The 72089-nt window shown below is 31.3% G+C and overlaps 7 protein-coding genes across 8 annotated transcripts in view; 1 reads left to right on the top strand and 6 right to left on the bottom strand.

The window, feature by feature from the left end:
- The window catches only part of LOC124945639 (aspartic proteinase 36-like), a 6110-nt gene extending 4417 nt beyond the window's left edge, over positions 1 to 1693 (bottom strand). The window contains exons 1-3 of the mRNA XM_047486110.1: positions 1124 to 1693; positions 895 to 1024; positions 488 to 735 (exon numbers count right to left, since the gene is read on the bottom strand). Coding sequence (XP_047342066.1) covers positions 488 to 735; positions 895 to 1024; positions 1124 to 1371 — 626 coding nt within the window. The 5' untranslated portion in view covers positions 1372 to 1693. The remainder of the gene's footprint in view (positions 1 to 487; positions 736 to 894; positions 1025 to 1123) is intronic.
- Positions 1694 to 19106: 17413 nt separating this feature from the next.
- On the bottom strand, positions 19107 to 25949 carry LOC124919949 (thioredoxin F2, chloroplastic-like). 2 transcript variants are annotated; one of them, XM_047460316.1, is made up of 4 exons: positions 25589 to 25949; positions 25402 to 25501; positions 25186 to 25322; positions 19107 to 19110 (listed from the first exon to the last, which is right to left on the bottom strand). In XM_047460316.1, coding segments are annotated over exons 1-4 (525 nt in total). In that variant the 5' UTR covers positions 25876 to 25949; the 3' UTR covers positions 19107 to 19109. The 2 variants fall into 2 exon arrangements, with proteins under 2 accessions (XP_047316272.1, XP_047316271.1); XM_047460315.1 differs by lacking the exon at positions 19107 to 19110 and having other exon boundaries at positions 25044 to 25322.
- On the bottom strand, positions 21202 to 22633 carry LOC124920652 (putative nuclease HARBI1). Its single transcript, XM_047461191.1, has one exon. The coding sequence runs from the start codon at positions 22534 to 22536 to the stop codon at positions 21202 to 21204; it is 1335 nt and encodes a 444-aa protein (XP_047317147.1). The 5' UTR covers positions 22537 to 22633.
- On the top strand, positions 22786 to 24055 carry LOC124919948. Its single transcript, XM_047460314.1, has 2 exons — positions 22786 to 23338; positions 23419 to 24055. The coding sequence occupies exons 1-2, from the start codon at positions 23051 to 23053 to the stop codon at positions 24028 to 24030; spliced, it is 900 nt and encodes a 299-aa protein (XP_047316270.1). The 5' UTR covers positions 22786 to 23050; the 3' UTR covers positions 24031 to 24055.
- A 7662-nt stretch (positions 25950 to 33611) lies between the features above and the next one.
- Positions 33612 to 37329, bottom strand: LOC124942729 (biotin carboxyl carrier protein of acetyl-CoA carboxylase 1, chloroplastic-like). The gene is made up of 7 exons (XM_047483284.1): positions 36989 to 37329; positions 36472 to 36525; positions 36224 to 36384; positions 35807 to 36125; positions 35246 to 35317; positions 34148 to 34213; positions 33612 to 33871 (listed from the first exon to the last, which is right to left on the bottom strand). The coding sequence occupies exons 1-7, from the start codon at positions 37157 to 37159 to the stop codon at positions 33848 to 33850; spliced, it is 867 nt and encodes a 288-aa protein (XP_047339240.1). The 5' UTR covers positions 37160 to 37329; the 3' UTR covers positions 33612 to 33847.
- A 5333-nt stretch (positions 37330 to 42662) lies between these two features.
- On the bottom strand, positions 42663 to 43236 carry LOC124942711. The gene is made up of 2 exons (XM_047483261.1): positions 43075 to 43236; positions 42663 to 43000 (listed from the first exon to the last, which is right to left on the bottom strand). The coding sequence occupies exons 1-2, from the start codon at positions 43159 to 43161 to the stop codon at positions 42707 to 42709; spliced, it is 381 nt and encodes a 126-aa protein (XP_047339217.1). The 5' UTR covers positions 43162 to 43236; the 3' UTR covers positions 42663 to 42706.
- A 3890-nt stretch (positions 43237 to 47126) lies between these two features.
- On the bottom strand, positions 47127 to 55256 carry LOC124919947 (zinc finger CCCH domain-containing protein ZFN-like). Its single transcript, XM_047460313.1, has 7 exons — positions 54895 to 55256; positions 53555 to 53712; positions 53359 to 53421; positions 52481 to 52600; positions 50870 to 51163; positions 48639 to 48977; positions 47127 to 47673 (listed from the first exon to the last, which is right to left on the bottom strand). Exons 1-7 carry the CDS (start codon positions 54962 to 54964, stop codon positions 47386 to 47388), a joined length of 1332 nt encoding a protein of 443 aa, XP_047316269.1. The 5' UTR covers positions 54965 to 55256; the 3' UTR covers positions 47127 to 47385.
- Positions 55257 to 72089: the final 16833 nt, after the last annotated feature.

The following is a 72089-nucleotide window of genomic DNA, read 5'->3' as shown; positions in this document are numbered from 1 at the left end:
CAAGTAGCTCAAGTAGAAAGAGGTGAACTTGAGAGGTCTCAAGTTTGACTCCCCCTACAAGAACCTTGACTGAAGTAGGGTCACAGTGGAGGGATATTTTCTTTGAGAAATAATGGTTGGTGTTAAACCTTGTTCTAGAAAAACAAATACGACCCAATTAGTTAAGTTATTCTAGTGTGGGGTCTAAGAGTTGGTATAACAGTCAGTCCCATATGAGCTAAAAAAAAATATTGTTTTATGAAAAAGTAGATTATTTGGTGTTATTTTGATTACATGAATATTTAACATTACTATAAAAAATAAAATAACCATTCATCAAACAATGCCCAAGTCTCATTGGTAGAAACCAGATGGGGGGATGGTATGGTGGTGGGAATTATAGGGTTCACCTGGAGCTAGAAGGTCATATAGTGTTCTCCTAAGACTTTCCTAAGAACATTTTCGGATCACTCACACATAAACCAAAACAAAGAGAAAAAGAACTCACCCGAATGCGACAGTACCATTCATGATTGTGGTTTTAAGATTTCCGGAAGGCTTTTCGAGCTGTATAATATCCTTCACAAAATGTCCAGAAGTCGAGCTCCCATCTCCATAAGTAACAGCATATGGGCAACCTGCTCCAGCCTTACAACCACTAAGAGCATTTCCAAATACCACATTGCAGAATTCTTGATCACAAGTCACTTCCTTTGCAGTTGAAGAGGCTTCTGGATCATATAGTCTTAGTTCTATCTGTCATACAACAACATTTACACTTATAAGTTCTAACCATAACAAAGATTCCACAAATACAGATATCATCTTCCTACAATAGATATTCAAGATTACAGAATCAAATATTCATTAAATCAAGGGTTCAATTCTGATAATAATAGATAACAAGAAACATACACCAAGATCACTTTTCTTTGGGCATTTGGTGCAACCGATACCGTTCACCCACAGAATATCACTCCCTGTATCAACCTGCACATAGTATACCTCCGATGGAGTTCCTAATCCCACTTTTGTATAGTACAGCCTAAAACATCATCCAATCAAACAAACAAACAAAAGACATTTCATAATTTCCTGTCATATCTAGGTCGAACAAAAAGAAAAGAGATAGTGAGAAACGAACGCTGTTTCCGTTGGACTTCCATCACCGCCCAGAGCGATATCAACCGCTAAACTTCTACCATGACGACGATCATCATGTTCCCTGAACAAACTCAAATGCCTTCCACGCCCGCCAAATTTGTGCTTAACCTTAAAGACCGCATTAGCATTCACAAAATTAGAAGCATCCAGAAACAATCCCAGCACAAGAAGAAACAAACCAACAACCGCCAATCTACTACTCCTCTCTCTTCTGATATCCATCACCATTGCATCTCTATATCACCTATCCGATTACAGCAAAGAAATTGGCGTTTATAACCGTGTACAGTTCAGAAGAAGAGAATGTTGATGCTTTAATTGATGTTTTCGGTTTTCCTATTGAATGTAACGAAGAATTTGAGATGGAAAAGAAAAGAAAAACTGTAATGGTGGAAATGAATCGACGGACGGACCCTCCTCTTTGTCCGTAGGCGTTCGAACAAGGGTTGGCGAATCAAAAGCAGGTCTGGAAGAGACGCAAATCTTGAGAGAGAGAGGAGTGGAGGTAAAATCGGGCTTTGGGACCTTTTCTGTTTATAACGGCAAACTGACAATTGGTTTAAACTATTTCTTTTATAAAGGATATAAAGATCAAATTAAGCCCCCTTATATCCATGATCAAAAGTTATCTATACACTTGTTTGGTGTGGTTATCTATACACTTGTTTGGTGTGGTATACTCTAATTTTGTATATTGAAAGTTTCGATATATGAAAAATTGTATCGTTATAGTACCGTTATTTTGGTATAACGAAATCTCGATATGATACTAGTAACATACCGATTATACTGAATATTGAAGGTGTTGAGTTTTGCAACAGCAAAACTACGGATTTTCTTAGAAATCAAGCCTGTAACAAATCAGTTTCCAAATCGTTTATGACGAATAAAAAATTTACTAAAAACTGAAATAGCACAAAACAATAACAACAAATTGGACGAAATGACTCTGAAGATAGAGTCATTTGCCTCCGTGGTCACCCAATATTTAAAATTGATCTGGTGACCACTTTATTTATTTTTTGGACGAAATTACCCTTTTCGCGTAACGCGAAGGGAGTTCGCGTTTCGCGAAGTGAAACAGTGTGAATATATACTCAAATTTTTTCATTTCCCTCATTTCATTTCTCTCTCTTCTATCTTTGTTCTTGTTCGTCGGCGGCGGCGAAAACTTCGACGACGGCGACTACGGGGACGAGAGCTATGACCTGAATCTACAAAGATAAGAAAACCTCATCCCTGAATCGATGTTTATAATACCGATTTATGTTCTTATTTCTATATCTTCATTTCAAACCCTAACTCTAGCCCAAATCGATTTATGTTCATGTTTCCAATATCTCCATCTAAAAACCCTAAATGAATTTATGTTCTTATTGTCTATTATCTTCATTTCAAATGATTTATGTTCTTCTTAATGAAACCCTAACCCTAAATCAATTAAATTTGTTCATATTGGTTCATATTTGTTCATATTTGTTAATATTGGTTTATATTGGTTCATATTGGTTCATTATTTTCTTCATCTTATTGTTCTTATATCGATGATGATATTTGCAGATCATATGGGTTCCGTTTCACGAAGGGCTTCTCGTTACGCGAAGGGCTTCTCGTTTCGCGAAGGGCTTCCCTTTATGCATTCATAGAGTATGTGCACACAAGAGACATGAAAGGTCTGTCTGTAATTTGTATAGATCGATGTTATATTTTATATGTGTGTGTTTATTTCTTTTCCTGACTCCTAGACCTACATTTGTTTCCTATAGCTGCATATAAACAAGCTGATGGAACAAAGATTGATAACAGAAGAGTGTTTGTCGATGTTGAACGAGGTAGAACAGTTCCAAATTGGAAACCTCGTCGACTTGATGGTGGTCTAGGAACAACCAGGATTGGAGGTGAAGATGTAAATTAAAAACAATTGGGGAGGTAATTGATTAGGATGCCTTTTACTTTTACAAGCCTCTTTAGAAACTCTATGTGAATTTTTTCCTTATATGTTTCCTTCTCAATGTATTTGCTGAACAACTTGTGTTAAATTTTGAAGAGGAAAGAATGCAATGATGGTTGTATATCTAATAGAGCTTGCATCCACTACCTATAACAAGTAGACAATAGGAGATCTTTTAATCTGCATAATTTTTATAATTTTCTTCACTTTCATTTTCCCATAATGTGTAGGAAAAAATCCCATGAAAATGGAAGAGATAGAGAGGGTGATAGGGAGAAATCTCATGAGCGATCTTATGAGAAGCCAAAGGATCGTGATGAACCGGATGATGAAGTGTAGAGATTGTATGAACATGAATGTCGTCGACGACACCATAGGCACTACGAAGAAGACTATGAAAAATCAGACAATCATAATAATGGGCGTGGTGGTGCGCGATATGAACAACTAGAACAAATTGACGAGGACAAAGAAAAGATTAGGTGAATTATTAGGTGAATGAGAACAATTCTTCATTTCAATAATAGACTACCACCAATATCCAAAGAAAAGATATATCTTGTTATTTGTTCAAATAATAACTAGACTGGTCCTCCATTTTTTGTTTTTTTATAGCTATATATATGATAACTCTCTAGTCTAGTTTGAAACTTCTTGATGAGTATGAATGAATCTTCATTTTAATTAGAGAATCTGAGGAAATGAAGCTCATTTTAATTTCCATTAGGATTAGGTTTAATAATGCAAATTGGATTAAAGTCCCTTAATATGAAGGGAAGTTTATCCAAGTCCAATCTCAATTTCTCTGTCTCCCCCCTTTCAAAATGAAATTCTACAAACAAACCCTTTAACATATAATTATAGAACACCTAAATGAAAACAACTCAATTGTATTGACTATTGAGAAAACCCTTCATCTATAACGTCGGCACTTAGCCGGTTTTCGTCTTGCTATAAATACTTCTTCACTGAATCCAGATCTATTTCTTTCAATATCTTTGCCCAAGATTAGATTCGTGAAGCCCTTCGCGAAACGTGAAGTCCTTCACGAAACGTGAAGCCCTTCGCGAAACGAGAAGCCCTTCGCGTAACGAGAAGCCATTCGCGAAACGGAACCCATATGATCTGCAAATATTATCATAGACATAAGAACAATAAGATGAACAAAAAAATGAACCAATATGAACCAGTATGAACCAGTATGAACCAATATGAACCAATATGAACTGATTTAATTGATTTAGGGTTAGGGTTTGATTAAGAACAACATAAATCGTTTGAAATGAAGATAATAGACAATAAGAACATAAATTGATTTAGGGTTTTCAGATGGAGATATTGGAAACATGAACATAAATCGATTTGGGTTAGGGTTAGGGTTTGAAATGAAGATATGGAAATAAGAACATAAATCTGTATTATAAACACAGATTCAGGTTTAAGGTTTTCTTATCTTTGTAGATTCAGGGCATAGCCGAAGTCGCCGCCGCCGACGAACAAGAACAGAGAGAGAAGAGAGAGAAAAGAGAGAAACGAAATGAAGGAAATGAAAAAATTTGAGTATTTATATTAAACCTAATTCACTTCGCGTTTCGCGAAGTCCCTTCGCGTTACGCGAAAAGGGTAATTTCGTCTAAAAAAGATAAAGTGGTCACCAGATCAATTTTATTATTGGGTGACCACGGAGGCAAATGCCCCCATCTTTAGGGTCATTTCGTCCAATTTCCCCATAATATACGTGGTTCAGTCAAAATCGGCATACGTCAACGGGAAGGATAATTTTACTAAATCAAAGAAATGTCAATAGTAGAAACTTACATGTCCTACTCTCAAATAAAAAAAGTGATTACATTAAAATGATTTGAATACTTCAATATCAAAAGCTCCTCCGACTTCTCTCTCTGGATCAGCCAAAGAACAAAGATGAAACTAGAAAAACCTTAGATTTGTTCATTCTTTCTCAACCTTACTATGTTAAGAGAAAAATACAAAAAGAATATTTATACCTTAACCCATTTTCATAACAGAAAACTTTGACCCGTTTACGTACCTGGAAAGGAACACCTCAACAATTCTTCCCCTTCTGAGCCATGGCAGAATGTTGCCATAAACATTCATCATTGTGACGCCCCTGCCAAAACCATTCCAGCTTTGGCACACAACATATCTCATGCTTGCCTCTTGGAAAACCCTTTATCATCATATATGATCCATTTTCATTTGTATGCATTTTCTCTAAGTATGACTCCTTCTTTTCGAGCACTTCACAGATCCAATGGTACCTTCTTTGGATGTATTTTGAACGTGAATGGAAACATGGATTTTTGCTTACATGTATAAAACTTTGTGAGTCACTAAACACCAAGAACCTGTCTTGTGTTATTTCTGTTTCCTTCAATAATTCATTCATCCATCTCATTTCCTTACAACATTCAATAATGTCAATATATTCAGTTTTTGTAGTAGACAAAATAACACATTTTTGTAGATGAGACTGTCATGATACAACTCCTCCTCCAAAGGTAAACAAATACCCTGAAGTTGATCTCATTGTGTCAATATCACCACTCATATCTAAATCACAAAACCCTTTAATATGTGGTTTTCCAGTACCATAATACAAAGCGTATTTGGAGGTCCCTCGATGATATCTCAAGCCACTTAACCATTTCCTAGTGTATCTTACCAGGATTTGAAAGGAAACTACAAACTACTCCAACCACATGAGCTATATTCGGTCTTGTGCAGATCATTACATACATCAGACTGCCTATTGCTGAAGCATATGAAACCTTGCACATTTCTTGTCTTTCCTCTTCATCCTTGGGACACATTGTCTTGTTTATATTCAAGTGTGTAGCCAATGAACAAACAACTGACTTTGCATTGTTCATACAGAAAATTTTTAGAATCTTCTCAATATCTCTCTCTTGAGACAACCATAGCATTTTCTTCACCCGATCACGAATGACCTGCATTTCAAAAATTTTCTTGCTGAACCCAAGTATTTCATCTCAAAAGACTTGGCGAAATCCTTTTTCAATTTGACAATATTGAGCTTGTCTCTCCTTACAATCAGCATTTCATCAACATATAGGAGAAGTATAATAAAATCATTAGAAGCAAACTTTTTCACAAAGACACGGTGATCTATAGACGTCTTCATGTACCCATGGATGGTCATGAACGACTTAAATTTAAGATACCACTGCCTTGATGCTTTCTTCAAACCGTACAGACTTTTGATAAGCTTGTACACCTTGCTTTCCTCACCTTTCTTATTGTAACCTTCAGGGTGCTCCATATAAACATCCTCATCCAAGTCACCGCAGAGAAATGCAGTCTTGACATCAAACTGTTCAACCTCAAAATCCATACAAGTAGCTAGACCTAACACCACCTGGATGGAAGTCATCTTCACTACCGGTGAAAAAATATCATCATAATCGATTCCATGTCTCTGGACAAAACCTTTGATAACCATCCTAGCCTTGTATTTTGGCTTTCTATCATCACCTTCTTGCTTGATCTTGTACACCCATTTATTTTGTAATACTTTTATTTTCTTTGATCTTTCCACCAGTTCATATGTGTCATTTTTCAGCAATGACTTCATCTCTTCATCCATGGAAGCTAGTCATTCTTCCTTGTGAGCATCCTCAAGAGACTCTTTATAGCATACAGACTCCCCACAATTAGTTAGAAGGACATACACTATATCTGGATACTTAGAACTTGATTTTTTCTCCTTAATAGACCTCTTAAGTACATATGTCTGTTGATTCTGTTAATTTTCATCTTCTTGCTGAACTTCAAAGTCAGCCTCGATATTATCACCAAAAACAACTTATATATCATTTACATGGTCCACAACTTGATCCTAAGGAACATCATCATCACTATCTAAGTTGGAAGCTACATGTGACCTTGTTTTCTCAACGTCATGAGACATCTCAAAATCATGAAGATGTCTTATCAAACTTGTCCATCAAACTTGTCACCATCTTCAAAATTCTCAATAATCTGATCTTCAAGGAATACCACATCTCGACTTCTCAAAACCTTCTTGTCCACTGGATCATAATACTTGTATCGCCACTTTTCATCACCATAACCCAAAAATATGCATTGTCTTGTTTTTGTATCTAGTTTAGACCTCTCATTTTTTGGAACATGCACAAAGGCTCTATAACCCAAAACACGTAAATAGTCACAATTAACATCTTACCTGACCAAACGCTTTCTTCACACTTATTATTCAATGGCTTGGATGGAGAACGATTGATCACATACACTGTAGTGCTCATGACTTTAGCCTAGAAATGCTTAGCCAACCTAGCATGGAAGAGCGCACTCCTCATTCGTTCCAACATTGTTCTGTTCATCCTCTCTGCCACTCCATTTTGTTGTGGAGTCTTGAGCATAATCAGTTCATGTCGAATACCCTTCTTTTTGCAACAATCATCAAATTAGCCTATATACTCTCCCCATTATCTAATCACACCCTCATTAGTTTCATGTCTGTCTCTCTTTCAACCAACTTGTGAAACACCTCAAACCTTGCTGCAACTTCATCATTGAACTTTATAGCATAAGCCCAAACCTTCTTAGATGCATCATTTATGAAAGTTACAAAATAAGAAGAACCACTTGTGAATTTAATCTTCATAAGACCACAAACATCAGTATGGATCAGCTTAAGGATATTCATTTTCAGTTTCACTTTCGACTTATTGAAGGAAACTTTATGTTTCTTACCCTTCAAGCAATGCTCATAATTTTCAAGATGAGTATTCTTGAGATTTGGCAACTCATTCCTCTAGATCAAAACATTTAGCCTTTTTTTTACTAATGTGACCTAGTCTCTTGTGCTACAACTCACAAGATGACTCAATCACGACAGAATATGTTGCATCCTAGACAATTTTCAAATTTGTCTTGTATAAGGAACAATATTTCTTACCTTGTACAACAACCAAAAAACCCTTGCTTAGCTTCCATGCTCCACCACTGTAAACATTATGATAGCCACCATCATCGAGCTTACCTACTAAAATCAAATTCATTCTCAAGTCAGGAACATGTCTTACATCTCTCAAAGTCAGGAAAAAGCTCATGTTTGTCTCGATTCTAATATCACTAAGACCAACTATCTTGGACACACCACTATTTCCCATGCAAACCTCACCATAATCACCAGTTTTGTAGGACTGGAAGTAACCTTTCTGTGGAGTAATATGGAATGAGGCACCTGTGTCAAAAATTCATGTTGTTTCATTTGAAGATGTGCTAAGACATGAGTCTTAACATTTAGAAACATATGTCAGTTCACTATCTGAAGCATAAGTAGATGTATTTGCACTATGTTCTTTCTTTTCTCTAGGATTCACTATACCCTTTGCTTTATCATTTTTAAATTTCCAGTACTCGTTTTTCCTATGACCCATTTGCCACAGTAATGAGAAGCACCGCCCTTCTTCGGAGCTCTAAACTTGCTTCTAGACTTGTCCCTACTTGAAGCACTTCTATTATTTTTTTTATCTTCCTTTATCAGTCACCAATATATCTGACTTAAAGGGTTTATCCCCTTTTTGATTCTCCTCGTCAAATAACGAACTGGTGACAAATTCCATGTTGACTTTACCATTTGATGTTGAGTTGCTAAGAGTGATAATAAGTGTCTCCCAACTTGTAGGCAAAGATCTAAGGACTAAAAGTGCTTGCACCTCATCATCAAAGTTTATTTTCATACTATTTAACTGATTCAAAATATTTTGAAATTCATTCAAGTGTTCAGCAATTGATTTATTATCTAATAATGGAATCCTTAAAAGATAACATATGATGAAATATGTGAATTTAATTAGATAGATTGATGTAATGGTGATGCGAATTTAATGATGAAAGAATGGTGGGTTAAGGGAAATCCTTGAAGGATAAGATCAGTAGGATAAAGTTTTCTTAAATTTTAAGTATATTTTTTAATCTTTTAATATGTCATTTTATGTCTATTTTACTATTAATTTGAGAAATGTGTATAATTTGAAAAGATTAATTAAAATAGTTAACGATAAAATGATGAACACATTCAAAATGAGGTAAAATAAATGTTTGCCAATTTTAAATTTAGTTATTTTAACTTGTTCAATAGAACTAATTTATAATATTAAAATAATTATTTTAAATTTTTTTAGATGAGTAATAGGGGAGGGAATTTGAGAGATGGAATGGGGAGGGAATGATGTGTCACACGTCACTAGAAAATGATAAAGGTTGAGGAGAGAGAGAGAATAGAGAGAAAATTTGTTATTTTTTCGACGAATCAGATTGCGCCACGTAATTCCTTTCAAAATTCTCTTTTTCAAATTCTTTTCCTCAATCATTTATCTTATTTTTAAATAAATAATATAAAAATAATTACTCCCATAGCCAAAAATCTATTTGAAACAATTAATTATGATTAATTGTTGTGCTAATTAATCAAATTAATTAAGATTTAAGGCAAAAAAAAATATAAAAAAATAAAATTATCTGGGATAAATTTTATACCCATAATATCTCAAAATAATTTTAGAAAAATTAAAAGACAAAAATAAATAATTTTTATGAACTGTTGTATCCATTTCATCAAAAGAGAATTATTTATTTAAATCTTAAAAATATAAAAACAAATAGGTAAAATATTTGTCATATATATTTTTAATATTTTGTTTATTTAAAAAAAATTAAAATTAAACCTAAAAGGGTGGAAGAAAAATCAATTTTAAATAATCACTTAAGGTTTTAATAAAAAAAAATTAGTATCTAGTGCAGTTGAAAACCGAAAGATTCGATGTAGTATGATTTGTGGTCATCGGATAAGTGCTGGATTTTCATCAAGCGCGCAAGAGAGCTCCAAGTAGCCGGTTGTAGCCGAGGAGACGCGCGTCTAGAGCCACAACGAATCAGGAGACGACCGTTAGCTGAAATACTAACGGACTGCTCAAACGCCACGGCATCCAGACGGAATGCGCCTTGACATCAAAACAATGTCGTTTCACCCTGTGATTGTCTTCTTCGTCGCGACGCCAGAGTGGATAAGAATTGATCTTCAAGTCAAAGTGGAACTCCTCCATTAGTCCACCATTTTGGCTGATTCAAAGCCCGAAATGATCACCCTACGATGGTGATCATTCTCCTTACAAGAATAGGCCTTGTCACGGCCTATTCTAGTGACTGCCAACCAAGAACAGTCAAAAGTCATTAATAACTTTTGCTAATTCAGGCCACTAGGCTCCCCCAACCGACCTAGGATTAGTATAAATACCCTCTCAACTAATTTTGAAGGCAATGAACCAACACATAAACCTCAAATTAAGAAAAATCAAAATTCGCCATTAAAGCTTTGAAGCTTCAGATTTTTTGTTTTTGGCCTTCAAGCTCGGATCTATGCATCTAAAAAGCTTCCTTAAGGATTAATGAGTGTTCTCCAATCCTTAGTAAGATTCAAATCAACCTTAAATTCATACTTACAATTTGAATTTGAAATTTTTATATTTCAAATTGCATAAGCTTGTATGTTTGATGTTTATGATGTTTTGTGCTTGAGAATTCATCCTTAGATGATTTATAAACTCTCTAGATAAGATAGAACCAATCAATAAATTTAAATAACAAAAACCAAAATTTGAATTTAAAAAAAAAAACGGGTTTGTTGTTCTTGGGTTAATTCGATGGAATCATAGCCTAAAAAGCTTCCCAACATGATTGTAATGATGTTGGACAACTATTTTGATCATGTTTGATCCATCTCGATCATTTTTTTTTATCAAAATCTAAATTTTCAAAATAAAATAAAAATTTTGATTTCTTGAATTGGTCAAAACGAACATCTAGTGTTATTGTTTTGTTATCAATCAAGTATATGTGTTATAAGGACATTATTTGTTAGCTCATTTCACTTCAAAATAGCCTTAAAATCAAAAACCCGATTTTTGATCAAAAACTATTTTCAACAAATTGATCATAATCCAGGTCGATCCATACCTTGAGATGATCAACATGTTTCTGGGATTTTTGTGAAGCTACCCAAGCTCTTAGATCAAAAAATTGGAGCTAAAAAAATCTAATTTTAAGAACCTGCAATTGTGTTCTTGAGGACCGAGGCTTGTTAGACTAGGAATGATAGATCCGTCCGAGGATCCTTGGTCCGGACCGAGACTATGGACCGATTAAAAGAAGCCAAGACCGAGACCTAGGACCTATATTCTTGAGTTAGGACCGAGACCTAAGACCAATATTCTTGAGCTAGGACCGAGAAATTCGACTAAGTATTCTCACCTAGGACTGAGAAGTCTTACCTGGGACTAAGACTCCCAAGACTCACGACCGAGAAAACCAATTCTATGACTAAGAATCCCAGACACGGGACCAAGACTCCCAAGACCAAGCCAAGGAACATAGCCTAGAGCTAGCCTCAGATCGAGAAGTGTATACACCTCGACCGAGAAACCTAGCCCTATGTTAGTCCATGACCGATAGGTTTTTACACCTAGACCGGTATTGTTAGATAAAATCAGACCGGTTCAAATAAACCTAACTTAAATAAACTTTCCATGCAGGAACAAGGAACCGGACCGGTTAAACAAAAGAACCGGCTAAGAAAACTAGTCGGTCAAGCGACTAAACCGATCAAGAATACTCGGAACATGACCGCACAAAGAAAGGATCGGCCAAAGCTTAAAACCGGAATCATCAAACAGCCGATCAGCCACAAGGCAGAGGAATAACCGGAAGAAGTCCGGTTACATCACTCATACCAAAAGCCATTCAGCTAAGTCAAGCGGCCGACCAGTACAAGAAGACAATTCAGGTATCTATTGAGAATGATACCAAAGGAACAGACTGAACACTTCCATATCCATGCAAGTCTGAGAAAGACTGTAGGCTGCAGGAGACAGTACTACCGGATCTTTTCACTTCGGGATAAGTCAGAAAGAAGATCTTCCAAGTACAGACAACTGTCCAACAGACAATGCCTACATCAAGTAAAAGACAAACCCGGCAGGTTTGTCTTACATACCGGAAGAACAGACCGCGAGGTCTGAGACAGAATACCAGGTCTGAGGTTGACCATCAGGTCTGAGGAAACGACCGCAGGTCTGAATCTCTGAAACACTGAATCACTGCACCTCTGCTCAGCCAATCAGATTCAAGGCAGTGAAATATGACAGTTGGCATATTTCACCTATAAAAGGGGCAGTTGAAGAAGAGTAAATGCGGGACACACAGTGGAATAAGTGAAACGCTGAGAGCATTTACTACAAGTGATAAGATTGTGTTATTCTAAGAAAGCCTAAGTGCTAAAGTTAAAGTGTGTTCTACAATTTCGGTGTAAATTGTAAGAGTGTTATCGAGCAGGAAATAAGTCTCGATCGGATTGTACTTGTATTCCTTAGTGAATATTCTTCTCGCGGTTTCGAGAGGAAGGGGTGACGTAGGAGTTTTATCTCCGAACATCCATAAAATCTGTCTTGTTATTTACTTTCTGCCGGCTCCATTGTCTAACCAACTAACTCAACTACACCGCTCTAAACCGACTCCATACTATCCATACCGAATTTCCAGATTACCGAAACCGACCCACCATTTTCAAATCTCCATCATCCGAAACCGGCCTTGTCCATCAAACAAGTGTGCTGCTTCAACCTGAAAGCAAACCTCTTCCGCGCTTGAACCTAGTTCAAGGGTTTGTGACAGGTTGTGTAGTATTGAAACCCCGGTGTTAATCTCTAACTGGATTAACCACCACCCTTCGAGTGAGAACCGCTAACCGGTCCAACCCCCGGTCCTCCAGCGGCTACCTAGATCCTAACAGGTATGATTAGCTAAGGACCGAGAATCTTTAGCTTCTCGGTCGAGAGACTCCGGTATGTTTATCGTTCCCTCATACATTACCTCAAAAATGGGAAAATCGAAAGAAAAATTCGTACGACTAATAATATTATTCATTATTTACTTGCCCATGCTTCTTTCTTACCTCCATCATTTTGGCATCATGCATTACAAATGACAACATTACCTTCTTAATATTTTCTCCCAAAATTTATTAAATTATCAATCCACTTTTCAAATTATTTATTAAAAAGATCTATCATATTCTCATATCTGAGTTTTTGCATGTTTGTGTTATCCTTTCTTCCCTTCTACCACCATAAATAAACTACAACTCCTCTATACTCTATGTGTGTTTTCGACATCTCCATCAAATCATCGTGGTTACAAATGTGTTAAATTACACCCTCCTTAAACTCATACGTTGTTTCATCATCCTATTTGTTTCATTATTTATCATCTTCTATTTCTTCAAACTCGGATGCACTAGAGCCCACTCACCCAATGTTACCCGTAGTAGTATATCGTTTGTGATAATACTTGGACAACAACCTATAATGGTTATGTCCATATCAGACATTACTTATGTTCCCATAATCCTCCCTCCAAACCTGAATTCTTGTCCATCGAGCATTTCAAACCCAACTCTACGTCCTGTTACACGTAGTAAAAATGAGATTTTTAAACCCAATAAGACCTTTAATCTTATTTCCACAGTTTTGTTGGGAAAGGAGTCAACAATATCAGGGTATTGACCAAGTATTGTGTTACGGTCTGCTCATCAAAAACCTCGGTCCTAAAATATTTTATGCACCCGTCTCTCGGCCCAAGTGTCCATATGGGCCAGTTTATGTTTTTATGGAATAATTCTGTTTTGTTTCCTTTCTCTCTTATTTCTCTTGAAACTGAATTCTGTTATGTTAGAAGTAGTTGTAACCGAATACTTTTTGGGTAAACCAGCCTCTTTAAATGCTGATGCCCACCCCACTTTTTGGGGCTATGAATTGAATATTTTGGAACTTGGTGCTCTAAGTTATCTCTCGGCCCTCCCCCCCCCCCCCCTTCTTGGACTACTAGGTGTAATCTAGTGGTATTTCTCTTCTCCCCTTTGGCTCTTCTCTCCTTAACCTCGAATTCTCATCTCATTCTATGTCCGCTGCGCTTGAGTGTTGAATTCCACCATCGGCCCGATCATCAAGAACCCGTTTCTTGAATTAAAGAACTTGAAAGACCCGGTTATAGTTTAAAGCCTAACAATTGGTATCAGAGCTGGCCGATTCTCAACATGGTAGAAACTCGCCAGCAATCAGAAATGGATGCGCTCAAGGCCCTCATTGAAAACTTGTCCCAATAAACAGCTGCGATGCAAGCTGCCATAGACCGAAGATTTGATGCGGCTGAAGAAAGAATGGCAGCCCTTGAGAGCGGGGCATCTGGAAATGTGCAAGAACCCCGCCACAGACCCTAGGATGATAATTCTTTCCACGGTCCTTCACCATTTAGGCCCCCGCACCCTGGCCAGAATCGCAACCAACACTATGCTCCTCCTACTCGGCTAACCAAGGTCGATTTTCCTCAGTTTGATGGGTCGGATGTCGAGGGCTGGCTAATATCTGCCGAGTAATTTTTCAGGGTAGACAAAACTAAGGATGCCACTAAATTAGAAATCACCCCCATTCATTTTTCTAGAGAAGCAAGAATGTGGTACGGGTCATATCTTCAAAACCGAAATCATATGGAAGCCTTATCTTGGGACGTGTTCAAGAGAGACCTTATGACTCAATTCGGGCCCTCCATACATGACACACCAATGAGACAGCTAATGAACTTAAAACAGGTTGGGTCGGTTCAAGAATATAATCTGCGATACATGTCGATCTCTCAAAAACTTTATAGCATGCCAAGGGAGTACGTCATAGATTACTACTTGTCCGGTCTAAGGGAGGAAATTGCAAACTACATCAGGCTGCGATTCCTAGATTCTTTAAACGAAGCCATGGTCATGGCTAAAGTCCAAGAAGCAACATATCGGTCCTTAATGAGCAGTGATAACTTGTACAGCGTTGAAGCATCGTTGCTGCCCACGCTATCCAATATCAACACAGTCGGGCCGAGCACCAATACTGACTTCAAGAATTCATCATATGGGTCCTCTTCAAATGCAAACTAGGGCCATGTTAAGAAATTAGACTCAGCATCAATGGATGAAAAGCGAAAGAAGGGCCCATGCTACTCTTGTAATGAAAAATGGCAACCAAACCATAGGTGTAAATCAAAGTTATTCATGGTCTCGGCCAATCAAGAAGATCAAGAACCTGACCAAGAACCTGTTTTGGATGATCTACCTTCATTGCTCGGCCCAAGGGATGAACCAGCCATATCCTTACATGTCTTGACCGGGTCTAAAGCTTTCTAAACGCTCCAGATTCTTGGCAAAGTTGGGAACCTGCCGGTGGTGATCCTGATTGATAAAGGCAGCACCCACAATTTTATCAATAGCAGGATTTTGGAGAAAATAGACCACAAAAGCATAGCAACCAGGGTGCAATCGGTTAGAGTGGTCGATGGGTCTAATGTGTTATGCTCTAGTGTTTGCAAGGACTTGAAGTGGTCGATGGAAGGCAATGAATACCAAACAGAAATGAAGGTAATTTCCATGGACGGATATGATATTGTGCTCGGAATTGAATGACTGATTACTCTAGGCCCGTCTTCTTGGGACTTTGAAAAGCTGACCCTATCTTATGAGAAGCAAGACAGAACCACGGTCCTAAAGGGGATTCCTCAGTCGCAGGCCAGTCTGATGCATGGAAACCAGCTGGAAAAGACCTTAGATGAATATATTGTTGTTGTCAAAATGCAAGTAAAGAGTAAGGCCAAAGGCCAAACTGTTTCACTCGCGGCATTGACCTTGGAAGATATTCCTAACGATCTAATTAGAAACTATGGCTCCTTCGATGTTGCTGTTATGCTGGTTCGGGAAAAAGACTTGGCCTGGATTTTTGAGCCAAGTATGGAGTTTAATCGAAGTTGGAAGAAATTATTTTTACACCAGGCGCTGGGGACATTGCAGGAACCAAGGCCAGCTCTAAACACTGAAAAACTCGACCTTAGGTGCACAGAAATTCCTCACATGGGCAGAGTGGCAAGCGACCCGGCAGCGCAAAAGACCGCAAGGACCCAGCCAGTTCCACTACTGAAGCGATTCTACCGAAAGTTTTTTGAGAAGATACGGTCTTATGCTGCGACCCTTGCTGAATGTGGCGAAGCCCGACCGAAGCAATAGTTTTGAAGTTGAAGATGCGTATTAGAGGCTGACCAGTCCACGTTCTTTTCGTCGAGGGCGACGAACCTCGAAGGGGGAGATTATGTTACTGTCTGCTCATCAAAACCTCAGTCCTAAAATATTTTATGCACCCGTCTCTCGGCCCAAGTGTCCATATGGGCCAGTTTATGTTTTTATGGAATAATTCTGTTTTGTTTCCTTTCTCTCTTATTTCTCTTGAAACTGAATTCTGTTATGTTAGAAGTAGTTGTAACCGAATACTTTTTGGGTAAACCAGCCTCTTTAAATGCTGATGCCCACCCCACTTTTTGGGGCTATGAATTGAATATTTTGGAACTTGGTGCTCTAAGTTATCTCTCGGCCCTCCTCCCCCTTCTTGGACTACTAGGTGTAATCTAGTGGTATTTCTCTTCTCCCCTTTGGCTCTTCTCTCCTTAACCTTGAATTCTCATCTCATTCTATGTCCGCTGCGCTTGAGTGTTGAATTCCACCATCGGCCCGATCATCAAGAACCCGTTTCTTGAATTAAAGAACTAGAAAGGCCCAGTTATAGTTTAAAGCCTAGCATATTGTTAACCGCAAAAATCTTCGTTCGATATTAACTCTATTAGAAGTTAATATATGTTTCTATTCTTCACGAGTCCTCATAAACTCTTGAACAAAGTCAAGTGAGGAACTGTTTGTTTAGACTTGACAGATAAAGAGTGGGAAACTATAGAAATGAAAAGAACACAAGACACAGAATTTGTTTATGGATGTTCGGAGTAAACTCTTCTATGTCACCCCTTCTTCTCAAAATTGAGAAGAATAATCACTAGAAGATTTAGTTTGAGTACAATGCTTACACAAACTCAGTCGGACAATCAGGACTTAGACACTGACTGTATTCGAACTCCTAGTACACAACACTTTGTTGAATAGAACAAATTCTGTCAACTTACAATACTGAAATCTCACACAAAAAGAACAATATGTAATACAACTTTATAATCTAGCAAACTTGTACACTTTGATGTCTTTTTGGCACTTGAGAATAGTTTCACACAATTGCTTAAGAGTTATGAAAACTGTGAAAAGACCGGGGGTGACACCGTGTGTATGCAAACTGTCCTCCAGCTTCTTCTTAAATAGATATCTTCTCAACGGATAAATTTGCTTCAGAGGACACATGTCCTATTTCGGTTGAATGCGTACCCAAAAAGACCTTTAATCTTATTTCCATAGTTTTTGTTGGGAAAGGAGTCAATAATAGCAGGGGATTGGCCAAGTATTGTTAACCGTGAAAATCTTCGTTCGATATTAACTCTATTAGAAGTTAATATATGTTTCTATTCTTCATAAGTCCTCACAAACTCTTGAACAAAGTCAAGTGCGGAACTGTTTGTTTAGACTTGAAAGATAAAGAGTGGGAAACTATAGAAATGAAAAAACACAAGACACATAGTTTGTTTATGAATGTTCGGAGTAAACTCTCATACGTCACCCCTTCTTCTCAAACTTGAGAAGGATAATCACTAGAAGATTTGGTTTGAGTACAACGCTTACACAAACTCAATCGGACAATCAGGACTTAGACACTGTCTATTTTCGAACTCCTGGTACACAACACTCTGTTGAACAGAACAAATTCTGTCAACTTACAATACTGAAATCTCACACAGAAAGAAAAGTATGTAATACAACTTTATAATCTAGCAAACTTGTACACTTTGAGGTCTTTTGGGCGCTTGAGAATAGTTTCACACAATTGCTTAAGAATTATGAAAACTGTGAAAAGACTAGGGTTGACACCATGTGTACGCAAATTGTCCTCCAACTTCTTCTTAAATAGATATATTCTCAACGGACAAATTTGCTTTAGAGGACACCTGTCCTATTTCGGTTGGATGCGTGTCAGGTTAGTACGTTAGTAATGTGCCGAATATTCTATAGAATTAACTTGGCACATGGCAATCTTCTATAGGATTAGCTCGGCTGCTTTGCATTAAATGATGGCGTGTTGTAGAGCTTTGTGTGCTGATGTAGCGTGGCTCTACTTGAGTGTTGTAGCCCCACTTGAGTATTGTAGCTCTACTTGAATAACGTGTGACTGTTGAGCTTCTTAGAAGGTTTGTATAATGATAAATGGTAGTTAATGCAACGGTCGAATCTGAATATTAAATGTGGCGTTGTTCCATTAATTATTGTGCATGCTGATGTGGCAGTCTTGTATAAAACCGAATAGGTTAAATACCGGAATCACCGATATAAAACCGACTTGGTTAATATATTGGAAGCACCTCTTCAAAATACCAAAGAAAGATAACACCGGAGGTGCTTATCCAAAAACCGATTTGGACAAATTACCGGATGCGCTTCTATAAAATACTAAACTTGATATAAAACCGGTAGCGCTCATCTAAAAACCAATTTGGACAAACTACCTGACGCGCTTTTGTAAAATACCGAACTTGATATAAAACTGGAAGCTTATCCAAAAATCGATTTGGACAAACTACTGGACGCGCTTCTATAAAATACCGAATTTGATATAAAACCGGAAGCGCTTATCTAAAAAACGATTTAGACAAACTACCGGACGCGCTTCTATAAAATATCGAACTTGATATAAAACCAAAAGCGCTTATCCAAAAACCGATTTGGACAAACTACTGGACGCGCTTCTATAAAATGCCGAAATTGATATAAAATCGAAAATGCTTATCCAAAAACCGATTTGGATAAACTACCGGATGCGCTTCTGTAAAATACCGAACTTGATATAAAACCAGAAGCGCTTATCCAAAAACCGATTTGGATAAACTACCGGATGCGCTTCTTCAAAATACCGAAGAGAGATAAAATGAGAAGCGCTTATCTAAAACCCGATTTGGATAAACTACCGGATGCGCTTTTGTAAAATACCGAAGAGAGATAAAACCGGAAGCGCTTCTACAGAAACCGATTGATCAAATACCGATTTTGATCAACTACCGGACGGATTCCCTTTCTGATTTTCTTCACTTTGACCCTACATAAAATCAATAACACTGCTCAGTTATATTGATACACTTTAAAATTAATCATAAACTTTAACTTAACAATTTTCTAATTAGACAATATTGTATATTAGCTATTTAGGCTATTGAGTTAAAAAATGAATAAATTTTTTTCAATTTTTAATTTATAAATATTATTTTGATATATACTGATATATCGAAATTTTGAAAATCTAGATATTTATCGTAATATTTTGATATATACTGATATATCGAAATTTTAAAAATCTTATATGTTTATCGTAACGATAATTTTGGTATTAGTACTATACTTACAAATTTTTTGGTATATCAAAAAAGTCAATATTTTCCGTATTTTATGTTTAGGTATTTTCGATATACTGAAAATATCGGTTATTTTCATTCATATGTACTTTTAAATATATAGTTGAATAAATTATTTAATTAATAAATACAACTTCATTTGATTTATACAATTATATTTATAGAATCGAAAATAAAATTCTTAATATAAATGAGTTAAAACTTTATATTGTGTAACCAGTATTAAAATGTTTATGATAATATAATTCATAATTACCATCAATGACAAATAAAATTAGTATATATTAATATTTATTGGCATGGTCAATAAATTATTCCTATAAGTCGGAAAAATAGTTAATGTTCTGAAGTTAATAAATATTTTCGAGTTGACTCTTTGAAATAACAGTTATAGTGAATGATTATTAAAGACTTAAATATAAAGTGTCCATGCACTTTGATACCTTTGTGATGATTTGTACTCTATTTTCTTTTCCTTTTGTATTCTTTTGACCACAAATATACTACATTCGACTAAATATATAATAATTAAATTATATGTTTCCAAATTTTGATTAACAAAGTTTATAGTTTAGATAAAAAAATTTATTAGGGGAAGATGATAGTATGAAAAATAAAATAAAAATAGACCAAAAGTATAACAGGATTGGGTTCATCCCTCTACATTTTTTATTTAAACGAGAATATTTGGGCTAATTTATTTTCAAAAGGTGACTATACTCCATTATTTTTCAGCAATGACATGACACAAAAATCAATTATTATTATTTTTAAAATTCAAGACATTTATATTTTTAAAACAATTTTTTTGGGAGAGGATAAGTTGTTTGTCAGCATGTACCTCCAACATGTATGTTGTGTCTAGGATAAGTTACCTCTAAGACTCTCATTCCATTGTTTGATAAATCTTAATAATCACAAACAATCTCTAATCTCTAAGTTCTTTTTCAATTGTTGTTATTTAATAATGTTTATAAATTCTACCTTTTTCATTTTTCCTTGATTTATTAATCAATACATTACCATTCACTAGATGGATTTTAACATCAGAGATGAAAAAATTATTAATATTTTTAGAAAATACTGTACCGCAAAATACCAAAAATATCAATATTTTCGGTATTATAGAAATATCATATCGCAAAATATCGATGTTTTCAGTATACCGAACAAAATAATAAGGTATGTACCGATACAAAAATTATCGGGACGGTAAAGGTTTGATATTTTCAAATTTTCAATGTACTGAAATACCGAAATAATATTTAGACCATCTCCAACCCTCACCCCCATTTTCATCTCCAAAATGCAGTAAACGTCACATCAAACAGTAATTCATCTCCAACCCAAAAACCCATTTCCAAACTCAAAAGAATATTCTCAGAATATTCTTTTTTACACCAACTTTTTAACTTTACTAATATTATCTATATATTTATCAACTTTATAAATTTAACCCCAATCTTTTCTCATTTGTTTATGAATTTTTTTTATAAATTAATAATTCATACACATAAATATAATTTAATAATATTTTAAACAAACAAAAATTATAAAATAAAAATTATATTAAATTAAATATTATTAAAAAAGAACTTACACAAGTACAAAGAATAAAAATGATATCAATTCTCGGAATTTGTGTACTCCTCCCACAGATGATCAATTAATGCATTACGAAGTTCTATGTGAGCTTCTCTGTTTCTAATTTTTCCATATCGAGAAATGAAATCTTGAAATCGAGTATTTTCATCTATCACCATTTCGACCTCCGGTGAAAGCGTTTCCGTTTCAATTTGAATAGGTGCAGTAAGGTCACGTTCATCCTCAACAATCATATTATGCAAAATTATGCACATAGTCATTATATCATGCATCACTTCTTTTCTCCAATATCGTACCGGTCCTGCTACAATGGCAAAACGTGATTGAAGAACTCCAAATGCACGTTCAACGTCTTTTCTACATGCTTCTTGTTTCATTGCAAAATATATTTTCTTCGGACCACGAGGCTCATGAATTGTTTGCACAATAGTAGACCATTTTGGATATATGCCATCAGCTAAATAATAGCCCATGTTATATTCTTTTCCTTGGATTACATAATGAACTGGAGGAGAAATACCTTGAGTTAGATCCGAGAACAGATGAGATGACTCTAACACATTTATATCGTTGTTGGTGCCTGGCAAACCAAAATATGCGTGCCATATCCAAAGATCATAATCTGCTACAGCTTCGAGAATGATTGTAGGTTTTCCACTACGGCCTGTATATTGTCCAGCCCATGCGATTGGACAATTTTTCCACTTCCAATGCATACAATCTAAACTGCCTAACATTCCAGGAAATCCCCGTTTCTGGCCAACATAAAGAAGTCTAGAAATATCATTTGATGTTGGCCTTCTGAGATACTGCTCGCTAAATATCTCAACCATAGCTCGACAGAACCTTTTCATGCTTTCAATTGTAGTGGACTCTCCAATTCTAATATACTCATCTGTGGCATCTGCTGGAACACCATATGCCAACATACGAAAAGCAGCAGTTATTTTTTGTATAGGAGATAATCCAAGTCTGCCTGTGTTGTCCCATCGTTGTTGGAAGTAGCGATCATGATCTTTGACTGCATCAACAATTCGAATGAACAATGAGCGAGACATTCGATATCTCCGACGAAACATGGTCTCATTGTACACTAGATTATCTGAAAAATAATCATTGTATAACCTATGATGGGCATTCTCCCGATCACGATTAATAACAATATGTCCAGGAATTGAACCACCATGGAACACTTGCTCGTTTTGTTGTTCAAGAAGATGTTGGATGATCATATTGTTACGAGTGATACTATGACTTAATATTATAGCTCCTTGATGAAGAGTGTTCATCATCATATCATCATCATCTGAAGAAGAAGAAGATGAATTTGATGAATCGCTAACGTTGGAATTCATTCGGAATGATAAGAAAACTATATGTTATAAGTTATGAATGATAAGAAAACTATATGTTATATATTTATAGTAGTGTAATTGCAATATGATGGTTGTATAGTCACTTATAAAATTAAATTTATGGAAAAACGTAAGAATCCTTTCAGCTTTTTAGAGAAACATGAGAATCCTTTCAGCTTTTTAGAGAAACGTGAGAATCCTTTCAGCTTTTTAGAGAAACATGAGAATCCTTTCAGCTTTTTAGAGAAACGTGAGAATCCTTTCAACTTTTTAGAGAAACGTGAGAATCCTTTCAGCTTTTTAGAGAAACGTGAGAATCCTTTCAGCTTTTTAGAGAAACGTGAGAATCCTTTCAGCTTTTTAGAGAAACGTGAGAATCGTTTTAGTGTGTAGTCATTTCCAAGTAAGTGTCATAAGTGTGTGGATTTTACATATATATTGACATACGGTGGTAACATATAATTTACTACCTCAGACCATTTGAATTCAGTATAATACACAACCTTTGTTAAGAATGTCTATCCGACCTGCTGCCTATAACCACGATGAAGATATCCTTCTATGTAGGGTTTATATCGAAACTTCTGAAGATCCAATTATTGGAGTGTACCAATCAAGTGACCGATTGTGGTCTCGTATTGAAGATGCTTTCAACAAAGAAAAATTGGAGCATTGGGAGATGCATACTAAGAGATCTATGCAATCCCGACTTGACACTATCCAAAAAGCAGCAAGAAGACTTCATGCTTGCATAAAACAAGTTGAAAATATGCATCAAAGTGGTGCTTCAAATGAAGATATTGTGAGTATTAACTAATTATTTGATATAGTTTTTAAAATTATTATTCATGCACATTGTATTTACTTATTTGAACTTGACAGATGCTCAAAGCTAAAGTGTTGTTCACAAAAGACACGAAGTTCAAATCAGGTTGGAAGTTCGATCATGTGTGGGATATTGTAAAAAATTTTGAAAAATTTAAAGATTGTTCTTCAAGTAGCAGGAGAAATCCATCTTTCAACTATCCCTCTTCCGAGTCGGAAAATCCAACTCCAGATTCTGTTGGGCAGGCATCCCCCGGCGTCTCCTCCTTTTCTCTTAACCTAAACGATTCAGTAATTGGTTCTCCGTCAGAAAGACCTATTGGAGTGAAAAAGGCAAAACTGAAAAGAAAAAGTGATGATAATACATCACTGCATATAAATGGTATGCAGGAAACAAGCGAAAAAATGGTTGAAGAACTAAGAAGGATAAATGAACAAATGCAATATCATAATGCATTGAAAGAGATAAAGGAAGAAAATAAAATTTTATTGAAAGATTCGAGTAAAATAAGAGATCCACAGCTTCGAACATTTATTGAGGCTGAACAAGCACGAATAATGGAAAAAAGAGCTCAAAATCAAGATCAACCAGATCCATTCGCGACGGGTACATTTTCAGGATATTTCAATAATCTTGGAGGAAGTGATGCTAATTTATCAGATTATTAATTATTGTATTATTTATGTTGTAATTTTAATTATTGTATTATTTATGTTGTAATTTTAATTATTGTATTATTTATGTTGTAATTTTAATTATTGTAATTTTTATTTTTAAGTATTGTTTTAGTAATTTAAGTATGTTTTTTAAATTTTATAACATATAACGAATTATTATTATTTTATATTTTTTGAAAATTGTTAATTTTTTTATCAATATTATTTATAATTATAAATTTATAATATAAATAAATAAAATTATTAAATACTTAAATAAATTATAAATAAATACAAAAAGATTATAAATATATATAATTAAATAAATGTTTAATATAAAAGAAAACTTAAAGAAAATTTTAATTAAAATAAAAAAGTAGAAGGACCTCTTCACATCTTTTGTATAATTGCCGGATGAACAGTCTTCCGCCATATATGGCGTCTTCTTCCTCTGGATATGCCGGAACTCCATTTTGGCGGATGATTTGGAGGCCGGTTGGAGAAGAATGGGCTACTGCAAACCCAGTTTGCAGTAGGGTTGGAGATGCCCTTATAAATTAAATATATATATATATAATTCTTAAAAGTAAATAAATAATGACTAATTAAATTATAAATAATTAAACTTAATTTTCATTTTAAAAATTAGATTCACAATTTATTATAAATTTTTCCCAAGATTAAACGATTGGACATAAATCACTCTGAACGAACTGATTTAAGACTCAAATTTCAAGGTATATATATTATGTTTCTCTAATTTTAAAATATTTATTTTATTCTCCAAACAAATTTAATATTAATTCAATAATAAAAACTTAATTATAAAACTTGTAATATTATTCTAATAATCCCATTTTATTTTATTAGATATATACTAATTTGAACATAAATAACATCAATATTTCACAATCTCGTAAAATCAAATTGTCAAAATCTTGGAAGTTTCAAAATACATAAACAACTTGTTTTGATTTGAAAAAATCTTAAATTGTTGAATTTGCTTATACCATATATTAGGGTTCTTCAAATTGAAATTCTCCAATTATAATTTCAATTTACAAATACAACAAAACCATAAATTAATCATGGTAGGATTGATCATAGATTAACTGTCATCATCAACAACAACAATAGATTACATATTTATCTATCATATCATACAACTAGCTGGATGATCTTACTATCTCAATTGCAGCAACTAAATCATCCAATTTTGCACCAGTAACTTCTTTCACAACCTTACTGTTCTTCAGAATTTTGAATGTAGGAACCACTCTAATTCCAAGTTCTTTCGCCAATGCCTACAAAACTCATCAAAATTCAATCTTATCAAACACCCAAAAAGAATAATTAGAGTTTGATTCAAGACATGAAAATTACCCTGTTTTCATTGTTACAATCAAGTTTCATGAACACAACATCAAGATGCTTCTCAGATAACTCTTTAAATTTCGGTGCTATAATCTTACAAGGTCCACACCTATACATGAATCAGATTCATATGATCAGAATGCATAAACTTGAATCCCCCAAATTTCATGACAATTAGGGTTCTTTATTTACTTACCATTGAGTGTACATATCAAGAACGACGGTTTTATCGCCGGAAGCTTTTACTAAAGGCCAGAAAGTGTCTTTATCGACTTCTGTGACTTGTCCTACCGTCGGAAAAGCTGTATCAATGCTGGATCGAACTTTAACGATCCGATTACCGCCGCCGGTGAGACCTCTTGATATCTTTGATACAGGCCGATTGTCATCGGTTTGGCTGATAGTTCCATACTTGAGTCTCCATGAAGGAGGTGATTGAATGGTGGAGGTAGGATTCAAAGGTACGCGTAACTGAAGAGCCATGGATGGTGGAATGAAGGTAGAGAGAGAAATTTTGTGGTGGAATTTGGAAGGAGAGGGAATGAGAGGTTTAATGGCGGAGAATGACAGGCGGCTGTGTGTGGGATTTACCGAATTTGCCCTTCAATGTCTTATGGCCATGGATTTATTTGTGTTTATTTGGAGATGGAGATAATATATGGAATTTGTATGAATTAAAGAAATAATAAAGAATATTCTATTTTAGGTTCTTTTTCTATTATAATAATTTTTGAGATTTTATTTTAATAAAAATAATTTACTAAACAATGCTTGAAAAATCATATATTAGGTAGAATATTTGCTTATAGTGTCATCCAATATAAAAGAATTTTTTTTTTTAATTGATTCTAAGTTTCTCAATAATGTTCTTATAATTCAGAAATTTTAATTGTTACTCTCCCCGACGATAATAGAATGGGTCGTCACCGGAGACAAATTCAGGATTTAGAGTTGGGTGAGCTTAAAAAATATTCGGGTGGACTTAAAATAATAACGAAAATTTTGGATAAAACGACTTGATAAATGTAAGTTTTATCATTTTTTTTAATAATTAGATAAACAAACAGTCAATTATATTGAATTTTTTTTTAAAAATTGGGATAATGTCACATTTTTACCGTTACAAATTGAAAAAAAAATTAAAAAAAATCAGCCCAAACCCACATAGATTCGTCCCTAGTCGCCACAAACCCGTGCGCTCAACAATGTCAATGAGCGTGTATTTCTTTAATGTAGAACAACGTCTAACATGTTATATTATGAAGACAATTATTGATTTCGGGTAGTTAAATTTGTATGACTCTCATCAACTCATTCATGCGCCTTAGTCGTAAGATCAACCGACCTCACTTGAGAGTGATCAATAAATATATATCTCATTAAGGACGGATCTAGCTAGGTAGGAGCAAAATAAAATAATTACCTATTAAACTTTTATATATATCTCAATTTATTTTAAATAATAAAAAAATTATATTAGTGGTATTGTGGTTAATAAGTTAAATGTAATCTTTAAAGGAAATGTATATCCAATTGAATTAGTTCAATTATGTCAAAATTGTTATTTAATTTAAATGAATGTTGATAATGTCTAATAGTTCTAAGACATTGAGAATCACTTGGTACTTGGTAGGTAAAAGGGATGGATTTAATGGCGTTATAAAATATGAAATAATAGGCTGAAAATTTCATTTTTGAATTGTGTAAGTATTGATGAAATGAATAACATCGTATCTTTAAGGTTATGAGTTTTGTTAGTATATGATTCTCTTTGCAATCCTAAATAAAGTCAATTTAGTTTTCAATGTTTTATGTTTTAATTGATATATCACATTTCTCTCTTTTTTAGATGATAACTATGATTATAGTGAAAATGTATTCGTTTGAATATGTAGAATGATTTAGAAAAGTTGTGATGGAACTAATTTGATGATATAATTTTCAATTATCATTAAATATGGGTATTTCATTCAAATAAGGGAAGATTAACTTTGTTTGACATTTATTTAATTTTTAAATTTTTTTAAATGTCAATTTATATTAAAAAAAATTTGTTTAAGCATAACCGCATAACATGACATATAAAAAAAAATAAAAAATAAAAGAACTCAATAAATTTTTGAGCTCGTAAATTTTCGAAAAAAATACTTTTCTGAACGAATCTTAGAAACGTCATAATAATAGTATTATGAATAATAAGAATCGGACGACTACGATCATTGAAAGTTCGACGATTTCTCTCCAATCAGATAGTCTACCAAAAAATAATTGGGATGGTAACCCAACTATATAGGTCTGTCATATCAGTCACATCAATTCAAACTTTTCAGCAACTACCTAAAGACACGGGCATCACTCAATGAATCCAAGTAATACTCCACAAAATACTTCAAATATTAGTCATCCTTCGACAATACAAAAGTAAATTAGTTAGTGATTCAACATTTTCGTGACACATACGACTAGCCATAATACAATATTTTTTCATATACGTCGTCTGTTAGAATTCCACCATGAATAACGCTTAATCCAAAGAACGAGATCTTAGATGGAATCTTTTAACTCCCAAAGTTTTCCAACAAAAAATATATAGAATCATCTTAGCGAACAATTTGTAGTAATGTCACACATGGAAAATATTTATCTTGCCAACGCATAACATTTTGTTCAGACGGTGACACTTGTTTATGTTCTACCAAAAGTAAAACTCTATTATGGGACGAAGTCTTCATAATGTTTAATCTTCTTCTATATCTAATTTGGCTAGCGAAATCACTAGATCGATAATCAAACACGTCCTTAACTGTGACATTTCTACATATAACAATTGAAGCAAGCTCAGGATACGTTGTAGCTAGACTTTTGGCATTACATCAAATGTCGTCCCAAAATCTAATAAAAAAAATCATCCCTCACAATGAATCTAGATTGCTCACGAAACTTTTCCATATAAAATAAATTTCCTTCCAAATACTACACCCCGCTGGATAATTAGACATTTTGGTGAATCAAGTAGACCAATCATTACCATACTTACATATGACTATCAATGTTCAAAGACTATTAGGCTCCATTATAAATCTAATACCCCATTTGATAGAAGATCCTTATTAAAAAAATAAGATTTTGAATATCTAAATTTTTTTATCTTTAAAACATTTAACTTTATCTCAATTAACTAGATGACAAAATTTTGAGTTAAAAGATTTTCAAAAAATTGAGAAATGGTAGGGAGAGTTTGTAGAGAAAGTGAATGACGAGGAAGAGTGATTAGATTTGACTAAGTATAATATTTATTTTTTCTTTTAACTCTATTAATAAATATTTCTTCTCAATATTTATATTTTTTCTCTCTTAAATTGGACATATTTAATATATATATTTTTAATTTTTATTATTAAGAAGCACTTAATAATTTCTTTCTTTAATTTTATTACTATTATAAATATTCTTATTTTTAAATTACTGTACATACCATTTTAATTATTTCTCTCTTAATAATTTATTCTCTTTTATTTATTAAAAAATAAAATTTATTTTTAATATTAAAAATGACTCAAATTAAAAAATAATAATAGTTAATTGTGTTATATTTAACTAAATTAATAGATAAGAAAAATAATTAATTGAATTAAAAAATTAATTTTTGAGAGATAGAAATAGTTTGATGCTATTTGATTTTGTAAAAGTAGATGTTTATAATTAAATATAACACAATTCACTATTATTTATTTTAATTTGAGTCATTTTTAATATTGAAAATAAATTTTAATTTTTTTAATAAATAAAAGAGAATAAATTATTGAAAGAGAAATAATTAAAATGTGTTTATAGTGATATGTACAATAATTAATAAAAAGAATATTTATAATAATAAAATATAAAGATAGAAATTATTAGGTGTTTTTAATAATAATAATTGAAAAATATATATATAATGCGTCATATTTAAGAGGAAAAAATGTAAATATTAAAAAAAGATAAAATTATTAATGAAAATAAAAGAGAAAAATAAATGTTATACTTAGTAAACAAGTTTAATCACTTTTCCACGTTATTGTTATTACTATCACTTTGACTACAAATATTTGGCTTCATCTATCATTAATTTAAAAAATTACACATTATTCTTTTCATTATTAATGTTATACTCTTTGGAAAATGAATAACAAAATCATATATGTGAGCATAAATGACAACACACTCTAAACGAGGATTAGACGATTTCTTTTCGAAATTATTTTATTTTTCCCTCTAGATAGTTACATTTCATTTTAGTGATAATTAGGTCCCAATATACATTGGATCGTAATTTAGCACCTAATGACATATCAAGATATGTTGACGGAAGACTATTAATTCTAAACCCCCAACACATTGGTCAACATCATTCTTCTTTGATTCGAAACAGAATTTGAAAAAAAAATGTCTGACTTATTAAGATTAACTCGAAGACCGGAACATGCACCGAATAACCATAAAATATTCTGAAGGTGTTTAAAATTCATATAGGTAGCCTGAACCATGTAGAGCGTGTCATCAGCGAAAAGCAAATGTGATATATTCTTGACCCACAACTCACTCTACGAATGACTTTCGAGTTTTCTACGAAAGCTATTATTTTTTAGAAAGTTTCCATAAAAATGAGAGAATGGATCACCCTGTCTGATCTCTTTAAAGTTCTCGAAAATTTTCTGTGAACTCTCATTAACAATGACAGAAAATTTAACTGTCAAGAAACAAAATCTAAAATTCAACCAATCTATTTTGCACACATTCTTATTTTGTCTATTACATCAAATAAAATCTCACAATTGACATGATCATAATCTTTTTGGATGTCTTACTTTACAAAAACACATTTTTCACTTTTGAATTAGCTGAATCAATTCGCTCATTATCTATTAATACAACATCATAATTTTGACGACTTTGGATGAACGACGACTTTGGATGAACTAGGCTGGCCGTGTTTTATAAATTATTTTTATATGAAAGTGCATGACACAATCGGATAATAAAATTCTTTCACAAATAAAAACAAAAACTCACAATATTTTACAAAAATAAAAATTCACTAGGATAGTTCAAGGTTAATATGTTTGATTTTTAGTTAACATACTCGTTAAAGTAAATTTCATGAAGATGGAATGTACTATTCAGGAATGAGAAAAAATATCAATATTATAAAATTATAAATAACTTGAGTCACCATTTTTTTTTTCGGAACTAGATTCTATTTTTAATAAATTCATTTTTTTTTCTTTTATTGGTTCGACTCTCAGCCTGTTTATTTTTCTATTTAATCTTTAACATATTTATCATTTTCTCCAATCAAATTTCACACTACCCATTGCTACATTAATCCGCATATTTTTAGACTGCAATTATTTATTGACAATATTCACTTTAGCCAAGATATTATACCAGATAACCATCCCTATAATAAACTCAAATTTTCCAAGTTCATATTCTGCTAGACACTTGGCTTCACTTTTAATACCAGAATCTGTTGTTTTCTCGGCAAGCTAATGTAAAGCTTCTCTTATTTCAGGAGCTTGAGTAATTATTGTCTTCACACTAACAACTCTGCTTTCCCAGCGTGTTGTCGATAATGATTTCAAAGTGTAACCTTTTTCTGATACATTTTCTCTCAAAATATCCCACCTTTTAGTAGAGTCCGCAAATAAGGTGTAAATACGTTGAACAACTCAAGAAAACTCTTCTTCTTTTTGACAAGAGTTTACAACTTCAGATAATGTCAAATTGAAAGAATGTGTAGCACAAGGTGTATAAAATGCTCTAGGATTAATGTCTAGTAGTTTTCTTTGTACACCTTTATGTTTCCCCTTCATGTTTGATCCATTATTGTAGCCTTGCCCTCTGACATCATCAATATCAAGACCAATATGGTGTAACACATTCTTTAATTCTTCAAACAACCCTTGACCTGTTGTATCATTCACAACCAAAAAATACAAAAAATATTTTTGTACCTTTATTGGAACCGTGGAGACATCAACACACCTTATTATCAATGTCATTTATTCTTTCTTACTTATGTCAGGAGTACAATCGAGTATTACTGAAAAATAATTCGCTTCTTTTATTCTTTTCAGGATTGTACCTTTGATTTTAGCAGTTATCAAGAGTATCAACTCGTTTTGAATCTTGTGACTGAGATAATGAAACTGAATTCCATGATTTTGTTTTATTCGTAAATGCTCCTTCAAGGTCGAATCCCATTCAGCAACCATTTCAACTAAAGCCATAAAATTTCCATTGCTTTCATCATAAATCTTCTCATTAGTTCCACGAAACGCCAAACTTTGTTTAGCTAAATATTTCAGGACTGCAAACAATCTTTGTAGTACGTTTCGCCAATGTTCATTCTCTAATTTGATTTGATCCTGCAAAACTTTATCTATTACTTGATTAGTTTCTAGTCGTTTGGGTAACTCAACCCAAATCAATTATAAAGTTATATGGTCTGAACTTCGTTCACGTTGCATCAAAGTGTGAGAAAGGTGCCCCCAATCCCTTATTCCATCATGTGCTAACTGAAAAAGTTGTTGTTTGGTCTTGAAGACTTTACAGCAGAAGCAGAATAGTCTGTTAAGATCCTTACAATACACAAGCCAATCTCGATGATGCTTCTGTCTATTTGATAAGTGCATAGTATAGAATTCAGATGTGAAACGCCTGTTATTTAATCTATTTTTCGGACCTTTTCATGTCAACACATCTCTTAGAGGACATTTTTTTCACCAATAAATCCCTCAATTTAGGAAGCAAGATTATCCCAATTTTTAGGATCAAAGATGTTGGGAATATTATCATTCCCTTCCAAACCAGGCTCCATAGTTTCTTCTACATTAACATCAATATCTACTTCAAAAGGTTCTTCCATTTGATTCTTTATATTTTCTTCTAGGCCAATATCAACATCTTCCTCAGAAGGTGTTTAAGTCTCCATTGATTGCTCCACATTTTTTTCTACACCAACATTAATGTCTACATTTACCCCTATATCCCCTGAACATTGTGTTTCGTTCCCTTTATTAAAAACAAATTTATCCATAGCCCCTGATTGACTTTGAATAAATTTGTCTCGTTCTTTTATTCTTTTGCGTTTGGAACTACCCGATTCATGTTTTCTTATAGTTATAGAAGTCATTCTAACATTTCAAATTTCATCACATTAATAAACATAGTTGACAAATGACAATGACGATAAAATAAATTGTGATGGAAGAATAATGAATTGATTTTTAAAATTGCAATGATTAAAGCTAAAATTCAAGAAGTAGATATTACCAACAATTGAGGAGATGAGACACGATGGTCGAACATTGGAGTTTGGAGAGATGACAGGGTTGGACTTTGGAGATAACCTTCGGCTGGTCACAATTCACAAATTAGGTGTTGCCACTTGGGTGTGTGGTGCTGGAGTGGATGAGTTTAGCTAGCCGGCCCTAGGATTGAGCCTCATTTTTTTAATATATATCATAAATTTATTTAATTTTTTTTAATACATGTATATAATTTTTTTTGGTGGCCCTACATTTTTTATGGCCCTGTCTAAGTGCACATTTTGCACCGCTAGTGGGCCGGTCTTGACTAAACTCTCAAGATATTTATTTTATTTTTCTAATATAAATAGATTCAATTCATTCTCCGCATCCGATTAAGAACTCAACTCTCAAAATATCTATTATCTCACTAACAATTTTACCATTTTACTTATACACTCAACATGATTTTTCTTCGAATAAAAAATAAATATTTTTCATCACAAATATTATTTGTATCATACCGAAATCATATATATAATTATTTATATATCAAAAGTTGTGATATACCTCTAGTTCTAGCTAAGTTATTTTATTCTATAAATTAGATTAGAAAAAAGTACCTCATTCTAAATTCTAATTTATTAAAAAATTATGTATCTTATTTCATATGAATCTCTATTATTGAAGAGTTGTCACAAATTTACTCTTGAAAAACTATTATAATCATAAGTTTATTAAAAATTGCAAAAATTTAAAATGTGAAATATTTAGTTTAAGAAAAGATGTTAATATCACTTTTTACATATAAATATATTTTATAGATCATAATCTTTATATTAACTTTTTGCTTGATTTTTGATAATAAAAAAATAATAATAAATTTTGAAACATACAAAATTAATAATTTTCATAAAATAATCCAGATGAATAAAAAATGTCTTAACATTAAAAAGTCAAACACAGTTTTTGAAACTCAAACATGTCTTGAAAACCCAATACAACGGCAGTTTTATGACTTACAATAACAATAATAGCCGCAATATTGAATTTAACAATGTTCTTTTTTTTATTTTTTATTTCAATCCAATGTCTAAATGACAAAATGGGAGGGGAGGACATAACATATCTCACAACCACTACTTATCTTGTTAATCTCCATCTTAAGATTCAATGACAAACAAAGGCTGCAAAAACATAACCAAGAAAAAACATGTTAGTGATGATTTAGAATATGGTAAAATACTGCGCTAATGGAATCACTTTTTGGGGTCTGAATTCATCATGTATGGTTACGAGTTTTGACGAGAAAATGTCAACACTTTCTTTTGCGAAAACAGTATTTTGAAACAAAACTTAATTCTACATATATTTGTAAATTTATCGACGTTTTTCCTTCAAATCTAATCTCTGTCTCAAAAAGTGTTTCGTAAATGTTTAAAGTCACTAGAGATGATACTCACAGTGTCAACACTAACGGGCTTGCCATCTTCAGCAATGATTTCAACAATGGTTCCAGATTGATCAGCCTACAAAAATGGTGAGAATGCATTAATCAGGACGACCATGGATTAATATACAACTTTTAGGCTATAAACCCAACAAAAAGCACATCAATCTAGATTCCTAACAGTTATTATTGGTCTCATACTGATAATAAGGAGTCTATACCCGAAGTTGGTTCATCATAGTTCAAGCCCTAAAAACCCTAAGAAGGAAACTATACCCTTAAAACTTATTTTTCTCGAAAAAAAAAACTTGCAATTTTATTTTTTCAAAAGGTTTAAAAATAAGAAAGAAAACCTCGCACTTAAGAAAAGTCCATATTCCTGTCATTTCATGAAGTTCAAGACAATGCATTCTTGTACTAAACAACATAATATAAAAAGGAGAAGATGATTTAGAAGTTTTTCTTTTTAAAACTTCTATCAAATTATCAATTAAAATACCCTTATTTTATTCTTTATATATTTTAAAATATTAAATACTAGGGATATTTTGGTCATTTTACTCAAATAACCCAAATACTCCATTCTTTCATGAGCCTTTTCATTTAAAAAAACAGATCAAACAAGCCCTTAAAAGCCGAATCCAGAATTGATTATGAACAATCATTACCTATCATCACCTTTTACATAAACCTATTGTATTTTTTACTTTTTCTTAAAACCGTGATTTTTCTTTCCTAAGGGAAGCTAGCCAAGTAGCCAACATCCCATGGCTGGTAATTGAACCTCATACCTCATTCTCTTGGTTTCAACACTCTTTCCACCTGAGTTGTGTTGTGTTTGGTCTAAGGAAACTAAAGAAATGTAGGTAATCCTAAATACATGAAGTATTCAACAGATGACTGCATGGTTTCCTTCAAATATTCTAGTAGATTAGCACCAAAGAAGATGAAACTTAAGTCCTTCTCGTTTATGATATCTTCCTTATTTCTCCTTAACTTTGCATTTCTTAAGGTAAAATTTCTGGTAGAGACAAATGTGGTTTAAGGAAATAACTCCAAACAGACTAAAAATCTCAAACTATGCATACAAAACCAAGAACATAAGCCTTACCTCAATTTCATTCATCAGTTTCATGGCCTCAATGATGCAGAGGACCTGTCCCTTTTGTACTTTGTCTCCAACCTAGGATAAAAAAAGAAGCCAATGAAATATGTATGCTCCACGATTTAGATAGTAGTAACATAAAGAACTTTCCATTCACAAACTATTAAGGCCCTGGTTTATATGGGTTATTTGTGAGTATTTTCAAATAACCCACTAAACAATCAACAATCTACTCATCATTCAAAATCATCAACTGAAATACCAAAATACCTTCTATCTTTTTTAATACTAAATATATATTTTACTCAAAATAACCTGTTTTTTCATAACATGCCTCAAACAGGGCTATTTGAAAATACCCACCTGATTAGATCAAACAAGGCCTAAGTAATTCTAATCACACGAGAATCACCTTCAAAAGGGTCATTTGAAGAATATATATTTGTTTATTTTATATATATATATACCCCTAATGTCATTTTACTCAAATAACGTGGTTTTTCATAACAAAATTCAAACAAGGTTATTTGAAAAAAGCCTTAGTCATTCAAGTCACACAAGAATCACCTTCACAAAAGGTGGTTCAGTAGGTGCTGGACTTCGGTAGAATGTTCCAGCCATGGGGCTTTTAAGAGACGGAAGTGATGACTTGGCAGCTGGGGGAGAAGAAGCTGGGGGTGAAGAAGGACTAGGTGCGGAAGGTGATGGTGTTGCTGGGGGTGGAAGATCATGGAAAGTTGGTGCTGCAGCAGTAGGTGGAGGTGAATGCATCACATAAGATGGAGCAGGAGAGGCTGATTGGGGCAGGGCCTCCTTTTTACGGATTAAGAGTTCACAGTCAAGCTGTTTTAACTGCAGCTCAACAATATCCCTCGAGTCAACTAGCCTGCAAGACGATGACATAAAAAAAAATGGTTCTTTAATTTGTAGAAGAAAATGATTGAAATTAAATCCAAACGTCAAATACAATTTAGATCCACATACTTGACAAGATTTGCAACTTGACCAATAAACTCCGATATAGATTCCTCCGAAGCCAAAGCTGGAGAAGAAGTAACGCTTGAGGAGTTGGCAGCCTTGTCTTCTGTTTCTAATTCTGCTTTGATCAAAGGTGTTGTTGCATTTAAGGATCCACCAAGTGCAGCCTTAAAAGAAACATATGGCTTCATAAGCATGTCCATTTAGGAAACTCAAGGAGGAAAGTAGTTGAGAAACCACATAAAGAAGTTTACCTTATTCGGTTGCCCTTTTCTTACAGTACACACATTCCAGCCAGACTGCAATCCCTGTATAATCACAGATTTCGCTCATTTAGAAACTGTATATCATGGAGTAAATATCATACATTAACCCAATTATCATTTGAACATGTTTTACAACTGACCATATGCTCCTAGTAATTTACTTGCAACAAATTACACCCTAGATATATTTGAACTTTGTTTTCCCATTGTTAATTAAACACTTCTCAAAAGACTAGTATACTTTCTTTAGATCGAGATTCGAGAGTCATATCTCCCTTCAATGCAACAATTTAGCTTGAATACTTCCAAGTAAAAAATGAAGTATCTGAACAATTCAAGTGATTCTCGTTCATGGATGCATTGAAATGAAACATTAAAACTAGAACAATCAATCAATCAATCAATCAATCATATCTACAGAATGAAATGGAATTACACATCGATCTAGCGAATCATTAATGAAATAGGAACGAGCAGACAGAGAGTGAATCTAGAAAGGCATTACCTTGGAAGAGAAGCGGAGACTGGGCATGGAAGAGAGGAGGAATGAAACTTTACGTTGAGTATGAAGACGATTGGAGGTGGAGAGACGTGAAGAGGAGGGAGGACAGTCCTTTGATGCTGCTGCTGCTGCTGCGGAAGCAGCTGAGGCGGTTGTAGGGAAAGCGGACGCCATTACTGAGAGCTTGGAAAAGAGATGGAGAAGAAGTTCAAATCCAGAAAGCTTCGTTAATAATGAGAGAGAAAGAGAAAGAGAGATTGATAAATCCGCCGAAGTGGAGAAGAAAACATTGGTAGTGTAGGCAGAACTGCCAAACGGCGCCTCCTCAGTCCTCTCGATGAAACCGAAGTTGTCTGATTCTATTAGCCTAAAATTAAATTAATTATTATGATCAAATCAATTAAAAAATAATAATAATAATTTTAAACATATATATATATAATTACATTTTATAAACAATAATATTAATTATTTTTTTTTCATAATAATATATAAAAAATGTTCAACTACTCTACTATTATAAATTAAAATAATAAATAATTTATTGTTTTTTTAATATTTGAATATTTATAATGAATATTTATTATTATTATTATTTTATTTAATATAAAAAAAATAGCATGACACTCCTTAGTAATGACTTAAATTTTCATTTAAAACTTTTTAAGTAAGGATGATAATGAAGATCAGGATAAAGAATACGTTTATCATCTTCGTCTCATTCTATTTCGGGATTTCTTTTACGATTATTTTCGTTCTATTCGATTTTGAAAAATCTTTCGGGGCATTATTTTACTATATTCTTTTAAAAAATATATATAATTGATTAAATTATATAAATGAATTTTTTAATATTATATATATGGATAATATATAGGAAATTTATATGATTATAATTAAATCTCTTATAAAATATGAAAAATAAATAAATATATAAATGATTTTATTTATTAATTATGATGATTTTATATATTAATTGTGTTTATTAGTGTTAAGGTGAGATTTGGGTGGGGTACACAAATATCAACAACTCTCCCTTTTTGATGAACTACCAGTTAAACGGTTAAACTACTGGGGAAAATTGATCCTAACGGTTAAACTACGGGGGGGAAATTGATCCTAATAAGGTAATTTAAATGTGGGACGAATTATAGTTGGCATCCTACTTCTAAGTAGAGGAGGGGTTATGAGTATTTATTATATGAGTAAGGGTATGAGAGCAAAAATATTTATAGCCCGACAATGAATGATATTATATTGTACAAGTCACCCTGTAAATAAGAGGTTTATTAATTTCTCAATCTAATTAAAAATTGTATATATCACCTTAAGAACATTTAATAAATTTTCTCCTTAATTTTAATTATTTAAAAAAAAAATTATCTCATATAACTCAGAAAAAATCTTATCCCGAAAAATATTCGAGATTCAAAAATTTTCAACCTCAGTTTGTATGTCAAAAATCTTTTTAAATAAAATATTATTTTTAAAATATTTATAAAAATATGTCCTGGCCTTTTGAGATAAGTTACAACTTTTTAGTTTAAAATCAATAAAAATTATACGTATACAAACATATTTTTAACTAGAGTATTTTTAGTTTGTAATTTGATGATACTTGAAAAAATGACTTTCACGCTATATTCTCTGTACCCGTTAAAAATGGTCTTTACTTTATAAAATATTATTTTTGGAAAATTAGTTATATAACGTTTTATTTTAACCAATTATTTTTCAGATCCTAGATATGTAATGTTTTATTATAGTATTTAAAATTGTAAAAACAATATTTAAATGATGGTACTTGTAACTGATGACGACAATGGAGAAAGAATGTACTTGAAGAATATCAGTTTGAAAGACAATAGGGTTTAAAAATAAATCTCAAATAAGCCTTTATCAAAATATTTTTTATGAAAATATTTTGAAATCATTTTTTAATTTTTTCCAATTTTTATAAAATAGTTTGGGTTTCCAAACTTATAAAAAATATTATTAAAAATTAAAAGTGAAACCAAACAGGCTTTGGGACCGGTGTTCTCAGTCTTGGGGTGTGATTTTCATCGGTATGGGGCTAAAACCATCGGTCCTGGGTTGAAACCTCTTGGTCAAGGTGTGGGAATTCTCGGTCGGGATGCTGGAATCCTCGGTCTAAGTTAGACTTAGGCTAACTTTATTCGGTCCTTGATATGAAGAACACTCGATCCTAGTTAGGCTTGAGCTAAATTTTATTGATCATGGGTGCGAATGACTATCGGTCCTAGTATAGCCTTGGGCTAACTTTTATCGGTCTTGGGATAGCCTTGGGCTAACTTTTATCGGTCTTGGGTGCGAATGACTCTCGGTCATGGCTAGACTTGGGCTAGGTTTCTCTGTCCTCAAAAACATAAAACTGCAGGTTTAATGATTTCGTTTGAGGCCTAAATCTTTTATCCAAAGGCATGAGAATCTTCATATAGTTCTCAAGATTATTTAAAACATCATCATCATGTGTCATTTAATCGGGATGAGGTCCCATTCGACAATAACAATTTGTTACCAAAAAATGGGTTTCTAGTTTTTAGGCTTTAATGAAGTGTAAGGAGTTTATCAATACATTCTTATGCTTCATATGGTTGAATGAAACCAAAAAATGAACACTAGCCGTTAATTTTGATCAATTCAAAAACTGAAATATTTATTTTTTATAAAAAAAATAGTTTTTGATCAAATATGGTCATGATGGATTGAACTAGTCTAAAAAGGCTCCCAACATCATTAGAAACATGTTGGGAAACTTTCTGAGTTGCTATTCTTGAGTAATAACTCAATCATAGAAAATCTGATTTTGAAAATTTTAAAAAACAAATTTGGGGTTTTTGATTTAAGTCGATTGATTAGATTTTATTTCAATAATAAACTTGTATATGATCATATGATCGTTTTCCAATAAAAAAAATCAGACAATCAAGTCGTATATGAAACTTTCAAAACTGAAATATAAAAATTCCAATCAAAATGGTAAATTGAATTATTGTGTGATTGGAAGCTTATTTGGAGTTGGAGAATACTCCTTAACTCTTTGGAAAACTTCATGAATGCATGAATCAGCACCTTATAGGCTTATACGAATATTCCAAAAATTCGTAAAAGCTTAAAGAGCTTTAATGGTGGATTTTTTTCTAAGCTTGATTGAGGGTTTGAGAGTGGATCGCCTACCTTTCGTTTGCATTGAGGAGGCTATTTATAGCCTCCCAAGGTTGTTAATCGTCCAAGTGGGTAGGATTTGGTCAAACAATCATTGATGGTGTTTTGAGTGTTCTCCGACCAGTTGCGGTATAGGCTGCAATGATGCCTCTGAGGGTAGGAAAAATGATCACCGAAGTAGGGTAATCATTTCACATTTTGAACAAAGTCAAAAGGTGGAGAATGACAAAGTTAAATCTTTGAAAAATTAAATTGTTCTTATCCAGTTTGTCGTTGCGAGAAAGAAGACAAACCAGACAAGAAACGACATCGTTTCGGGTGAGAAATCAAATGCGGGACGCTCTGTTCGCCTTCCGATTGCGTTTCGTTCGTGTTCAGGAGTTCCTTCACACTTATGCTAATAATGTTGAGGCGCGCGTTAGTCAATTCGTTGCTTCGTAAACACGCATCTCATCTGTTCTCCTCTGTTGTAGCATACAATTGGTAGGTCTTCTTTTAATATTTTATTATTAAATTATTATAAGTAATATTTAAAATTATTAATATATTTTTTAAATATATATATATATATATATATATAAAATTTTAAAAGGTGTATATTGGTACACATCATTTTTTTTTATTATTCTTTTTATTTGAAATTAATTACTAAAACATACATATATTCTTAATTATTAAGATGATTAACTAAAATCTTAAATTACTCATATTTAACATAAATATAATTCTTTTCCCAAAAAAACATAAATATAATTCAAATAAGGAATTATTATTTAATATATATATATATATATATTTTAATTTTATATACATATATATTTATTAAATCTAATATATTTTTTAAAAATATATATTTATATATATATATATATATTATTAATTTGATTGATTCATTTTCTTTATTATTATTATTTTTAAAAATATATAAATAAATTAAGTAATTAATTATTAACAATAATAATATATATATATATATATATATATATTTTTTTAAAAAGTAATATACGGGAGAAATAATTAAGAATTTTTATATTTAACTTTTTTATTCTATTATATATATATATATATATATATATATATATATATTAAATATAATATATATTTTAAAACATATATATTTATAAATTTGAGTTATTTATTTTTACTGTTATTATTCATTACTTTCAATATATATATATAATATATTTACAGCGAAATTTGTTTGTATGTAGATAAGAGATAAAGATGATTAATGAGAGAAAAAATAAATATTTTTAACTATGCTAGACATCAAAATTACATATTTTCATTGGTTACATTTTAGTTATATATATATATATATTTTTTATATCATTAATCTTATTATATAAATAATTTTTTATTTTAATAATTGTAATATAATTAAAAATAACAAATTATATTATTTTAAAATAAATATTATTAAATAAAAAAACTAAAATTTATACAAAATTAAAGAAAAAAAAATACCAATTACTACTTAATACAATTATATATATTTTCACCAATAAATTTTTTTCAACTAAGTTTATTATATATAAAAAGTTCTTTCACAATCCCATCATGATCATTTTAATGTATGATAATTTTTAATAATTCACACCATGTTTTGTGAAAGCCTTATTATATTTTATATAAATTTCTTTAATAAATTTAAAATATTTGTAATGCTCTTTCAATTAAGCTCTCATAAAATTTTTAATATACTATTTATAATTCTTTGTATCCTATTTGTGACATGTAACATTTCATAACAATTTTATTAATACATTTTTTAATTAACATATACAAAAACAAGAAAAATGTGTCGACTAAATGAATAATTTATCTTTAATTAATATTTTGAGATTTAATTGATTATGTGGATAATTTAAAATATTTATCATTAAACAAGTAATGGATATGTAAGAGCTTGGCCACTTCCAGATTTTGTTTTTTTTACATCACTCCTAATTTTTTATCAATATAATTCATTAATTATTTATTTAATTATTAAAAAAATAATAAAACTTATCTTTATTCACTCATTTTATTTTAAGACGCTTATAACAATTTTTTATTTGATCTCTACGGGATATTTGTCGAAATGATCATAAAAGGTCATTAAATGCACTGGTGACTGACGCATAAATTTAATTGTGCAAATGACCATTTCAAAATAAATATTCTGACGAAATTATTTTTGTCACTTAACACGAATGGCAGAATCGTCTCGCGATGGAAAACCTCTGAAAAGTTCAAGTTCAGAATGATCGTGCCCTTCGTGTTACGCAACGATGATAATTTCACTGGTTTTTCCTTCGCGTTACGCGATTCGCGAGTAATGTTGTCAGAATCTTTTAAGTGTCATTTGTGCAATTAAATTAAATTAAATTAGCAGGATATTTAAGATGCTTTTTAAGTCATTTCATCCAATTTCCCTTCCCTTCAATTGCCTAAATGAAATGGAACATGTTTGATTTTGATAAATAAATTGAAAATAAAAGTGAAATAATATGCATATAAAATATAACAAATAAGTTTGAATCAAACTAAGCCTTATAGATGACAACCAAAGCAATTGCAGGTTTTAGGAGTGAAAGAACAGAAACCAAAAGGCTTGTTTGGAAGATTACAATTAATGGCATAACAGCAAGGAGAAGGTAAACAATAACTGTCACCGCCGGTGCCGCAGCAATTGCACAAAGCACATACCTGAAAGTTTCCTAATCTTCTTCTTCTACTATCGCTCATCATTTTCACCGCTATTTCCCCAATTTCTGGCATCATTGATGTCTTCATTTCCGGATACACCGATTTCTCCGCCTCCGCAGTAGACGACAGAATGTTTTCCTGTTTAGATCTATTAGTTATTAAAGAAGAAGAATGTTAAGGATTGAGTGAATCTAGGAAGTGAAGTCGCTTACATGTTTGAATCCGATGATTTCGCTGGACAGAAGTAATACTGAAAGTAAAGCTACATTAAAGGAGGAAGAGGAGCTGCAATAGGACATTCTTTTTCTCCTTCTTCAATGGATGCTTCAATCTGGAAGGGGGAATTCTTGCAGAGTGATTGAGTGAGTTCAGTTTTAGGGTGCAGGTAGAGAGTGATTTGCGGCTAAATGATGGAAAACAAAGAGGCGTATGTAATTGCTAATAACAGCATAATTATGTTTATCATTTAATTAAGATAAAAAAAAGTTAAGTCTCTTTAAATTAATGATTCTTTGTAAGTGAAAAACATGTTAGGTTACAATCTTTGTAACTCAAAACAAGTTCTACAAAAAAAATTAATGATTCCTTTCCTATTTTTATTTGACATGGATAAAAGTCAAGAAAGTTGAGAACGAAAATAAGATAATGTCCGGTTATTCGTGAAAAAAAAATCATGTTTACAAAAAATTAATAATAAAAAATTAAAATATACATGTTTAGAAACAAAATGGTCATGTTCGGGACTAAAATGGTCATATTCTAGAACAAAATGGTCATATTCATGAAAAAATGACATGTTTAGGAACAAAATGGTCATGTTTGGGAAATGATATTTTCTTTTTCTTTTTTACATATTATTATTATTTTTTATTTCTCTATCTTACAATGTGATAAGTCACGTTGGATTCGTGACTTTGTTTTAGTTATATTTTTCTTGCATAAAGTATTTCTCTTTTTTAGCAGGAGAGTGTTACATTTTTTTTCTCACTCAAGTTTGAGTTTGTGTTGTATTTTGTTTGATGCGACATCTATTTAGTCGGATCGAAATTTTTATCCCAGAGTTTTGTGATCTGAATAATAATACTCTCAATTTTCAGTGAGTCATTTGTTGTTCGTACCCTCTGATTGGGTTCGAGTTCGTATCCGTTCCATTTTTAGCAACAAAGTGGACGAAATTATCGGATATGAAGTTATTTTTCATTTTTTAATAATGAATTATTTAATTTGATTTTCATATTTAGACACTCTTACATTTATCTTCTCATTATTTATATATTTTTTTATTATTTTAAGTATGTATGTAAAATCAATTATTATTTGACATGATATTTTCTGACTAACTGCCTGTTAATATTAGTTTCAACTATCGCTAAAAATATTTGGCCGAGATTATTTTTTATTAGTTGGTTCAATTTGCTCCACTTCAAAAATTAAATTCAAATTTAAATGTACTTCAGAAATTAAATTTAAATTTAAATGAATTTGATTTTGGGGGTGACCCTATACAAATTATATAATTATTGGATACTGACTAAATTGTTATTATAATTTAATATTTAGATAATTGATTGTATAGTATTAATTTTGTTAGGTTTTATTTTATTTTATATTATTTTATTTTTTATATTTAATTTATTAAATAAAAATTAATTCCATATAAAATAAAATGTGAGCAAAATCAATCGAATCGAAAAATAAATCAGTTATATCGAACTACTATAACCGAATGATAAATCATGATTAAATTTCAAAAATATACATAATAGTAACAATTTATAGTTAATAGTTAAACAATTGTTGATATTTATTTTTTTAATAAATTTTAGATATAATTATATTATTTAAAAAGAATTATTTTCTAACCGATAGAAACAAAATATTTTAAAATTTTCACAAACCGACCAATAATTGAATTGTGTTAAAAATGTGAAATTGTTGTAATACAAACATTTAAGCACTTTTTTATTCTTGTTATAAAATAATTTAATTAATTGATAAAATTAAAATGATATATTTTACTATATTAACTGATTAAATGATTTATTAATTTTTATTAAACTAACTAACTTAAAATAGTTAAGTGGAAAGAGAATTATAAATATATTTTTTAATTTTAAAAATTAACCTTACTTAATCCCTTGTTTCTTGTTAATTTTAACTAAAACCCAACTCATAATTTTTTTTCCTCTTCATCAATTAAACCATTATATTTATTAAATATCAAATTACACTTATTTAAATATATTTTATAATTTTATTCAAAAAGATCTTAAAATGAAAATATTTAGGTAATATATATTTAAAAAATCAAACTTTTCCAAATAATATTGAATTGTTTTTTTTTTAACTGTTTTTTAGCCCTAAAAATCAACATCAAACGAGCTCATCAAGTAAAATCAACCTTAATACATTCTTATACCATTAAACAACAATTAGAGGTAAGCAAATGAATTCGTACTAAATTCAAATTAAATTTATCAAATTCGTAATAAACCATTTTATACCTTGAATATGATTTGAATAATCAAAACTAAAAATCTCTATATATTTGTAAATGACAATTTAAAATTATTCAATAATTTAAAATTAAATTATTCAAATCCAATCCGAGTTAATCTTAATTGAATTTAATACAAATTAAAATATTTAATCCAATTTATAATTTGAATTCGAAATAGGTTCGAAATAGCACGTAAAATGCCCGCCTTTCGTATTAAGAAAATTTAATTACTCAATTTATTTTATTATTTAATGTTTAATATGTTTAATTATAAAAAATAGTATTAAATTTTGAATGTTATAATTAATTTTGTTTATTTATAATTTAAATATAAAAAAATTAAATAAATAAAATAAAATCTTTATGACTAAACAATGCATAAATAAGTAAAAAAAAATATTATATTAAAATGAAATTTAATTTAAAAAAAAAAATTATTTATTTAGATAAATTGAATAATCATACTCCAATCAAATCCAAAATATCCATTCTTAACCCTACTAATATACTAATAATAGTTTTGCTTTTCTATGTATAATGCATGTTGAAAAAAAAAATACATGATAATACAATTCAGGATTTTTAGGAGTCAAAGGTTTGGAAGACAAATTTGGTTGGTGGAATACGATAGAAAGGGCAATGGGCAATGTTCATTCTATCTACTAAGGTGACCCAATGAAAATAGTTAATTTAAGAGACTAAAAAATTACAAATTTAGACCATGACGGTAGAATATCATACTAATTCTCCTCAATTAAATAAAAAAAATATAATGTCATTCTAAAAAAACTGTTTGACTACTTACTTGAGTTTATTATTTTTATCCTAAATATTTATACATATAAAACAATGTTTTCAAATAGTCACTCTATTTCTTCTTAATTTCTCCAAATCTTTCCCCTTTCTCTATTAAAATAATAAAACCCAAATTAGGATTCTTAGCATTGGATCATGATGTTTTGCAATTATAGATGAGGAAGGATGCCATTCTCGGACCTTATCATTCATGTTACACTGTAGTTTTATGACTAAGAAACTTTTTTTTTTGAGTTAAATTTGTCATAAGTACAAACTCACATATTATAAATAATTTTTCATACAGACCATGTTCCGAAAAACAAAATCTACATTTACTGTTTGCTAAAAAATAAAAATATTTTATATCACGATCCAAAAGAAATCTATATACTAAACAACGAGAAAAATTACACTAAAATTTGATAATTGTCTAAAAAATAATATCATATACCAAATAAAACAATAAAAATCGCGTTCATTTGAATCAAGATCTGAAAAAGAATTTGGATCGTCCAAAAATTTGTTTGCAATTATAACTTTTGACAATTTTCAAATGACATCGTGATTCTGACACAAATTTTTACAAAATACCACTTTCTAAATCGGCTCATATCCATTTTTGCACACTAACAAACAACATAGAAGATGTTTTGCAATTATTATTAAATTTGGTACTTACATAATAGAACCTCCCTGAAACTTTTGTCTTACAGCCTCAACAAAGTAAAGATCTGTGCACAAAGATTTTTGCAATATTAGAATGAGAACATATAAATTCCTAGATTTGAATCTAAAGAACAATTTCAATACTTGAGATGCATAATACCTGTAGAAAATTAGACTTCTCCTTTCATTTGGAGCTCTCAACTGCTTTCAATCCATTGCTTATAAGGTCCTGTAATGGAAACAAGTGAAGAAAAAAACTGGACTACTAGGAATTCTAAACACGTGTGCAAAGAAAAGAAGTAAATATTTATGGGGAGATATGATTATACGATAAACTTCAAATACAATTTCCGCAAATGCTACAAGCATTTGTAGATTTATACAATGCAGGAACAGTTGTCAGAGGTCAAGCTTGTCAACTGAATGAAGTTTCAGAAGAATTATAATTCTGACTTCAACATGAAACCTGTACATTTCCATCATTTGGAAATGAATTTTTACAGACAACAACTCGGGTTCATTATGAACCGCCCTTTTTTTTTGTGGGTGAGAATATTCATCATCCTTCTGTGTCGATATCATCGTCACCAGAATGTATCTGCCTTGATTCCGATAGTGAATATCGACGTTGCTTCACTGAGCCTACTTCGACAAGTCCTTCTGAAGACAAAACTAAAGTAGCAGGTCCAGAGGGTGAACCCAACATATGACGAACAACAGGTATGTTGGAAGAAGATGATGCAGAAGATGTATTATAAGTAAAACCTCCCATTGGATGATCAAACTTGCAATTTGGGCCAAACTTGCAGATTCCATAGCGAGAATAAAAGATGCACAATGGTTCTCCCTGTTAGATAAGGACATCACAGTCAATCTCCTCTTTCAATAAAATCATATATTCACTCATTAATTTCACGATGCTAACAAATGTATATATTCTCCTACTTCCACCATTCATTCTAAGTAAAGAAAAGATATGAAGTAACAACACTGAAATCGTAAAAGGAGATGATCATGATTCAAATATCGACATCATCAAAAGTTCGCTCAAGGTATTAAATTACCAACACTAGAACTAAATAAACTTTAAGGAATCTAACAAACAAAATGAACAGTTATTTTTTATGGCATATATGTGTAACTTCTTCTCCAATAGAAGTTACAAAGTACAAAATAGTTACGGAACACAAGTAGATAGTCCAACTCTGGTATACAATCCAGCAAGAAAATTAAAGAAATTCCTATCAAATTAAAGCAGAAAATATGCGTTTAAAAGAAACTAAGACAAGACATGCATAATCTAAGGGTGCTAAGAATGAAAATTAAGTGTAATACTGAATTGTAAGTACCGAATGAATTATGCCTCTGAAAAATAAATGTTGAATAAACCAAGTGAAAATATCTAAATGTTAACCAATGGGTATATATGTTGATTTGATAAAATGTGGAACTAATGTCGGGGAACTCATCAACATATTATACACTTATAATGACGTAATTAGATAAACTTGCAGGGTAGATGTTTTTTGGAAGCTAAATTAACAAGCTAATTCATTCATGGTTACCAAATTAAGCCAAAATTTTCAGCTTAATTTGAGTTGAATATAAATAATGAAGTGATTTTAAATAATATTTATCAAATGAAGTTAATTCAAATAAGTACTTAGTTATTTAGATTAAGTTATAAGTTGTGTTATCAAAAGAAAGAGTTAAGATGCCTTGGACAACAAATCAAAAGAACACTGGAAAATATCAAGGAGAAAGCACAAGGTGTGGAAGAGAGAAACATGGAAAGCATAATAAAGAACTCACTGGACGCAAAGGAAGGCCATACGAACTCAACAGACAATCTGGTGTTGGAATTAATCTTTCACTGGGATGATGAAATCTGCAAACTGCACCAAATTTGCAATCTCCAGTCTTCATATAAAATTGGCATTCAGGCTGGCCTGGTCTCTCAGGGAAAACATTATCCCTTTGCAATGCATAATAACCCAAAGGGACAGAAGAACCAGCACGAAATGAAGAAAGTGTTCCTTGAGATCCTGCAGAAACCATCTCACCCTGATGATGCGAAGCTCCCAAAATTTGACTGTTTCCTCCTGCAGCATGTGTCTGGCTTTCTGAAGATGAAACTGACCCCATTTGACCCTGATATACAGAAATCCTTATAAAAGCCTTGGAAGAAATCCTATTGTCAAAAATCCTCTAGAATAGCTATGTAAAATCCAGAAAAGAAAAGATGCCTTTTTTTTTATTATTAATATTTTTTAAAAGAGGATCAACTTTTAAAAAAGATTATGGTGCAATCATGTTACAGGTAAAGGACAAATAATTGAGAAAGACAATAACAAAAATAAGCATTAGATTCCTATCAAATCAAAATAGTCACGTCCTATGCAAATTCCTCCTTTTTTGATCAAAGCGAACACATGGAGAAAGAATTCCTTGATTCTTTCTTTCCTCACCCGATTTCTCTGAATGTCATCCTGTTGCACTCTTTCTTATCCTCAGTGGGAAAATCCAAATAATTAACTAGACCAGCTTTGTAGAACTTCTCAAAATAAAATACACTTATTTGATCAACCTACTTTGAGTTTCTAAGTTCCATATACTCAGGGGAGGGGAGGGGCAGATCTATGCAAGGGCTGTACTGGGCTTAAGTCTAGCAAAAAACAAAATACATTACCTATTACACCTTTACATATCCAAATCTTTTAAAAATTTATGATAGACTAGTAGTCTAGTGATTTCTAAGGTAAACGGTGTATATTTTGCCCTAGGTTTGATTCTCCCCAAGTGCATTATTTTTTTGGAAAATTTTCTTACATTAAGTTCAAGCCCCTAAATTATTTTCCTTACATTATGTTCGAGCCCCCCTAACTCTAATTTCTGGCTCCATCCCTACATATACTAATATAAAGCTAAGAAACATATCCCCTTTTCTAGCCTAGCGGCAACAAGAGGTGGATATACCCAGCCTCCTTGAGGTCCTGAGTTAGAAAATATGGCTTCTTTCGCCTTTCGACTCCGTCAAAAAAGCCTGTCGAGTCCGTCAAGCGGCAAGTTCTGCGCCTGGTTAAATGGTTAAGTGTGTTTACGGGCTATGTGCTTAACTCGCGAGGATTAGTCACACTCCATAGGAGAAGCGGAACCCAACGTTCTCAAAAAAAAAAGCTAAGGAACATAAACTTCGAAACAACATGCCTCCAGATTTCTACTTAAACCATATCAAATGGTAGAGAATGAAATAAAGTAGATTTATTACACAAGTAATTGTTTCACAACAGATAGAGAAACATGGCATACAGTTCTAGAATTTGAAACAAAAGATTTATGAGGCTCAACATTGAAGCTTGGTACCTCTCAAGGTCACAAAAAATGAAAAAGTTGTTTTCATTCTATCAGGTAACACGCCACATTTCTATCAGGTCAGTAAAAGCAGGATATAGTGCTTTGATTGGCTAGTAATATAAAAACAGTGAAATTTAACTTCCAAGGATAAAAGACTCAATGTTTATATAGGTGAGCATATGCCTAACTTAGAGTAAGCAACCAATCAACTTGATGTTCTAAATTTTTCTATTTTCAGTTAGAATTTGTAGAAATTATCAGTAAAGGACTTAAAATTCAAAGTCAAGTCTGTGTCTAGTTGATACCATTTCTATTTGAAAGACGCTTAAGTTATGCACATGAATAATGTCCTTAAGATTTACAGTTATTGAATGTAAAGAAACTCATGTTTTTTGTAATGAAAATTCCATTAATAAACATAGTCAGACGCGAAAGTCAAACCTTCTGTTAAAAAACTCATGTTAATCATACAAATGTATCCAATAGTGAGAATAAGAATGATGTTCAGAAACATAAAGTAAAAAAAGAAAAATCTTAGTTTTTTCCTTTAGGTTGGTAATATTAGGACCCTTGATCTCTAATTTGGGATTAAGTCTCTGACTACAAGAAGAAGTCTCTGGTTCGAAGAAGAAAGAAAAAAACTAACAAAGCCTGGTAGAATTAGGTAAAGATGATGAGAAATAGCTTACACTAAATGTATTCCATCCTGGGATTGATACCACACTCTGAGGTAGAATCATAGGACCATAGCTTGAAGGGCCTTGCCATCGGGTGCCCAGAAAAGAAGCTCTTGACAAGGGCCAGTTTGAGATTGCTCCAGGAAATGATTGCTGACCATGGGCAGTGGGAGACTGGACTTGAGGATAAATAGACGAACCACGTAAAGAGACCATCATATTAGACAGTTGCGGATGGTGAAATTTACAAGTGCTCCCAAACTTGCATTGACCAGTTCTTAAATAGTATGCACACTCTAGCTCATGCTGCAAAACAGCAACAACCATTTCCCCAATTAAATTTAGGAAACTTATTTAAAGCAATTTTCATTCAGCCATGGGAAAACATAATCTCAAACAAAGCAATGATATATACATGTCAAACATCAATCCCACTGAAGGAGGGTATACATAAATAAATCATTCTATTCCACATGAAGTTGAATTTGCATATCAAGTCTAGCTAAAGATGCAATCAAACATGTCTAAATTATACAAAAAACTCATTTGTCAACTTTATGGCACAGATAAGGCTAGGATCAAAGGTTAGACAATCTGACAGTGGAGATACAATGACAAGGATGATCCAGATTCATCTTTTAGAAATATTAGTGGTTAGATGTAGTTAGACAAAACTATTAAATAAGTTATTGAAGTTGATTAGTTATCAACTTTTGCCCCAAGTTGTTAGGTGGTTATTTGAGGCAACTTCTATACATTATAAACAGAGATTTTCTGATGATATTAGACGATATGGATATGAATTGAGTTCACGAATCTTCTTAGCCATGGAAGTTCTCCATGGTTCTCTCGCCTAAGGGATTAGGCCATTCCTTTTTCATCTGTTTCTTTGAATCTATCCAATTTCTATTACAAAAACACTACCTAAATCTGTGTAATCATACTACATTACTTAAACAATCCATACTTTCATAAAGATTGTAAAATAAGTACAATATCCTCCAAATTCATATTCTAAAATATATATTTCATAAAAAGAAGCCACATTCAGTGGAAATATATCTGGAAGGGGGTGAGATAAACTTCTTCTAAATATGGAAATAATATTCTTGTTGATCTTATAATTCGTCAAATTTTTCAAAGGCTCAAATCAATTGATAAATAGCTTCTTTGTTGTCCATGGTTCACCAACTCAATGTTGGGTTCAAGTTAGTTGAGATATGGATATTTTGCCCATAGTTTTACCAAATTATCATTGGGCCAACATATAAGTTTGATAATACTCATATTGTAGTATTGGTGTAACATGTCTGTAGTACTCATACCTCAAAATGAATGTTATCATAGTCAATGTCCAGCACTAGTCAAATTCCTCATATGAGGAAAACTAAGTTTACTGGTGGATGGGGACAACAGAGGAAATTATAACCTATAGGCATAATTTTAATATCATTAGAGGATTCAAGAGTAAATGAGGATTTACTATCTAAATTACTGCCAGTCAATAATCCATTGCAATATCCACTACCAAAAGTAGAAAAAAAAATAAAGCATATAAACTGAAATACTTGTGTTTGGTTGTGAAAATTAGAGATAAATATATTGGCAAATTGGAATTCAAACCGGACGATGCGGATAGCCTAAAACATTCAGAGGAACTTTTCCAGCAATCCCGGCCTTGTCTCTGGGATGATGAAACTTGCATGTGGCTCCAAACTTACATGTTCCTGTCTTCAGGTAGTACTAAAAAAAAGTAAATAGAAGATTTAGTAGCAGTTAGGAGGAGAGATTCACAAAAACAGGCGAGCTCCTATTTTTGAGCAAAGAAGATATATTAAGAGTGCATCATAATACAACTACATGAAGCTAAGATGATTTCTAAACTTTTTATTTCGTTTTTCATAACCAAGGTGTTCGGGCCAGCTTGCGCCACATTTTTATTTCGTTTTTTATGACAAAGGTGTTCATTTTTTATTTCATTCTTTTTTATGATTCCCAAGGCATGATTGTTTTTTTACAAGATTAAGTAAAGTTTCATCTGCTGTATATGGTCAGCACTCAGCAGTAACTAATGGGAGTAAAAAACACACCAAAAAAACAGATGAAATAACTTCTGTCACCATCTGCCAAAGCAAAGACAGACCTTTGTATGCATACCAATTGAATAACTTGGGCCTTATTTGATGTGGGTTATTTGGGATTATTTCCAAAAAACTTAATTTCTCATCAATTTTCTAATCATCAATCACGTCATTCAAATCATCAACCAAAATACCTCCTATTTAAAATAATAAGAATTTATTCATTATATATTTATATCCCTAATGTCTTTTTGCACATACAACCCTAAAAAACCTGGTTTTTCATATCTAGGTTATTAGAAAATAACCACCTGGTTATTCAAATAACCCCAATCAAACAACGCCTTGGTTTACTAAGCATGTCAAACAGAAACATGCCCATGAATGTGGAAAATAAAGTCATTATGATTTAATACTGACCTGACACTCAGGCTGGCCTAATCTTTCTGGATATTCACCTTTCATGCTTGCAGTAGCTATGGCCTAGAATCAAATAAGGTCATGTCAGACCAACAAAACTCAATAAAGCAGAGACAAAATATATAATATAATGTATGCGGAAAATGGGATGAATGCACATTTGTTTGGTACAACTATCATCTTATTGCAGCATTACCAGTTTTCTATTAGGAGGATGGTTAAATCGACAAGTTGCCCCAAATCTGCATAAGCCTGTCCTGATGTAATATGCACAGTCTGGCTCTCCTTCACGAACAGGATAATGTACAGATTCCATTGCTTCACTTGATCTCAAATTCAATTGCCACATGGCACCTAATTACATCACCATCAGAAAGGTCAGTTCTTAGCATACCAATTGTAGGCATGAAATAATTAGTAGTAACAAGCAAATCATTATAGCATTGGTGGTTTTCTCTAGTTGACTTTTAAGAAACCAAGAGGTGCAAACTGCTGAAAAGATAGCTTTTGATTGTCTGATATAAGTTTGATTAATAAAAAAGACAATTGGTTGGTTGGTATCAGCATATATATAAATATATATCTATGAAGATCTGTCCAGGGAAATTCAATAAACATGACTGAAATATGTCTCCACAATTGATAAATGAGCATTTTGTCACCAAGTCGGTTGAAATTAAGAGCACCAAGGAAATAAAATTATGGAGAAACAGCATAGTGATGATTGAAATACAATTTTCAACCTCATTCAATCCCACCACTATCTTCAAGGCAAGAGAAAAGATAATAGGAGTAACTAAATGTTCAGGTTCATGATATACAAACTAATTGCGTTCTTAAAATATAAAAAAAAAATTAAAATCCTTAAGAGATATTTTTACCTCAACCCTTTCACCTCATTTTCATCACCCCAAAGTGAACACAATTTGATTTTTATCCTCTAAACTAACAAAATCAAATGCAATTCACCCCCTTCGTAACAAAAACTGCTGACGTAGAAGCCCACCTCCGAAAGCTATGTAATTTCTTACCATACTATTGTAACACATCATCTTCCACAAAGAGATAATGTTGAATATTCCATGACACTCAATGTAATAATGAAATATTGATCATTTCTCCGCCAGTGGTTCGAGTTACAAAAGATTGCATCAATTTTGTTTGTCTATGCAGGGAGGAAATAAAACAATGTCTACATTATAAGACTTGTAGTCTTTACATTTCTTTAAATTATTATCCCAAACAGAGACATGATAAGTTTGAATGATTTACCCATTTTCTAAAGTGGGCATTTGAACAAGTTTAAGTATAAGACTAAAAGACAAAGCTTTTTCCTTAGTTTCAGATATAGATGAATTCAAAGCAGACAATAAATAATTAGCAAAAACACACACCATGTCAAAGAAGTTAAAAATGTTTTCTTTTCTCAGTCTGTGTCAAATTAGCAAAGTAAGCATACTAAGTAATGAAAAACTAAATTAACCCACAAAGGAAAATTGCCCAAAAACAATCAATCCATCAAGAAATTGAAATAACCTTCATCTAGGGAGGTATGGTCCTCAGTGATAGAAGCCCGTGACATAGGAATACCGGCATCAAATTCCATGACCAGAAAATTGTTAAATTAACAGGTCAATATATCACACATCAACAAAACTCGCCGGAATACCCATCACAGAGCATTTCCTGTCCTCCTGTTCTTGATATCAAAATTTCAACCGATGATCAAGAGAAACAAAACAGAGATATAATTTGGTGAGATTTAGAGAAGGAATTGAAGAGAAGAGGGTAGAGAGAGAGAGAGAGCGTTCTCTCCCCTCCACAGACGAAGAGAAGAGGAATAAACACCAACCATCCACCACCAGAAACAGTCGTGCTCTTCTTTTTTTTCCCTTTCACTGCATTTTTAGAACAAAAAATACGATGATGATGAATTGAATCTATACGCGCGGAGTTATTAATATGTGTATATACTCTCCTTTTTAATATGACACGTGGATTATCATAGATTTTGACCACTTTCTTTATAGGTCAATGCTATATTCATTTTCTTAATCTAAGATGTACTACAACATTGTTTGGTACCAATATTAATATATATTTTTAATTACACTTTTTTTTTTTAAATATAAAAATAAATTATACATTTTAAGCCTAGTAATGCCAAATGAAGGTGAACTTGTAGTGATTGTTCTAGTTTGGTAGTTGGTTATTTAGAGTTTTATATTTTATTACTATTATTAAAAAGAGGAGTGATAGAGTAAGAGAATTTGGTGAGGGAATGACTTGGCATCACCTGTATTTTTATTGGTTAGAAATGTAAAAGTGGGAGGAAAGAGAAAAAATAGAGAAATTATTTGATTTTTTCAGTGAATAAGATTATGTCAAGTCATTCTCTCACCAAATTCCCTCACCAAATTATTTCTCTATTCAAAAGAGGAGTGATAGAGTAAGGGAATTTGGTGAGAGAATGACTTTGCATCACCTTCATTGGTTTGAAAATGTAAAAGTGGGAGGAAAGAGAAAAAAGAGAGAAATTATTTGAATTTTGCAGTGAATAAGATTATATTATTTTAATCGAATTATAATGTTAGTTCTCCTTAATTTAGTTATTTATAATTTTATATTAATTTTATTATTATTATTAAAAATCATATTATTTTAAACTGATCAAGTAACATAATGCTAAGAGTTATAATACTACTTCCCTTTAATTTAGTTATTTATAATTTTATATTAATTTTATTATTATTAAAAACCATGTTATTTTAAACTCAAGGTAACATAGTGCTAAGCTAATTATCATGTTAGTTCTTCATAATTTAAATAATTTTTTTTTTGTTATTTTAGTTCTTAATTAATTTAATTATAATAATATGTTTTATTTAAAAATTAATTTTATAAAAAAGATAAAAAAATATTTTAATATTTTAATTAATAAATTGAATAATTTAATAATTAAAAGAAAATAATGAAATGATTGAATTTTAGAAAAAAAAAATTAAAAGAAAAACAAATCAAACGAATTCTTATTCCAACATCTCTTTTTATAGGATAGTATAGTATAAAAAAAATTTAATTGATAATTTATAATATAAATAATTTAAAATTCAATTTACTTTTTTTTTAATTTATAATCAAGTATTATTTAATTTATTATTTTATAATTATATTATTTAATTTCCTAAAAAAAAATTAAAATATCGTTAATTTATTTTAAAAAAATTATTTTATCATTATATAATATTAATACCCTACAAATATTTTTACTAAAAAATTAGTCTCTTTAAAATTATAAATCCATCAATTGTTTTTAAATAATTTGAATTTAAAAATTCTTAGTTTAGTTATAAATAATATTGATAGTTATTTAAAAACTTCTATTTTATTAAAATATTGGTGACGATCATAATTTTATTAAATTCTTTTTTTGAATCATGAATTCCCAAATCAAATTATTTTATTAATCATTATTGATAATATATTGTGTTTTTTAACTTTATTTGATGTAAATATAATATTTTTTTTATAATGAATATTAATGATTCTTAATTATAATATGATTTTCTACTTTATTTTATATTGATTTTTTTATTGGTCTAAATTATTTTTAAATGTGATTCAGATTATTGTTATTTTTTTATTTGGTACAAAATTACATTTTTTTTTTATAAATGATGGGAATTTTTGGCATTATAATTTAAATTTTAAAAAAGAAATATCAAAACATATTATAATATGATTTTTTTTACTTTATTTATTTAGTATAGATTTCTTTTGATTGGTTATGATTATTTTTAATTATGATTTTTCCTTTTATTTAGTACAGTATTTTTTTAATCATTTCAATTTTCTATAATTATAATGATTGTAAACGTTTGCATTACAATAATTGATGTAATTGAAAATGACAAATGTAAATCATTACTAAATAAATTTACCAACTAAGAAACAAAATTAAGGTTTTGAGTTGAGTTAAGAAGAGTGATTTAAAGTTATTTAGGATTAAGATGATTAAAAGATAAATAAAAATGTTACTAATAATTGTAATATTGTGGTAACTTCTTGTTGAAAATAATAATAATAATAATAATAATAATTCATTGATAATGTATGATAATAAGTAAAGGATATTAAAAATTATATAATATTTTTTATTGTTTAAGAACCTCTTTTACCACTTAAATTATATTGAGTTATATATTTTGATCATTTTTATATGTTAAGAAAATGATTTGTTACATACTAAGAAAAATAGTGTCATGTTTAATTGTTTATATAAATTTTAGAGTTTACTTAAAAAGTTTGAGTTTAACTTTAATAAATTTATAAATACATATTTAATTAAAATTGTATTTTAAAATATTATATTTCATATACTACATTTAGATATTTAACACACAAATTTATTTTTAAGGACCTTAAATAAATATTATTAAATTTATTAATATATACATAATTAAATATATTTCATAACATTATTTCATATAAATCTATACAAAAATAAGATATTAAAAAAGTTATATTTAAATAATTTTTTTTATTCAAATCCAGATTCAACTTTAAATTTGGACATTTTATTTTAATAAATTAAATTTGTTATTATATATATAATTATAAAAAAATTTAAAATATTATTTAATCTAAATTAATATCTCAATGAAATATTAAAAAAATTAAAATTTATTTTTTATACAAAGTGGGTCTAGTTTCCAAATAGCTTGAAAGGTGTGTCTAATATTTTAAATTAAACCCTAAATTTTAATAATGACCTCATCATCATCTAATGTTCACAAACCTTGTGGGCTCCAAACTAATCAAGGAAAATCACTTTAAAAACCATTAATTGAAGTAGTTTTATCTTCACGAGATGTTTTGATCAGAGATTGAGTTCTGATGTGATACCAACAAGCTCATTAAATAATAATAACTCTAAAATCGTATATGTATTTAACATTTTAATTTAAATATGTTGATCTTATAATAAAAAAAACATTAATTGATTAAAATAGTTTGTATAATGTATTCATAAAAAAAAAGAGTTATTGAATCTCATTTTAAGTATAAAAAAATCATCCAATATTGAAAATAAATTATTACAAAATTATATAAAAATAAACTGAATATATTGCAAAGGTCGGCAACCTATCTCCATTATCACATATTAGATTATTTTTGTTATTTAAAAAGTTGTTGTTTCCCATCTTAGCAAGATCTTGTAAATTTATTATTAGATATATAATTTTTTAATTCGGTTGTACAATGTGTAATAATCAAATAAATTTGATTTTTTATATATATAAAATAATAATTCAAGTGGCAAAAATAGTTCGTAAGAGATTATAAATCACGAATTCAATTCCTACCAACCGACCAAATGTGGAGTGACAAATTAAATGTATGCGTAATTTAAAATATTAAAATCATAAAGAGATTAAATAAAACAAACACACAATCAATTAAATTTCAGTAACTTTTTTTCATATTAAAAGTTTCTCCAAATATTTCATTTAAATTTTGAGAAAGTCACCTTCCAAATAAAGTTTAATTACTTATTTTATAAAAATAATTTGTGGGAAGTTGATTAAAGATAGGACATGATAGAAACACATAACCATGCATGGATAATTAAGTACACACAAAAATAACAACATTGTTAATAGTTATAATGACATTGAAATCATTTAAACTTGGTTATCAACTAGTTGATTATTATCATGAGAATTATGAGGAAATGAAACCAAATTGGATATAGAATAAGGAACTTTCCCATGCTTTTGCTTATTTATGTGAAAAACAAGCCAAATTGAAGTCCTAAAGATTACCCATGTTTTGGCATGTCTTTACAACCAAGTGTCCATCAATCATTTTATGTGCATTTGACAATGGTAACTTCTGATTTTAGGGACTTCAATTATATCTCATTCTTCTTCATTAAGATTGAGAATTAAATGATTATGGAAATTAAATATTTAATATGATAAGTGAATAAATATAAAGTCCCATGTATGTTTAAGTATAATAAACTAAATGTTTTATGAAGTTGAATCGATTTAAGTTTTTTAACACTTTTCTTACTTAATAACTTAAGTGATTATATGTAGTTTACCATTAATCAACCAAAAAAAAAAAAGAATAATCAAATTAGATTCAGTAACAAGGATTAATTGTAACATAATTTGTTACTGAAAAAACAAACGTAAATAGTTACTAAATTGTTATTATAAAATTTGGGTTATTTTAATTGATATCTTAGTTTTTTTAAGAAATAAAAATAGAACAACGGATTGCCCACGAACACACTTAATCAGACGCCTAATTTGCCGCCTGACAGGCTCGAACCCAGGAACTTAGGGTTGATATCAACCTAAAATATGCCCTCAAATGTGACTCACATTATTATTATTATTATTATTATTATTTTTTATAAAATAATTAAGCTATGTTTGAATGATAGAACATTTGAGGGCACACCTTGTAAAACAACATATCTGGTCCTATGTACAAACTAGCAGAAACTATTCATAATTTTAAAAATATGAAAATCAAATTTTTAATTCATTTTTATTGCAAAGATTGTGAATAAATGATGAAAATTCATTAAAAAAATTATTAATTCAAATTCTCACGTATATTTATCATAAGTTATTCAAAAAACTAACTTAATAAACAACAAATTAAATAGTCGTTAAGCCAATAAAAAAAATTAAAGCATCATATCCAATAATGATCAATTAACACTTGAACTTCAAATATAATGTTCAATGGCAGAGATAAAAAATCGGAAAGCCACAGAAATTTGCATCATCTACATCCTTGACCCAAATTATATGTCATTACCAGATTCCTAACAATAATAAGTTTTTCAGTATTCAACATTTGCACAGTCCATGCCTCAAACCCCTACTTTCAAGGGACTAGGTTTATCATCAACAAGACAAACTACATACTAACAAACCATAATTTTTTGGGCTTTGCTTTTTTTCCTCTATTATAATATTCTCAAAACAATTGAATCAACTCATGGTAATCATGCTCGCCCTTCAACTTGTGGTCCACTTCTATGCATATAAATACTAATTAAATGAAATGATGTAAATAAGATGACACAATTTGAAGAAGAAATAACTTCAACATTTGGAACCAAAAACCATTTAGGGATAAAAAAAGATAATAAATAGAGAGAAGAGACGTTTATATTCCATCTCTAATTGGATAGACATAATATAATTGTCAAACTTGGCACATAAATCTGTAGAACAACGTAAAAATAAGATGACTAATGTTATGTAAACTGACAAATAAAAGAAGAAAAAACAAGAAACACACTCAAGAATTTGATAACAAAGTTCGGTCAAATATTGCATACGTTTCTGAACACTAAAGCTATCCATTAAAAAGGAAGAAGAGTAGGCATGACAAATTTCCGAGTTTCGAGAGACCCGACCCAGACCCGATCCGAACCGGGCCCGAAGTTGCCCCGAAAAAATTGGGTTCTTAAATTACCCGAAATATCGGTTCGGAACCGATGGGTACCCGGACCCGATTTTTAATTTTTTTTAGTTATTTAACTCATTTTAACTTATTAATATATTTTTAATTTTTATCTATGTTTTAAACTTAATTTGATATAATTTAGATTAAAAAAAATTAATTTATGTGTATTAAGCTTTAAAAAATTACTTAATAAAAAAATTATAAAATATTATATAAATAAAATAAAATAAACAATCATATATTATATAATATATAAATAGATAATATTTAAATATATATATATTAAAAAAATCAGAACCCAGGTTCAAGCCTAATTCTCTCTTTATTTTTATTGTATCTCTTCTTCCTTCTTTTTCAAGAACCGAACGCACATAATCTTTGTTATTTTTAATTATTGAATTTGTTCGGTACCCGGAACCGATCCAGAACCGACCCGGAACCGATTGGTTCCGACCCAAAATTACCCAAGACCGAAAATCAAATTAATTATTCGAATCAAATGGTTCGGTTCCTTCGGGTCCCTGACCCGATGGGGCAACATTGTCATGCTTAAAGAAGAGACACATATTAAGTTGTGAACTCTACACTTATACTAAACTCTAATTAAGTTAATTTATATAGAGTGGATTGAATTTGTATTTGTGTTTATGATTGAATCTGACAAAAACTTATTTATATTTTACTATCTTAATATTTATCATATAAATATATTATTCATAAAGGTTTTACACAAGAAGACATAATTCTATAAATATAAACAGTGCAAGGCAAAAATTCAGTATTCCTTCTTTTTCTTTATAATGAAATCAAGTGGTGACTGAAAGTTGATTTTGAATGGACCACTATATATTTGCGTCTTCTTGTATTTTTATAGATCGTTTCAAGAATGTCAGATTTGAGAATATTGGGTCCATCAAATCAAAGAGATGAGAATTTTTTTTTATAGACTAAGAAAACTTTCCCCACTCCCATCACCATCCAATGTGGAATTCTAATTGTGCAAAAAGTCAACAAATATCCACACTGGCCCAATATCTAACACAAATCTTTATCATTAAAAAATAGTTATTGAGTGCTTCAAATTTGGCGCTCTTCAGCACCGCACCGATTTAAATGCGCAAGATATTTACCAAATCTAAACAATTTTTACATTTGGATTTTGTCACCACCTTAGTCATCATATCTGTAGATTCTTTGTAGTATCTATTCTGTCTTATTTTCTCAATTCATTACTATATAAAGTAGAACTTATAACATCAAAATATACACTTTTCTTCACATTAATAACATTGTGTTGGGTCAAATTTTATTTAATTAACATTATTTTGATGATGTATGAGTAAAACTTAACTATGATTAAAAGAAACTAAACCGTCTAATTGTTTCTATGCAGGTGCATCGGTTTTGGCTAAGTTAGACGCAGTTTAAGAAAGCTAATTAGACGTGTTACGTAGTTAGACGTGTCAATCTAACAGATACGTAGTTAGACGTGCTAGTCTAACAAATACGTAGTTAGACGTGCCAATCTAACAGATACGTAGTTAGACGTGCTAGTCTAACAGATACGTAGTTAGACGTGCTAGTCTAACAGATACGTAGTTAGACGTGCCAGTCTAATAGATACGTAGTTAGACGTGCCAATCTAACAGATACATAGTTAGACGTATCAGTCTAACAAATACGTAGTTAGACGTGCTAGTCTAACAAATACGTAGTTAGACGTGCAAGTCTAACTCCTTCAGATTAGTCTAAAGTGATGTAAGGTTAGACGTTGTAGTCTAACTCCATTAGAAGTGGTAGTCTAATGGGATGCGTAGTTAGACGTTGCAGTCTAACTCCATTAGACGTGGTAGTCTAATGGATCTCTCTAATAGACGTTGGCGTCTAACTCTATTAGACTTGGTGGTCTAATGGAGCATGTCTAATTAAGGATGGCAATTTGAAACCGTCCCGCGAAAACCGAACCGAATTGCCCCGTTTGGGACGGTTTTTCCCCGAAACCGAACAAGAATGGGGCGGGGATGGTATTTGTGTCCCCCGCCCCGACCCGCCCCGATTTCACCCCGTTTTCACCCCGATTCTGCCCCGAATACCATAAACATAATTAAATATATTAAATCACCAATATATTTAATTATTTACTATATTTTATAAGAGTATTAAAATTATTTCTTTATAATAATATAAAATTTTAATATATTACAATATATATTATATTAAAAAATTCGTTTATATAATTTTATTGTATAATTTTTATTTATTTTTTTAAAATAAAAATTAATAGCGGTGCCCCGCGGGATTCCCCGAAACCGAAAAAAACCGAACGGGGCGGGGATGGTATTAAAAAAATCCCCGAAATTAAAACGGTGCGGGGATGGTAATTGCATTCCCCGCCCCGAACCGCCCCATTGCCATCCCTATGTCTAATGCCTCACTTCAGCAGTCGTCTGAAGTTAACATACGTCTACCCACGATTAACTAGTTGTACGCTACTTCTGCTCCACTTACTCTTGAAGATCAGTACGCCAGCTACTTGCATCAAATGAATGAACGCCACGTACGCAAATATTCCTCCCACTACTTGTTCAGTATAAGACAGTTGCAGAAGGATATCCCGCACACTACCGTTCAGTACAGCCATGTTCCACAAGCATAGAGCCTGTTGTACTTTGTCCTTTAGACGACCATCCTATGGGCGCGTGCCACGTGTCCTTACAGAAGATTTGACCGTTGGTGTCCTTCCACTATATTTAGGTGCTCAAGGACAATGGAAAAATCTGCCAGAAGAATTTGAAGTTACTCTACTCACATTACGAATCATTCTTGCTCTTATTAAATGTACATCATATTCAAGTTCAAGAGAGAGAATCAAAAACACTGTCTTAGCTGAGAGATATTCTTAATAATATTGTAAGTTGAAAAGAGTCTGTTTTGTTCAATAGAGTGTTAGCTATTTAGTGAACTGCATTTGATTCAAGAAGTTTAGTGAAATCCTTCTGGTTGTTGGATGAAGATGTGACGTAGGAGAGTTAGCTCCGAACATCCATAAACATATTGCTATGTTTTTTCTTTGTCTTTCATTATTTCATTGGTTCAAGGCTTCAAACCCAAACAAAAAATTCCGCACTTGAATCGTTTCAAGTGTTTGTGAAGGTTTGCGAAGAATAGAAAAAGATATTAATCCCTAACATGATTTCTATCAATTCGTTTGTCTAAAGTTGTTATCAATAGTCAAACCCCCGTCTTTATTGATTACACCGATCCTATCACATTGTTTCTAAATGTTTAAATTAATCAGGAAAGGACGATAACATTATCAAAACCAAATCTTCATTCTCAAATTTAAAGTCAAGATTTAAAAGATCTGATGCTAATTGATTAAATTTAGTGATGTGTTCATTCATGGTGGTACCTGAGTGATAATTAAATCAGAACAAACAATTTTTTATAAGGAGCTTATTTTAACCAATATTTTTTAGAAATTTGCTCTCTAATACTTTCCATAATTTATGTGCAGAAGTTTTGTTCTTGACGACATACTTCTGCTCTCTAGACAAACACAATCGAATTGTTCCGCATGTCAATCGATTCATGATATTCCATTCTTTTTCTTCTATATCATCTGGTCGTTTGACCTTAATAACAACATCTAGACCTTATTAGAAAAGATAATCTAGAACTTCACCTTGCCACATGCCGAAATGTTTAGTACCATTAAATATTTCCACCACAAATTTTAAATTCGACATCGGAGTCCTTGTCTAGGATGACGAAGAAGTTGATACCCCTTTTGAAGACTTAACCGACATGCTAAGGACGAATCTTCAGCTCTGATACCACTTATTGTGAAAAACTAACAAATAAAAGAAGAAATAAAAGAAAAGAAATACACTCAAGAATTTGATAACAAAGTTCGACCAAATATTGGCTACATCTCCGAGCACTAAGGTTATCAATTAATAAAGAAGAAGAGATACAAATATTTGGTCCATCAAACAAAAGGATGAGTTTCTTTTATACACTAAGAAACTTTTCTCACTCCCATCATCACCCGATGTGGGATTCTAATTGTACCAAGAAGTCTACAATTAAGAGTAACACCAAATAAGAGGAGATACCAAAAGGTATGGACAATTGAGTCGTGAAAAGTCTACAAAGTTAGGACGTTATATTGAACTTAGTCTATACGAGCCATCTGCTATAAACACAAAATTTTAGTGTATACACATAACATTTTAGTGTATCTTGATAAGAGTTGGTTAAAGTAAATGAAATGAAGAATGTAGAGAATATGAGAATAAGAAAGATGATAAACTCTAAAGAGTTAGATTGTTATTTTAAGATTTACATCGACTAATGTTTATACAAATAAATATAATAAACCAAATGTTACAAATAATTAACATTTAGTATTGAACTCTTGGAATTACGGGTACAAGAATCCAAGAGTCTCTTGGAGAAACTCATGAGTTTTTTTTGAGAGATAAGTGATTGATCTTGATTCATGATCCTTTAAAAATGATGATATTGTAGTTTTTAATACGTTCCCTCAAACGAAACGGAGTGGTACACACCATGAGTTTGTCACATAATAAGACAAAATAGTTTAATCCAAGTCCTTCGATGATTATGTTAGCCAGTTGATCATCAATAAATATGTATTTGATGACGAGAGATTTCAGAAGACCGAGTAATGATGTGGGACGAATGAAGGGCCCATGATCCACATCGAATTTTTAGTTGACAAATTATTTCTCAACTTTTACGGTCAATAATTTTTTTTCTTGACAATTACTATCGACATCGACTTTTCGAGTCGGTAATAATTTTTTCGACTTTTACCGTCGATAATGATTTTTTCGACTTTTGATTCGGTAACAATTTTATCGTTTTTACAGTCGGTAATGATTTTTTCGACTTTTACAGTCGACATCAACTTTAACCGTCGACATCGACTTTTACAGTTAGGATTTATTTTTTCAACTTTTATAGTCGGCATTGAATTTTATAGTCGGTAACATTTTTTTACGTTGAAGATGTGCTCAACTTTTGTAGTCAAACAAATATAGTAAATGAAATGAAGAAAGATGATTAAGTTTCAAAGTTTGATGATGGTGAATATTAAGATGGTTGGAATGATGAGATTTTTAAATGTGTGTCTGTGAATGTGAACATATTAAGAAAATGATGGTGGAAAAGGGGAAATATAAGTGTAAAAATGTTTGAGAGAGAATTTTTATGATTTTAAAGAGAAAAAAGTTTCATCAAAAGTGACGTGACAGGAAATTATATGTAGTTGATCGATTAGAATGTTTTAAGCAACGCTAACTTTTGTGGTTGAGTTATTTGAAAGTAGAGATGTTAATGAGATATGAGATTGTAGAAAGACCTCATCTCAATAAGATAAATGAATGAAGACATGAGCAAAAAGAATGAGACTCATTCTCTTAGGTTGTGAATCTTAATTCGATGACACTATTTTGTTCATTTGTACGTACAAAATAGAATTCAAAACTCATATATGTTCATGATAGGATCATGATACCATGTTAAAGTAACGAAATAAAAAATGTAGAGAATAAGAGAGATCCAAGAGTTTATTGGAGAAACTCAATAGTCTCTTTTGAGAAATGAGTGATTGACTTTGATTCACAATTTTTTAAGATTTATGATATTGTAGTTTTTATTAGAGCCAAACGAATGAAAACAGACACAAACATACAATTTCACCTTATAGAGCTGTAAGAAAAATTAGATAACAAAATTTAATTATTATTATTTAAATTGAAAATAAAATAACCCTAAAGACAAACCAGAGTTCTTAGGCCATATACAAACAAGCACATGAATAGGCATACACAAAATTATGGTAGCATTGTAAGGGGGAAGGAGTTAAAGCTCTCCTTTAATGGCTACTCTGATTCATTAAACTCTCATGTAAGAATTAAATCCATATCATTAAACTCTAGGACAGATTGTCGTGTTAGGACTTGTTCGGATTCGAATTATTTAAATAATTCCATTATTTAAATGAATAATAATAATTTTGAGGTGTGTATATTTTTTTATAACAAGATCTAAAAAGTATTAATATATAATAATAATAAAAAATAATAATTTAAAATAAAATATATTTTAATATTTTGATTAATAATTTTAAATTATATAATCAAAATGATAAAAAAAAAATATGAACATTTTAGTTAAAAAAAAAAATTAAACAAATAAGAAAAAACTAAACAAATAAAGAAAAAACTGACAAACACTACATCTCCAGCCAACCATGTCAATCTATCATGATCTTGGAATAGATCCGAAACAACATTTGCCAGACATGACCTCGCAACCAGCAACCAGCAACATGACCTTGTTCCACTTCGGCCCGCGACTGAAAAAAAAAAATAAAGTGTAAAAGCATTTGTACTAAGGGCATTTGTACCAGCTTCCCTATTTTGTATCCCTAAAAATAATATAAAATAATAATATCCATATTTTAGAGAATCAAAATATAAATTATTTTAAATCAGCTTCTTTATCCTTATCCATATATTATTTAAATATTCATTAAAACAACCAACTTTTCAACCACCTCAACCACTTAATTACTTATTCATATATATATATTTAAATATTCATGAAAGAGAAAATATATTATTTTATTATTTAGGGATGCTACATTAATCCCTAAATATAAAGATTCACTGTTCATCATCCTAAAAAATTATAAGCATAGAGAATTTGATAAAACATTTTTTTACAACTTTTATATTATTTATTTTCCTAATAGAAATAGAATACATTTTAAGGATTCTGCTACAAATGCCCTAAGACCACAAGATGCAAAAAGACAATCCTCAAGAAGAACCCTTGTCTTCGTGAGAGAATATATCGGACTAGAGGAGATAACCATCTTCCCGAAACACAAAAATAAGAATGAAAAAAAAAAAAAAAGGTACAGACTTTCTTGTAAACACACTAATTTAAAAATGTACTAGCTAACTTTCAAAATAAACCCAGTTAAATTAACAGATTGAACTAAGTTTTTCAAAAGAAAAAAAATCAACTTTGTTTTCCTAATTAGCAAAATTACTAGTTCTTCCTGGTTCGGTTCTGCTAACAAAATTTGAATTCGTTTCCTTCTCATTTCGGAATTTGAATTTGCTGGTAACAGAAGGAAGGACGAATTCATATCCATGGGTTTGTGTCAAATCCATTGCAGAAGTCTTGTCTGCTTCCCTTTTGTCTCTTTGGCCGCGACCTCTCTTCCCCTTTTTCCTCGGTCATGGAAACTGGGTATATATTATCACAAATTTAGAGATCTGAGCATTGAAAATGAAGAATCAAATGAATTATGAATCCATTGAACAGTCATCTTGGTAGGCGTAGCAAGGTTAGTACACACACCACTACTAAATTTCCATTTTGTTTCCTTGTTGAGAAGTTCTAGAGTCATAGTTTTTGAAGTGATATTTTTATTGACAGATTAGTTCTGAGCAAGTTCATAAGGGTTGTTGTTAACACTGAAGATCCTGATTCATCTGGACTAGATTTTGACCTTGAACCTTCTGGTCTAGGATTTGAAATGTTGATGCCTAAGTAATAATCTCTGTATGTTGTTAATTTCAGCTTGAGATGAGACTTCTTTTCATAATGGGAGCTCTGATGGAAATGCTCCATCCAAATGACAGTATGTTAACCATTCCTACTCTATTTTCATATCTTCAAAATTTCAAATCTAACTTATAGTTTATGTTTCCATGACTTTATATGCATTTGTAGATGCTCAATTAAATGATTGTATCTTTGGAGGGTGGTTTATATTCATAAGGAAACATCAGAAGAAAACATTTGTGGATTAGCTGATCTGACCACTTGAGGATCAGTTCTGATCTAATGTAGAAGTGGATAATCACAAACTGTTGGATTCCAATAGATGATATATTTTCTTAATCAAATAAAATTTGAATGGGTTATGGGGCTATCAAAAAATGATAAACCCTCCAAAAATACTGTGTTTTTTTTAAATAGAGTAGCGATGAGTAAAGTTTTCTTGAGCTTGTGCTGTGTTATAAGGTCAACAACCTTTGAAAACAATTGGAGATTCAGCTTGAGCATAACTATGTCCCAATAGTTGGAAACTAGGGATTAAGTGTATACCGAAAATCTTTTGTTTTCATTTATCTCCTTTGTTTATTGATTGAATATTGATGAACACATTTTCACAACTAGGTGCTCTTTTTGATATCAAGGAAGCATACACATAGAACTGACACAGGTTGGTGTTATTGTATTTGAAAATGATTTCTCATAGTATTTTGTGTTAGTTTGGGTGCTTAATTTTCAGTTTTATTAAACACGTCTTTTAGTATCTATCTGGTGGGTCTAATGAGTTGCATAGTTTTCTTTAAATCAATAAAAATGATATACAAACTTCTATAAATATTACAGTGATATTTGACTTGCCAGAAACAAAACAGTGAAAGATTCTTTAAATTCTGTCACATTATTGAAGTTTTAACTCATTATCAAAAGCCTTTAATTGTTCAATGATTCTAGACTCTGGTTAAGATTACCTTGCCTTGAAGATCAATAAATAGGATCTGCTTAGAGAAATTGTAAGTTAGTTGGAATTTAAGTATTTAGAGGGGAAAATTACTTTCTTATCAACAAAACTGAAAAAAGTAACCATTATTTCTTAAAATGAATAAGAGATATTCTTTGAGACTTCTTGGGTTTTACTTCTAATTAGTTAGGTTATCTTCAAGTAAAGATTAATAATCATTGTCATTATTGTAAGCCAACAAATAGCTCTTCCAATTGGTTTATTTGAAAACATTGGGTTAAGAGATTAATGATTTATATCAACATTGGTTTATTTGAAAACACGATCTAAATGATTAGCAGCCAATGAATTTCATTGACGATCCAACTTTCTGGTAACATGAAATTTGAATATGTTATATATCTATTTAGGATAATTTTTTATCCCTCACCCACAAAAGAACAATTTTATCTACATTTTTTTCAGGTGTATTTGTATTTGAACTGTATATTAATATACCCGGAAATTTGAGCAGATGACCCTAAAAACAGGGTGAAATGCGAAAAGTGCGGGTGGATAATTTAAATAGTGCTGGTGATCCCTTTTACTGTTTTTAGACGAAAATGCCCCAGTTGCGTCACGCAACCTGAGGTTGCGTGACGCAATTTTTTATTATTTTTTATTTTTTTATTTTTTTATTTTTCAAAAAATTTTAATTATGAAATTTTTTTGGACGAAAATGCCCCAGTTGCGTCACGCAACCCCAGTTGTGTTACGCAATCGCGTCACGCAACTCCAGTTGCGTCACGCAATCGCGAGACGAAAAAAAAATTTGAAAAAAAAAAATTCCGGTCGCGTCACGCAACTGGAGTTGCGTTACGCAAGAGTACAATTGCCATTAAAAAAAAGAGGGTCACCAGCGCTATTTAAATTATCCACCCGCACAATTGGTGATTCACCCTATCAGTGGGGTAATCTGCTCAAATTTCCCAATATACCAATGTCTCATACATTTTTTCCGGTATGGATTTTATGTGGTAAAACCCAGTGCCATGTTGTCAACCAATTAAAATGTATCAAAATATTACGTTATTAAAATTGAGTTGATTTAAAAAAAATTGAAACTCAAGCATGACCGGTTAATTTTTCCGTTCCATCATTTCGTTCCATCGTTTCGTTAGTAACCAAAATTTATATTTCCCGCTTCATCAGTCCTAATCATCCGTCCTCATCTCTTCCAAATTCACCATTTATTATTATTTATGATTTTTCTCTCTAAACCATTTACAATTTTTTTGTCGGAAACCTATTACCGTCCTCATCTCTTCCAAATATCTTTCGGTTTTGAGAGGTCAAATACTGAGAGATATGGCTATATCTCTCGGTTTTACCTTTCAAAACCGAAAAATATTTAGAAATATTTCGGTATTTCACTTCTTCATTTTTTAATTTAATTGGTGTTTAACTTTTTAATTGGTTTGCCTAAACACCTAACTAAGATAATCAAGCGTGTGTTATTTTTTAAGTATAAGGATTGTGGTTAATTTTATAAATGTATATGATTGTGTTTGATTATATAAAGAAGTGTATATATATTGTTTGTGTTAGATTATAATAAGGATGTGTGTAGAGTTTGATTATAATAATGATGTGTTTGATGATATGAAATGTGTTAAATGAATGTTGTTCAAGTTAATTACAAAGTGAAACACCAATTAAATTAACAAATAAAGAAGTGAAATATCGAAAGATTTCTAAATATCTTTCGGTATTATCATTCAAAACCGAAAGATATTTAGAAATCTTTTGGTATTTCACTTTTTTATTTGTTAATTTAATTGGTGTTTAACTTTTTGATTAGCTTGTCTAAACTCCTAACTAAGATAATCAAGTGTGTTATTTTTTAAGTATAGGGATTGTGATTAATTTTATATATGTATATGATTGTGTTTGATTATATAAAGAAGTATATATATATATATATATATATATATATATATATATATATATATATATATATATATATATATATATATATATGCTTGTGTTTGATTATAATAAAGATGTGTGTAGAGTTTGATTATAATAATGATGTGTTTATGATAATTATGATGTTTTAAAATAGATGAATGTGTGTTGTTTATTTTTTAAGTTAAAAAATCTAAGGTTAAAATAAGAGATTTAAGTATATCTTTCGGTAATAAAGGTCAAATCAAGATATATACACAATTCTATCGTTTTTTCCCTTTTTAAAATTTGTTTGAAATCTATCAAAACTGAGAGATTTACACATACAAAACCGAGATATATACATAAATCTCTCGGTAATATGAAATAGTCAAAACCGAAAGATAAACCTAAATCTCTCGGCAATATGAAAGGGTCAAAACTGAGAGATGTGTGGAAAACTCTCGATAAAACCCTTTTTCAATTAAAAAAACCCTTTCCTTTCTCGATCACTACCGCGCCTGCTCCTTCCCTCTCCTCACCTCTCCCGATCGCCGCTCACCCTACAAACGAAAGACGGACGCCGCCCTCGATAGAAGCCGCACACGCCTGACGCCTTTAACTTTGCCGAATGATCTTGCCGCCGCGCCTTCAACTTCCCTGCCGCCGCGCCTTCAACTACCACCGATTCTAGGTTAGTTTAATTAATTTATTATATGGTTAGATTTAGGTTTGATGTTGGTTA

Source organism: Impatiens glandulifera, chromosome 1, assembly GCF_907164915.1.
Source record: "Impatiens glandulifera chromosome 1, dImpGla2.1, whole genome shotgun sequence".
Classification (NCBI taxonomy): Eukaryota; Viridiplantae; Streptophyta; class Magnoliopsida; order Ericales; family Balsaminaceae; genus Impatiens; species Impatiens glandulifera.
This window is presented reverse-complemented; position numbering and strand designations above follow the sequence as displayed.

Excerpts from the sequence above, each read along its gene's own strand:
- LOC124919947 (XM_047460313.1), bottom strand. The coding sequence starts at position 54,964 with ATGGAATTTGATGCCGGTATTCCTATGTCACGGGCTTCTATCACTGAG. Across the intron at positions 53,422-53,554 it reads ATCCTCCTAATAGAAAACTG|GCCATAGCTACTGCAAGCAT; the intron begins GTAATGCTGCAA and ends ATTTGATTCTAG. Across the intron at positions 51,164-52,480 it reads TAGGCTATCCGCATCGTCCG|CATGAGCTAGAGTGTGCATA; the intron begins GTTTGAATTCCA and ends GCTGTTTTGCAG.
- LOC124919949 (XM_047460316.1), bottom strand. The coding sequence starts at position 25,875 with ATGGCTCTTCAGTTACGCGTACCTTTGAATCCTACCTCCACCATTCAA. Across the intron at positions 25,502-25,588 it reads CTTGATATGTACACTCAATG|GTGTGGACCTTGTAAGATTA; the intron begins GTAAGTAAATAA and ends ATTCATGTATAG. Across the intron at positions 25,323-25,401 it reads ATTGTAACAATGAAAACAGG|GCATTGGCGAAAGAACTTGG; the intron begins GTAATTTTCATG and ends TGAGTTTTGTAG.
- LOC124942729 (XM_047483284.1), bottom strand. The coding sequence starts at position 37,159 with ATGGCGTCCGCTTTCCCTACAACCGCCTCAGCTGCTTCCGCAGCAGCA. Across the intron at positions 36,526-36,988 it reads GTCTCCGCTTCTCTTCCAAG|GGATTGCAGTCTGGCTGGAA; the intron begins GTAATGCCTTTC and ends GTGATTATACAG. Across the intron at positions 35,318-35,806 it reads CTGAACCACCTTTTGTGAAG|GTTGGAGACAAAGTACAAAA; the intron begins GTGATTCTTGTG and ends TTTTTATCCTAG.
- LOC124920652 (XM_047461191.1), bottom strand. The coding sequence starts at position 22,536 with ATGAATTCCAACGTTAGCGATTCATCAAATTCATCTTCTTCTTCTTCA.
- LOC124942711 (XM_047483261.1), bottom strand. The coding sequence starts at position 43,161 with ATGTCCTATTGCAGCTCCTCTTCCTCCTTTAATGTAGCTTTACTTTCA. Across the intron at positions 43,001-43,074 it reads AAATCATCGGATTCAAACAT|GAAAACATTCTGTCGTCTAC; the intron begins GTAAGCGACTTC and ends AGATCTAAACAG.
- LOC124919948 (XM_047460314.1), top strand. The coding sequence starts at position 23,051 with ATGTCTATCCGACCTGCTGCCTATAACCACGATGAAGATATCCTTCTA. Across the intron at positions 23,339-23,418 it reads GTGCTTCAAATGAAGATATT|ATGCTCAAAGCTAAAGTGTT; the intron begins GTGAGTATTAAC and ends TGAACTTGACAG.